Source organism: Eriocheir sinensis, chromosome 32, assembly GCF_024679095.1.
Source record: "Eriocheir sinensis breed Jianghai 21 chromosome 32, ASM2467909v1, whole genome shotgun sequence".
NCBI classification, from domain to species: domain Eukaryota; kingdom Metazoa; phylum Arthropoda; class Malacostraca; order Decapoda; family Varunidae; genus Eriocheir; species Eriocheir sinensis.
In genome coordinates, this window is record NC_066540.1 from 15,181,571 (window position 1) to 15,251,109 (window position 69,539).

General features: G+C 45.9%; 4 protein-coding genes and 2 long non-coding RNA genes across 17 annotated transcripts in view; 2 read left to right on the plus strand and 4 right to left on the minus strand.

Annotated features, from left to right (window-relative positions):
- Positions 1 to 3,979: 3,979 nt before the first annotated feature.
- Positions 3,980 to 30,458, minus strand: LOC127006232 (ATP-dependent RNA helicase DDX3X-like). 6 transcript variants are annotated; one of them, XM_050875848.1, is made up of 15 exons: positions 30,291 to 30,458; positions 23,443 to 23,578; positions 22,249 to 22,359; positions 18,119 to 18,278; positions 17,292 to 17,523; positions 16,524 to 16,685; positions 15,991 to 16,116; positions 13,720 to 13,835; positions 12,606 to 12,755; positions 11,922 to 12,078; positions 11,381 to 11,543; positions 9,707 to 9,885; positions 9,048 to 9,165; positions 8,081 to 8,323; positions 3,980 to 7,065 (listed from the first exon to the last, which is right to left on the minus strand). In XM_050875848.1, exons 1-15 carry the CDS (start codon positions 30,333 to 30,335, stop codon positions 6,944 to 6,946), a joined length of 2,220 nt encoding a protein of 739 aa, XP_050731805.1. In that variant the 5' UTR covers positions 30,336 to 30,458; the 3' UTR covers positions 3,980 to 6,943. The 6 variants fall into 6 exon arrangements, with proteins under 6 accessions (XP_050731805.1, XP_050731804.1, XP_050731803.1 ...); XM_050875847.1 differs by having other exon boundaries at positions 3,980 to 7,077; XM_050875846.1 differs by having other exon boundaries at positions 8,045 to 8,323.
- LOC127006233 (uncharacterized) lies at positions 18,285 to 21,620 on the plus strand. Its single transcript, XR_007759294.1, has 2 exons — positions 18,285 to 18,752; positions 18,821 to 21,620. It is a non-coding gene; the product is annotated as an uncharacterized LOC127006233 (long non-coding RNA).
- Positions 21,075 to 22,242, minus strand: LOC127006234 (uncharacterized). Its single transcript, XR_007759295.1, has 2 exons — positions 21,390 to 22,242; positions 21,075 to 21,254 (listed from the first exon to the last, which is right to left on the minus strand). It is a non-coding gene; the product is annotated as an uncharacterized LOC127006234 (long non-coding RNA).
- Positions 30,459 to 34,310: 3,852 nt separating the features above from the next.
- Positions 34,311 to 40,001, plus strand: LOC127006235 (60S ribosomal protein L8-like). 4 transcript variants are annotated; one of them, XM_050875854.1, is made up of 5 exons: positions 34,311 to 34,371; positions 36,377 to 36,524; positions 37,166 to 37,307; positions 38,497 to 38,715; positions 39,638 to 40,001. In XM_050875854.1, exons 2-5 carry the CDS (start codon positions 36,387 to 36,389, stop codon positions 39,910 to 39,912), a joined length of 774 nt encoding a protein of 257 aa, XP_050731811.1. In that variant the 5' UTR covers positions 34,311 to 34,371; positions 36,377 to 36,386; the 3' UTR covers positions 39,913 to 40,001. The 4 variants fall into 4 exon arrangements, with proteins under 4 accessions (XP_050731811.1, XP_050731812.1, XP_050731809.1 ...); XM_050875855.1 differs by lacking the exon at positions 34,311 to 34,371 and adding an exon at positions 34,483 to 34,506; XM_050875852.1 differs by lacking the exon at positions 34,311 to 34,371 and adding an exon at positions 34,533 to 34,556.
- A 1,924-nt stretch (positions 40,002 to 41,925) lies between these two features.
- Positions 41,926 to 51,476, minus strand: LOC127006236 (GATA zinc finger domain-containing protein 10-like). Of its 3 annotated transcripts, none has more exons than XM_050875856.1 (3): positions 51,319 to 51,476; positions 46,631 to 46,789; positions 41,926 to 45,093 (listed from the first exon to the last, which is right to left on the minus strand). In XM_050875856.1, the coding sequence occupies exon 3, from the start codon at positions 44,622 to 44,624 to the stop codon at positions 42,600 to 42,602; it is 2,025 nt and encodes a 674-aa protein (XP_050731813.1). In that variant the 5' UTR covers positions 44,625 to 45,093; positions 46,631 to 46,789; positions 51,319 to 51,476; the 3' UTR covers positions 41,926 to 42,599. The 3 variants fall into 3 exon arrangements, with proteins under 3 accessions (XP_050731813.1, XP_050731814.1, XP_050731816.1); XM_050875857.1 differs by having other exon boundaries at positions 51,249 to 51,444; XM_050875859.1 differs by lacking the exon at positions 51,319 to 51,476 and adding an exon at positions 51,253 to 51,273.
- A 4,645-nt stretch (positions 51,477 to 56,121) lies between these two features.
- The window catches only part of LOC127006237 (protein mahjong-like), a 28,858-nt gene continuing 15,440 nt past the window's right edge, over positions 56,122 to 69,539 (minus strand). Inside the window, exons 12-27 of one of the 2 annotated variants that reach the window (XM_050875861.1) lie at positions 68,667 to 68,816; positions 67,986 to 68,139; positions 67,296 to 67,444; positions 65,830 to 66,117; positions 65,529 to 65,716; positions 64,608 to 64,829; positions 63,999 to 64,203; positions 62,989 to 63,057; positions 61,909 to 62,045; positions 61,184 to 61,265; positions 60,480 to 60,626; positions 59,713 to 60,001; positions 58,821 to 58,993; positions 58,336 to 58,423; positions 57,029 to 57,322; positions 56,122 to 56,858 (exon numbers count right to left, since the gene is read on the minus strand). In XM_050875861.1, the coding sequence (XP_050731818.1) occupies positions 56,857 to 56,858; positions 57,029 to 57,322; positions 58,336 to 58,423; positions 58,821 to 58,993; positions 59,713 to 60,001; positions 60,480 to 60,626; positions 61,184 to 61,265; positions 61,909 to 62,045; positions 62,989 to 63,057; positions 63,999 to 64,203; positions 64,608 to 64,829; positions 65,529 to 65,716; positions 65,830 to 66,117; positions 67,296 to 67,444; positions 67,986 to 68,139; positions 68,667 to 68,816 (2,637 nt within the window). In that variant the 3' untranslated portion in view covers positions 56,122 to 56,856. Of the gene's footprint in view, positions 56,859 to 57,028; positions 57,323 to 58,335; positions 58,424 to 58,820; positions 58,994 to 59,712; positions 60,002 to 60,479; positions 60,627 to 61,183; positions 61,266 to 61,908; positions 62,046 to 62,988; positions 63,058 to 63,998; positions 64,204 to 64,607; positions 64,980 to 65,528; positions 65,717 to 65,829; positions 66,118 to 67,295; positions 67,445 to 67,985; positions 68,140 to 68,666; positions 68,817 to 69,539 lie in introns of both variants that reach the window. The other variant, XM_050875860.1, reaches the window with a different exon arrangement.

Below are 69,539 nucleotides of genomic sequence, written 5' to 3' on the forward strand. Positions count from 1 at the left end.
GTTGTTGTGCTGCAGAGTGGAGGTGGTGGAGGAGAATCGACTGGTGGAGGTGGTGATGGTGGAGAACTCGCCTGTCTGGTCTACATCAAGCTGCCACTCCTGCCTCGTCACAGCCCTCATGTACTTGCGAAGAAGCCAAGGCACTAAGCAGAGAAGGATGAAGAGGATGATGATGGTGGTGTAGATGCCGATGAGGACCTCGTACCCCATTGCAGCAGTAGTAGTAGAGTTCGTAGTGGTAGCAGTAGTAGTAAAAGTTGTAGCAGTAGTGGTTTCCTCTTTAGAAGTCATGGAAGTGGTAGTTGTGGTAGTTGTTTTTCTTATTCCTCTTGTAGTAGTGTTGATGGTGGTAATTGTAGTGGCTGCTTTCTCGTACTTGTAGCAGTAACAGAAGTGGTGGTAGACGTAGAAGTAACTATTATTTTCTTGTTATCCTTGTAGTAGTAGTGGTAGTAGTAGTAGTAATGACAATAATGGTAGTTGATGTTGATGTAGTAGTAGTAGTAGTAGCAGATGTTGTTTTCTGTAGTAGTAGTAGTAGTAGTTTTCCTTCGCCAAAACCAGTTCAGGCTGTTAGGAGAGTTGCAGAAGTGAGCACAAGTACCGTTTAAGAGAGTAGTATGCAAGTTAGAGTTTCAACATTAGTAACACAGCACCAGTCAGGAGGGCCCCCAATTTGGCTCACTTAACCTAGATCACCTTACCACAGTTTCAACGCTAGTAACACAGCACCAGTCAGGAGGGCCCCCAATTTGGCTCACTTAACCTAGATCACCTTACCACAGTTTCAACATTATTAACACAGCACCAGTCAGGAGGGCCCCCAATTTGGCTTACTTCACCTAGATCACCTTACCTTACCTAACATTAAAGTACCTTACCATCCCTTACCTACATGCTTAACCTTTCAATACCTTACCTAACATTACCTTAACTTACAGTACTTTATCTTACCTTACCTAACCTTACCTTACCTTGCCTCTTCCGGTGTGCAGATGTTGTAGTGGTGTGAGGAACAAGGTGGGTTAGGGGCGAGCGTCGACAAATTGTTGTACTCGGAACACTGTATTTATCATTTTTTACCACCAAAGTGTCGTACCTACACAAATAACGATAGTATTAAAGTTATCGTTAAAACCGTTATTTACAGATGCTTGTTTGTTTTGTTTTGTTATGGTTATCGATCAGAAAAAACGAAAATATAATGCGCTGAGTACGATAATTTGTTCCTTACAACACTATAACTTCTGTACACTGGAATAGGTAAGGTAAGGTAAGGTGATCTAGATAAGGTAAGATAAAGTACTGTACGTTAAGGTAATGTTAGGTAAGGTATTGAAAGGTTAAGCATGTAGGTAAGGTAAGGGATGGTAAGGTACTTAAATGTTAGGTAAGGTGATCTAGATAAGGTAAGATAAAGTACTGTACGTTAAGGTAATGTTAGGTAAGGTATTGAAAGGTTAAGTACGTAGGTAAGGTAAGGTGAAGTAAGCCAAGGTACCGTATGATAAGGTCTTGTAAGGTAAAGTAGGAAAGGGACAGTAAGGTACAGTAAGGTGAATTAGAAAAAGGAAGGTGAGATAGGCAAGTTTAGGTAAGGTAAGGCTAGGCAAGATAAGGTAAAGTATAATGTTGAGTTAGGCTAACACACACACACACACACATGAATGACTGTGTTACAAATATGATTAGTCTCTACTCCAGAGTAATAGATATAAAACAAAAAAAGATGGATGGGCAGATGCATATACCTGTATCTAAAAAAGGGCTTTGATGAAGTCCCACACAAAATTCTTATAGAAATTGGAAGACAAGGAAGGTTTGAAAGGAAATGTAAAAAGGTGGATGAAGGACTGTTTGGAAGGATGAGAAATGAGAACTTTGATGAGAGATCAAACTTAACCCAGCAGCAGCGCCGGGCCAAAGTTTTGCCTTGACATAAACCCCCCAAAATAGAGGATGCATAAACTGATCACAAATGCATTGATATATAGGATACAATGATTTGCGTGAGTGATGATTTTTTCTCATTAATTCGGTTAGAGGGGCCTTTAACCCCTAAAGGGCGGGTGTTGACAATAGTCGACAGCTGGTGCCTGGGCTCAAACCGTGGGTGTCGACAGTAGTCGAATAGGCATACATATTTTGAATTAGTGGGCCGTCAAAATTAATTTCTTTATGCTGAAGTAGGGTAAGCATGTTTTCTTGCAAACAATACCCATCCATGGAGAATTGTAGATAGTGGAGTGCCTCAAGGATCGGTATTGGCACCAATATTTTCCCTAGTATATATAAATGATATGCTGGAGAAAGTAAGCAGTTACATGAGCCTGTTTGCAGACGATGCGAAATTGCTGAGACATATAAGAAACAGTAAAGTGTGAAATTCTGCAAGAGGACCTAAATAAGAATTGGGACTGGAGTATGAAATGGGAGATGGAGTTCAATGTGAAGAAATGTCATGTAATGGAAATGGGAGAGTGAAGGGAGACCAAAATGGACATATATAATTGGAAATGGAGAAATATTAAAAGTTCAAGGAGAGAGATCTGGGAGTGACAATACAAGATAATCAACAGTCTGAGTCATGTAAATAGGATATTCGGTGATACGTATAGAATGATAAGAAATATAGGAATAGCATTCCACTACATGGATAAGGATATGATGAAAAAGATGATAACCACTATGACTAGACCAAAATTGGAATATGCAGAAACTGTGTGGTCTCCCCATAAGAAGAAATACATAAAAAAAACTAAAAAGAATTCAAAGGACAACGAAAATGGTTCCAAAACTGGAGGGATTGTCATATGAAGAAAGGTTAAAGGAAATGGACCTGCCAACATTGGAACAAAGAGGAGAAAGGGGAAACCTAATACAAATTTATAAATCATGGAATAAAATGGAAGAAATAGATAATGAGGAGTTGCTCTATGAGAAGGAGGAAACACCAGCAACACACGAGAACACAGTAAAAAATTGAGAAAAGGAAGATGCTCAAGACGTAAAAAAGTATAGCTTCCCACAAAGAAACACAGAGCTTTGGAACAGACTAAGTGAGGATGTAGTATCGGTGAAGAGTGTGCACAGTTTTAAGGAAAAGCTGAACAAATACAGATATGGAGACGGGACCACACGAGCGTTAACCCAGGCCCAGTAAAACTACAACTAGGTAAATACAACTAGGTAAATACACTCTCTCACCTGGTGTTTCTTGGGATGGCGGGTGAGAGCTAAGGCTGGGCACGTTTATCATCCACCCCACGGCCAAGGTGAAGAGGCTGTTGCAACGCTCCCTCAGTGCGTCTATCGTTTCCTGTCTTGAGAACTTATCAGAGCCTGCCAATCTGCCTTCCTGCCTTGTTTAAGACATCTGCACCACCACCACCACCACCACCACCATTACCCCATTACCACCATTACCTCATTACTACCACAACAACCACTACTTCCCTATCACCACTACCACAACCACCTCTACTTCAACTACAACTATCACCATAACAACCACTACTATTGCTCCTACTACCACTACTACTACTACCCTGTTACTACCACAACCACCACCACCATTACTACTAATCCTACCACTATCATTACTACTACTACCTAGATCACTACAACCACAATTTACTACTGCAAACACAACCACCACCATCACCACAAGAGCCACTTACACTGCCTCTAAAATGGGCAATAATAAGTTGATTCCATGAAGACATTTTAAAGGAATCAGGATTGTATGGATGCAGAATTATGTTGTGTGTGTGTGTGTGTGTGTGTGTGTGTGTGTGTGTGTGTGTGTGTGTGTGTGTGTGTGTGTGTGTGTGTGTGTGTGTGTTTTGTGTGAGTGTTTTGTGTGTGTGTGTGTTTTGTGTGAGTGTTGTGTGTGTGTTTTGTGTGTGTTTTGTGTGTGTGTGTGTGTGTGTGTGTGTGTGTGTGTGTGTGTGTGTTTAGGCAAAGGAGACCTGCTGTATTTTGTGGTTTTACTATTTTTATTGTTTTAAGAAAGCTTGGTTACATCATAACTGTTCTAAATGCCAGAGTGAATATAATAGTTATAGTAGTAGACTTTTCAATTTGCCATCCCTATATTAAACGTGAGATCTCTCCTTAAATCTCTAGAAATGAGAGAAATAAAAAATAGTTTGCAATCTTGTATAAAAAGAGTACATTTTATCTACACAATATATGGCGCAGAGACCCCCCCCGAATATTTCCACAATATTAGGTACACTTTCTTTCCATGGGAAATGTGAGGACCCCTTCCTGGGCCGCGGCGGGGCAGGGCCGCCCCGCCGCCGCCGCGCCCGGAAGATGACGTTGCTCTTCCTTGCTGGAAAGTTGATCCCGGGGGCCCCACTGCCCGCCCCACCCCGCCCCATCACCATAGGGCAGGGTAGTGGGGTGGGGCGGACGCCACGGCCCCACAACCCCTGGCGGGTTGCCTGTGTATCTCCACGTGTGGCGCTGGGCCACGCACTGTTACGTTACGTTATGAAAAACTCTAAACTCCCGGTGAGAACACCCACACATGCCAGTACACGAAACGCGTGGTCTGTCATTGCTGCCAACTGTTCTACTGCACGGACTGGCAATTTTGCACAATTTAATCGTTTCAAGAGCGCGGAGGAGGCCCAGCGCAGACCCCAAGAACAAGGGTCCGGCAGGCCCTGTGCAACGCAGGCTGACTGTTGGGGACACAGAGACGCCGTGCCTCTGTGTGTGTGTGTATGTGTGTGTTTGTGTGTATGTGTGTATGTGTGTGTGTGTGTATGTGTGTGGGTAAGTGTACGTGTGTGGCAGATCCTTGTGCTCTGAACTTTGTACCTGCTGACGGCTCCCGGGCAGCACAACGCTAGTGTTTAGCACCACAAGTGGCGGGCGGCCAGCCAGACTAGCGGCCGCCCGCCTGACGGTGAATGCCCGGCACGTCAGATCTGGGCAGACGCTTGTGTTCGCGGCCACCAGGAGCCTCAGTGTGGAGCCGTGCGGCACCACTGCCGCCGCCGCTGCTCCCGCCTTCGTGAGTGGAGGGCCGCGCTCCGTCACCGACTAGAGTCAGTCTGAGGTGAGCATAAGCCTGCTAGCTTATGTCTGCATCACTACAATAACAAATATGAATCACTAAATAAAGACAACATTTGTACATGAACATACAAACTAACAATCTTTGGCGATACTCAGGCTATGACTGAGATTACGAGTATAACTATATAAACACTTTGTGGAGGATTACCATAGTGGAATGTGGGCTGTACCTCTGTCTCACTATCATCATATAATCAAGCTGCAACCCTGCCGGTTCACGCCAGGGAAGAGCCGGCAGCCCTCTGCCGGGGGCGTTCTCTGCCACAACCCAAACCTGGCCCCGCGCCCCGCCCCGTGTCCCGCCCCATCGCGGGCGCACCACAATATCACAGTAACAATGGCAGTGTTCGCCACGGTGGGTCCGGCCACTCCCGCAGCCCTGGCCCGCCCCCTCCCAGGAAGGCAGGCCCCCCTGCCCCCCCACGCTGGACGAACACTGGATAGGCCGATGCCCTGAGCTGAGTGGGGTTATTTGTATCCTCAGGGATGGATCATTACTGCAACATGCCAGCCGCCACCCTCACAGGAGACCAGGCTTGAGTGATGCTGTGGCCACGTGTCGCGGCGCCGGCCGCTACTGTGTAGAGGATGCTGTCGCCAGCACCCAAGTCCAACTAAACCAAAGGTAGACTCATCGTGGAAAAACAATAAAAAAGAAACACATAATATTAATACCTGGTGTTGTTCAGAGTCCAGAAGGAGAGACAAAGACACATCTCCGTACAGAGCCTCTTGGGATTCTTCAGTCCATCATCAACATCATCATCGCTTAGGAGTACGCACACACACACGCACATGCTCGGCAGTGTGGGGGTGTGAGGGAAGAACTCGCGATGAAAAAACTTACAAACAAACTTACAAATGGGACCGTGAATCGCTGGCAGCCGCTGCCGCCGCTGCCCCAGAGGCTTCGTTTTCAACGCTACAATCAAGGGACGGCAAAATATCAAACGATCAATAAACTTCCCAAAAGCCATGCTACACAAGTCTAGAATTATAATACCTCGGCGAGGGGCGGCCGGGCAGCCAGCCGCCGCCCTCGCACGGAAAAATGACAGCAGCCCAACCTTAGGGGGGGAGGAGGGAGGGAGGGGAGGGGACAGCCTGTTGCCGCTGCATCACACACCTTGAGGGGCTACACCAAGTGCTGCTGCTGCTGCTGCTACACGCTGGCGGCGGCGGCGGCGACGGGGATGACGGTGACCACCACCACCACCACCACCACCACGCCAGGCCAGGAGGGAACACACACACCCGCCGGGCCTGTAGTGTGCTGGGGACACACACCGAAAAGCGTATTGATAAACATCCAAGTCTGCTACGTGGAGGGTGTGTGTGGGGAGGGATGCAGGGCTGCCAGGCACAACACCTACACACTGCTGCTGCTGCTGCTGCTGCGGGGGGTGGGGGGCCCAGCCGGGCCCATCATTGTAGGGGGAGGGGGGAGGGAGGGAGGGAACACACATCCTAGGTTGGCTGCTGTGGTGATAACCTTGTGCCACTTTGTGGTCACTTGTTGCTGGGTAAGTATGAAGCAATACACGACTCAGAGTATTCCTTCCTCAGACGGCCTGGCTCTCTCTAGCTCTCCCGCTAAATATTTCTCTTTCTCTCTAACTCTCACACTGTCAGTCCAGGCCAAGAGAGCCCCGGGTGGAGGCGGTGCCCCGTGGGGGGGCGGCCGTCCTGCCTTACATCTAGGGCGGGCACACGCTGCCCTGCTAAACTAAGGGAAAGCAAACACTGCACTTCACTAAAGGTAGGGCCCAGGCGTAACAAGTGTGGCACAAGGTGGCACGCCGCGGGGCGCCAACGCTGCCGCCGCCGCCCCTGCCGCCGGCGCTGACGCTCAGTTGCCCCACCAGTCCGTGCCTGACGCCCCGGAACTGTTGTAGCTGTTGTAGCTGCCACCGCTGCTGCCGCCGCCGCTGAAGCCGCTGTAGCCTCCATAGTGGTTGAAGTGCGGCGGGGCTGCAAACACAACTGTTGTTACCATACAGGCCACTGCCCCGCCCCGCCCCGACACACACACACACACACACGGGGGTGGTGGTGGCCGGGGGAGGCAAGGCAAAGGACTCGACAAGCTTGATGCAGGAAGGGAATGCAAATAAATCAAAACTCTCACACGCCTCAACACACGAAAGACAACAAAATGAGGCACAGAAAGACACTGTAGACCGAACCTGCGGCTGAAGAAACTAACAGTGGCACACACACACACACACACACACACACACACACAGACAAACACACTCATTTAATCTATTATACAGGCCACCACCCAACCCTGACTTACACACACACATGCACACGCACGCACTCACACACCACCCAGGTCCCCCATTCATCTCCTCCATACACCAACAGAGCACTCACGAAGCAGATGAGTGGGTGAGGTGCTGCAAGAAGAGCAAGGACCAACGGCTGGGGCCCCCTCAGAGTGAAAATAACAGAAGACAAAGAGATGGGCGGAGGAAACAACGAATCATGCAGCACTAGACAAGGAAAGGACTTGGGGAGGTCGTGTCATGCATGGAACGAACTTGTAACAGATGAACAACCAAAGTGGCAGCCAAGGAATTGATGAGGTCAGGGCAAACAGAGGGCCAGGTGGAGGGGTGGAATTAGAGCTTTAGTCATGGCAGGATGAGGTACACTAACACCAGACAGAGAACCAGGTGGAGGGGTGGAATTAGAACCTTTGTCATGGCAGGATGAAGTACACTAACACCAGACAGAGGACCAGGCGGAAAGGCGGAAGAAACAAAACCCATTAACCTGGGCAGAACAGAGGTGGAGTAGGTGGAGTCACAGGCGAAATGGGAGGAGAATACGGAAGTGGAGGATACGGGAGAGGTGAAGGGTCAATTCGGAGGAGGTAGTGGTGGAAGAGGAGTGGGGAGGGGAAGAGGAAAATGAGGGGGGCCGCCAACAGACACCCACTCACCTCCGCCAAAGTTGCTGAACCCTGGCCTCGACGAACCTCCACTGTGAGATGTCTTGTTGCGGTCCACCTGACGGTAATCCCTGGAGCCGAAGCCGCCGCCGAACCTCTTGCCGCCACCCCCGCTGCGGCCCCGTCCACCGCCGCCGCCGCCACCCCAGCGTGTCTCGGAAGCGATGACCTCCAGCCACTTGGGGAGCTCCTGTTTGGCCTCCTGCAGCAGTTCCACGAGGTCACGCACCATGTTGCGATTCTTGTCGTTGAAGAAGCTAGTGGCCAGACCTGAGGGGGAAAGGGGTTGGGGGTGGGGTTGGGTAGGGAGAAGGGGTTGAGAAGGGTGAAGGGTGGTTAGTTTATTTCTTTGTGTGTGTGTGCGAGTGTAAAAATCAGAGAGACTTTAAACACATTCCCCCCTCTCTCTCTCTCTTACACTCTTCACTTTTCTCTCCCTTCTCCTCCTCTCCTAACCTAACTTCACTCCCTTTCCCCTACACTCCATCGCGCACTCTTCTTCCCTCTCCCCCCACCACACACAATCTCTCCCCTTCGCTAGACTCTCCCACACACACTCCCCCTTCTCCCCACCCATACACACACACTCACAGCCTCCCCCCTTCCCTCCACACACCCTTCCACAGCCTCTCCTCTTTCCCACATTTCCCACACCCTGTCCCCTTCTCCTCACTGCCCCGATACACTCACATACCCTCTTCCCTTCCTGCCCCATCCAACACAAACACCTGTTCCCACAATACCCCCACATGCCCCCTACACATACTCCCCTTCCTTTAATCCCCTACTTTCTCCTACCCTTACCACAACCTCTACCCCCTACCCCTTACAGCCTTTCCCCTTCCTCCACACACTCCCATAGCCTCTCCCCTTTCCCCTACAATCTTTCCTCTTTCCTGCTTAAAACCTCTCCCCTCCCCACACTTTAAAACAGCTTTTCGTCTTTCCAATACTCTCCATACAGTCTCCCACGCCTCTCCCCCACCACACTCACCCAGGTTGCCCATACGCCCGGTACGACCAATGCGATGGACGTATTCCTCAATGTCCGAGGGAAGGTCGAAGTTGATGACATGCTTCACGTGGGGAATGTCCAGACCTCGGGCAGCCACCTGGGGGGAAGGGGTGAATTAGGGGAGGAAACATGGGAAGGAAATGAATGAGGAGAGTAATGGGAAACGGAAGGAAGGGAAGGAAAATGGTGAAGGAAAGAGGGGAGAAAGGAAGGGAAGGAAACATAGTAAGGCAAAGAATGAGAGAAAAAAACAATCACCCTGAACCCCACCATGACCTAACCTAACCACCCTGACACGACCTAACCTAATCACCCTGAACCCCACCACAACCTAACCTAATCACCCTGAACCCCACCACAACCTAATCACCCTGAACCCCACCACAACCTAACCTAATCACCCTGAACCCCACCACAACCTAACCTAATCACCCTAAACCCCACCACAACCTAACCTAATCACCCTGAACCCCACCACAACCTAACCTAACTTAACCATACTGTATCTCACAACAACCTTTTTTTTTTACAGCAAAGGAAACAGTTCAAAGGCAAAAAAAAGGAAAACAATAATGAAAAATAAACCACACACATAACATAACCACCCCCCCTCCCACTCAACTGCCCTCATCACTCACAGCGGTGGCCACGAGGATGGGACACTGGCCGCTGCGGAAGACCCTGAGAGCGTCCTCCCTCTCGCGCTGGCTGCGGTCGCCGTGAATGCTGGTGACCGGGTAGCCGTGGCGGTACAGGAACTCCTCCAGGGCGTCGGCGCCTTTCTTGGTCTCCACGAACACGAGGGTCAGCGACTCAGCTATGGGGGTGGAGAGAAAGTGGGTAAGCGATTGACTGATTGATTGGACATAAACACGGCGCCGCAACTACACTGGTTATGTGGCACCGAATAAAATGACCTCGCATAAAATTGTAAAATTACGAAAAGTTAAAAAACGTAAAATTATGAAAAGTTTAAGTGCATAGGAGGGTTAATGAAGGTGGTGGTGGTGACTTTTTACAACAAAGGAGACAGCTCAAGGGCACGCAAAAAAAGAAACAATAAAAAAAAACCTGCTACTTGCTGCTCCCCCCCCAAAAAAAGAATCAAAAGAGGTGGCCAAAAGAGAGGTCAATTTCGGGAGGAGAAGTGCCCTGATACCCATGGTGTTAAGAGTATCTAGTTCATCCATTCAGTTAAGCTGGTACTGCGGACTGGCTGTTGATGGGTGGGGCGTTTTATGAAGCTATGCGATTGTGTTGTGACGGGGAGGTCAGACGCCCCGCCCAATATCAGCCAATCAGCAGCGTCCTTACATAATAGGTTAGGGATTCTTTTCCTTCATCCTTTCTTTTCTCATTCTCCTAATCACCCAGAACCCTGCCACAACCTAACCTAATCACCCTAAACCCCACCACAACCTAACCTAATCACCCTGAACCCCACCACAACCTAACCTAATCACCCTGAACCCCACCACAACCTAACTTAACCCAATCACCCTGAACCCCACCACAACCTAACTTAACCCAATCACCCTGAACCCCTGAACCACACCACAACCGAACCTAATCACCCTAAACCCCACCACAACCTAACCTAATCACCCTGAACCCCACCACAACCTAACCTAATCACCCTGAACCCCACCATAACCTAACCTAATCACCCTGAACCCCACCACAACCTAACCTAATCACCCTGAACCCCACCACAACCTAACCTAATCACCCTAAACCCCACCACAACCTAACCTAACCTAATCACCCTAAACCCCACCACAACCTAACCTAACCTAATCACCCTGAACCCTGTCTTCCATCTTCCTTCCCATCAACCCCTTCACTTCCTTTCTCCCACCTGCATTTTCTTCCTTTATCCTTTACTCTCTCTCTCTCTCTCTCTCTCTCTCTCTCTCTCTCTCTCTCTCTCTCTCTCTCTCTCTCTCTCTCTCCTCCCTACACCTCTTCACCCTTTCTTTCTTTTTTCCACCTCTCTTCTTCTTCCACCACACCATCTTCCACTCCCTCAATTTTCCTCCACTTCCCTTCTTCTCTACCCTCTCCTTCTTCCACTATACCTTCCACCACATCCCTTCACTCCCTTTACCCTTTCCCTTCAACCTCATCCACCCCCTTCTTCTTCCACTTCTCTATTCTCCCTTTTCTCCACTCCTGTTATAACCCTTTTTATCTTCTTCCCTCCCTTCCCTCACCCTCTCCTCCTCTTCCACCCATCCTCTGCACCCCCTTCTACTCCCACTCTTTACTGTCCCTCTCTCTCCCCCCCTTCCTTCACACCCTCTTCCACGCACCTTTCGTGGCATCGTTGGGGCGGTCAAGTCCTGCGGCGTTGAGGATGTCCAGCAGGAAGGAGCGTTTGTCCTCCTCGCCCACCCATACGATCTTCTGTGTGATGTTCTCGGAGGTGGAGCCCACGCGACCCACGGCCAAGAAGATGTAGTTGTCCAGGAAGTCCTAAGGTGCGGAAAGAGAGAGAGAGGTTGGTGATGTGTAGTGTGGTGTGGAGATTGCTGTCGTTGTAGTTGTTGTTGTTGTTATTGATAGTGTTTACCGTAGCACCGCGAGAAGTTGTCCAGGAAGTCCTAAGGTGCAGAGAGAGAGAGAGAGATTATTGATGTTGTTGTTATTGTTGTGCATAGTGTGGTGTGAAGACTGTGGTCGCTATTGTTGTTATTGTTATTGTGTTCACTGCAGCACGGCCAAGAAAATATAGTTGTCCTGGAGGTTCTAAGGTGCGGAGATATATTGAAAGATTGTGCTTGTCATTTTCTCTCTCTCCTCCATTCTTTCTCTCCTATTTTCCTCCACCTTCCTTCCACCCCCGCTACTCACCTGGGCCAGCCGCTGGATCTCTTTGGGGAAGGTGGCGGAGAACATGAGGGTCTGGCGCTGGCCGGTTGGGGGCATGTTGTCCTCCTCCACAATGCGGCGGATCTGTGGCTCGAAACCCATGTCCAGCATCCTGTCAGCCTCATCCAGCACCAGGTACCTGTGGGGGGAGGGAGGGGTTAGGGTGGTGGTGGTGGTGGTGATGGTAGTTGTGATGATTGGTGTGACTGGTTTTCTCTCTCTCTCTCTCTCTCTCTCTCTCTCTCTCTCTCTACCCCTGCCCCCCATTCTACTCATATATACCCATTGCTGATTTTACCCATTTTTTCTCATTTTAGTGCTTTTTACCCATTTCTTGCATGTTTTAACTCATATTTACCCATTTCTTGCATGTTTTTATCCATCTTTACCCATTTCTTGCTGATTTTACCCATTTTTGTGCATGTTATCCATTCCTTGCATATATTTACCCATTTCTTGCCCAATTTCATCCATTTCTTCCCCATTTCTTGCCCAATTTTACCCATTTCTTCCCCAATTTCACCCATTTCATGCTTACTTTAACTGATTTACCCATTTCTTGCACTTTTACCCATACTTGTTCATTTTTTGCCCAATTTCACCCATTTATTGTGCTTTTTACCCATATTCACCGCCACCCCCAAAGTCAAACACCCACGCACTTACTTGCAGCAGTCGAGGCCGATCTTGCCACGGTCAATCATGTCAGCCAGTCTCCCGGGGGTGGCGACCAGCAGGTGGCAGCCACGGGAGAGGTCACGCATCTGGGCCACCACGTCAGCACCTCCGTACACCACACAGGGGCGAACGCGGGCCCTGGGGGGGAGGAAGGGGTTGGGAGGGGGTTATGTGGGGGTCATATATTGTGGGAGGGGAGAGAGATAGAGGGAAAGGCGTGTTATGAGGTGAGGTTAAGTCGTGTATGGGGGGTGAAGAGGGGATTGGGAGGGGGTTATGTGGGGGTCATATTGGGGGAGGGGGGAGGAGAGAGAGATCGGGGGGAAAGGTGTGTTATGAGGTGAGGTACAGCCACGTGTAGGGGGTTGGGAGGGGGTTACGTAGGGGGGGGGTTATGTATAAGGGGGGTGGAGGGAGGTGAGGGAGAGGGAGACTGAGGGATAGGTTTGTGTGTTTGTGGAGGGGACTAAACGAAGGGGAGGGTGAGGAATAGAGTGATGGGTTTTGTGTTGTGGGGTGGATCAGCCATGTGGGGGGGGGAGGGGGTTGGGAGAGGGGTTATGTATAGAGGGGTTGGAGGGGGTTAGGGAGAGGAATAGAGGGATGGGTTTTGTGTTGTGAGGTGGATCGGCCATGTTGGGGAGTTGGAAGGGTTGTGAGAGGGGTTATGTGAGGTTGTATGGGGAGGGAAGGAGGGGGTTGGTTTGTTGTGGGGGGAGAGGGGGAAAGGGAGAGAGGGAGAGGAAGGGACGGGAGGTGATGTAAATTAAACTGTAAGAGGAGGATAAGGAATGGTAATGTATGGGTATGTGTGTGTGTGTATGTGTGTGTGTGTATGTGTGTATGGGTATGTGTGTGTGTGTGTGTGTGTGTGTGTCTGTGTAAGGCTATATAACAGTAGGTTGGGCGGGATAAATGGGAGAAAATGGGGGTGGGGTTCAGGGTTGTGTGATGATGTAAAAGCTTGAGAATATAGGCCTGTTATTCTTCCATACCCCAGCCTTACCCACCACCCATTCCCTTCCCACAAAACACCTCACCCCCCTTACGACACACCCCACCTCTTCACCTTTCCCCACCCCACTCCCTCTACGGCAATTACCTGTATGAGAATTTACGTGACTCATCGTAGATTTGGGTGGCGAGCTCACGGGTTGGAGCCAAGACCAGGGCCAAGGGGTACTGTTTGCTGCGGCCGCGAGGGTTGTTGTTCTTGATCTGTGGAATGGGTGAGCAATTGTTAGGTGAGGTTAGGTTAGGATGGGTGAGGGGGAGGTTAGGTTAAGTTAGGGTAGTTTGGTTAGGTTAGGAAAGTTGGAAAGTTTCATTTAGTCGGCGCAACATCTGTGGTCATATGCCGGAGAGAGACAGAAGGGGAAGGAATTATAAGAGAAGGAAACAGATCCCAGGAGACAGGACACAACCCCCAATTAATACCTGGTACCCATCCACTGCTGGGTGGACAGGGGCGTAGGGTATCGGAAAAGCCGCCCAAATTTTTCCACTCCACCCGGGAATCGAACCTGGGCTCTCTCAATTGTGAGCCAAGTGTGCTAACCACTGCACCACGAAGCCCCCGGTTAGGTTAGGATGGGTGAGGGGGAGGTTTGGTTAGGTTAGACTATGACTGAGAAGGATAGGTTAGGGTAGGACCGATACCTTAGCTTAGGTTGGATTAGATTCTGAGAAGTTAGTTTGGGTTTCAGAGGCCATGTTATATAATTTATCAGGAATAACTTTCAACCAAAGAATCAGATTAGTACAATAATTTGGCTCTATTTTCGTCAATGATTTATCAACAAGATGTGGAAAATCAAGACATTTACAAGAAGCACATAATGGAAAAACCCCACAGATAAAGAGTTTCCTGTTGTGAGGCAGCAAATATTGGTGTGGAGACAGTCATGCGGATGTGGCTGTGGCCAGTGAGGTGCCAGGCGCATGATTCAAACACTTTTAGCAGCACCTGTAGTGAAACCAAACTGTCAAGTCCGTTGTGGGTGCCAGGCTCCGGGTCCTCTTTCTCCTCTCTCTCTGCCCTGCAGTCCCACTCATATCCAAGGTATATCAAACATATATGTAAGAAATATAGGAGAAAAGTGAAACCATTGGGACTGTGAGGTAGAAATGAAGAGAGAAATGACAACCTGGATAAGCTTCACCACTAGACTAGTTCTTTCAGTGTTCAGTCTTTTCCAGAACAGAGAACCTTAATATAGATCTCCAGCCTGCCATACCATTCACCTAGAGACCCAACACCTCCACTGCTGTGTTCCCAGTTGGAGAGCTTGGGCACTAATGTCAGACACAGTATAGTATGTTGGCCTCCCAGAAAGGCACACAATGCTGGCTCCTTGGTACAGCTTGCAAGCCTGGCAATAGGAGGCACTACACTTGGTGGGTTTTAACATTACATGGCTCTTATGGGTGCCTTAATTATCCACAGCTTGAGCCTTAATTATCCACAGCTTGAGAGCCTTAATTATCCACAGCTTGAGTGCCTTAATTATCCACAGCTTGAGCCTTAATTATCCACAGCTAGAGAGCCTTAATTATCCACAGCTAGAGCCTTAATTATCCACAGCTTGAGAGCCTTAATTATCCACAGCTTGAGAGCCTTAATTATCCACAGCTAGAGAGCCTTAATTATCCACAGCTTGAGAGCCTTAATTATCCACAGCTTGAGAGCCTTAATTATCCACAGCTAGAGAGCCTTAATTATCCACAGCTTGAGAGCCTTAATTATCCACAGCTTGAGAGCCTTAATTTTCCACAGCTGTGTATCCACAGCTAGAGAGCCTTAATTATCCACAGTATAGTATATTATCCACAGCCAGAAAGCCATCCACAGCTGCTGGCCTTAATTATACACAGCTTGAGAGCCTTAATTATCCACAGCTTGAGAGCCTTAATTATCCACAGCTAGAGAGCCTTAATTATCCACAGCTTGAGAGCCTTAATTATCCACAGCTAGAGCCTTAATTATCCACAGCTTGAGAGCCTTAATTATCCACAGCTTGAGAGCCTTAATTATCCACAGCTAGAGAGCCTTAATTATCCACAGCTAGAGACCCTTAATTATCCACAGCTTGAGAGCCTTAATTATCCACAGCTTGCTAATAAATAACTTAGAGCAAAACTTGGGCAAGGTCTGACGCATGCTTTGCCAAATTTTCATCCTTATCCGAAGTTTTATTAAAAAGTTGTTCCTGAAAAATTATATACCATGGCCTCTGAAACACACACACACACACACACACACACACCAACCCATCCCTTACATCACCACCACCACCACCTTCCCTTCCCTCACCCTAAGAGCTTCATCACCCGCCCCCTCTCTGCCCCCATACACCACCACCCCCACATGTACCTGCACGGGTCCCTGCTCATAGATCTGGTTGAGGATGGGCACCAGGAAGGCCGCAGTCTTGCCGGAGCCTGTCTGAGCGCACGCCATAAGGTCGCGCTTGCCCAGGATGAAGGGAATGGCATATTTCTGTGGGGAGGAAACAGAGAGTGAGGAAACAAATTAGTGAACAGAACAGTGACGGGAATAAGATGAGTGACGATGGATTGATAGAATGAAGGAATGGCGTTCTGTTTGGGGGAAAGCAGCGAGTGAGAGGGGAAATAAAAATAAATAAATAAATAAAATAATGATAATGAAATGGGGCGGGGGTAGAAATAATGAATGGTGAGAAAATGAATAATAGGAATGTATAAAAAATTAAAAAAAAAAGCAAAGGAAAGTCCTGGATAAGACAAATAACCATCATGAATAATAATAAAGAAAAAAACGAACAGCACACACACATACACACACACACACACACACCAAAAAAAAAAAAAATAAATAAATAAAATCGCATCACTCCCCCCCTTCCCAACCCCACACCGACTCACCTGCACTGGGGTAGGCCTATCGTAGCGGGCAAGGGCAATGTTCATGCGGATGAGCTCGGTAAGCTTGATGTCGGCGAAGGTGTTGATGGAGGCCGGAACCTCGTCGCCGGTCGCCTCCACTGGGATGTCGTCATATTTGTCAAAGTTGATGCCGCTGTTGGACTGTGTGTGGGGGAGAGAGAGAGAGAGGGTGTGAGCGAGTGGGGGGGAGAGAGAGAGGGGGTGTGAGCCAGTGAGAGGGAGGGAGAGTGTGGGAGAGACAAGAGAGAGAAAGGAAATGTTATGGTAGGTTAGGTTAGGATTAGAAAGAGGAGGGAAATGAGAGAGTGAGAGAAAGTGAGAGAGTGAGAAAGTAGCATTAATTAGAGCAAGACAAGTAGTAGTAGTAGTAGTAGTAGTAGGAGGAGGAGGAGGAGGAAAAGAAGAAAAAGAAGGAAAATGGAAGAGAAATGTATATATATCTATTAATACCATAACTTCTAATACTACAAATCCCCTTCCTCCTCCTCCTCCTCTTCCTCCGAGCCACCTCTTTTGACTCCTCCTCCTCCTCCTCCTCCTAACTTCTTTTTTTAGTCTTTCTTCTCCTCTTCCTACTCCTCTTCTTTCTTTAAGCCACCTCTACCTCCCATCATCCACCTGTTCTCCTCCTCCTCAACCTCCACTTCATTTTTTAGTCTTTCTTCTCCTCTTCCTACTCCTCTTGTTTCTTTAAGCCACCTCAACCTCCCATCATCCGCCTGTTCTCCTCCTCCTCCTTGCACCCACCTGGACAGCTGGACCGCCCGTACTGCTGGTAGTGAAGAGCTCTGCCTCCAAGACCTCGTTCCTGGGCAGGGGTTGCGTCCAATCATCCCGGTCGCCTACCCTGTCCTGCCATCGTCCACCACCGCCGCCACTGCCCCCAGCTGAGCGGTCCCTCTCGTCCTCCACCCAGCGGTTGTTACGGGGCGGTCCGTTCACGCCGCCGCCATCACGGAAGCGATCATCATAGCCGCCGCTGGAATGGGTGAGGGTGGGAATGAGGTGGGTGTGAGTGTGTGTGTGTGGGTGGGTGTGTGGGTGTTTTTCGTGTATGGGGTTGGGGTTTGTGTGGGGGTGGGTAGGGGAAGGGGATGTTTTGTGTGTGGGGGGTGGGGGTGTAATGTGTGTGTGTGTGTGTGTTTAAGTCAGTCTCTCTCTCTCTCTCTCTCTCTCTCTCTCTCTCTCTCTCTCTCTCTCGCCATGCACTCCTGTTATGATTTCAATAGATTTTTATCAGAGGAAAACATCATGATATATATCAGGGCAATTTTTTCCTTTCTTTTACTAATAACCTCATGAATTTCTTCCTCCCTTAAAGTGGATATACGTAAGGAAAAAGACCGAGAGAATAAAAGTGGTGGAATTGACTGTTTAAAGGGAAAAATCAAAACAAAAAACAATAGACCAAAAGAGGAAAAAAGGGTGGAATTCTGACATATAAAAAAAAGGGAAATTGTGACAAAAAAAAAAATCAATCAAAATAAAACAATACAATTAAAAAAATATAAAAAATCAATAAAAAAAAAAAAAATCAATCTTGTCTAACACTCCTCCCCTCCCCCTCTCCTTACCTGCGGCCGTCCCGAGCGCCGCCCCCCCAGCGGTCGTCTCTCTCTCCCCTGAAGCGGTTGTCACCCCCCCGGAAGCCCCCCCCTCCTCCGGGTCCGCCTCTATTGTCGCGTCGCTGGAAACTGCTACTGCCCAGCGGCGGCGCCCCATTCTTCTGGGCACCTGTGTAGGGGGGGGAGGGGAGACGGGTTAGAAATGGGGTGATGGTGGGGTGAGGGGAGATGGGTGAGAAACAGGGAGGGGTAAGGTGGGGGAGGAAGGGGTGAGTGGGAATGGATAAAAATGAGGAAATGGGTTAAAATGAGGAATAAATTAAAATGAGGAAATGGGCAAAAATGAGGAATGAATTAAAATCAGGGAATGGGTAAAAAAATGGATAAAAATGAAATGGGTAAAAATGAAGAATGGATATAAATGAAATGGGTAAAAATGAATGGATAAAAATCAAAAAATGGGTGAGAAATGGGTGAGAAATAGGGATAAGGTGGGGTGGGAAGGGGTGGGGGAGATGGGTGAAAAGTGGGGTGATGGTGATGGGGGGGTGGAAGACCAGTGAGAAATGGGGATATGGGGGAAGAGGGAGCAGATATGAGGGTGGATAAAAGAATGCAAATAGTATTAAGAGGTATTTATGAGGTCAGGAATAGTGGAAATAGGAAGAATGGGAATAGATTAAACTAACAGAAATAGGAAGGAGAAATGAGGTCAGGAATAGTGGAAATGGGTGACGTGTAATGGAGTGAACATGAGGGTGGAAATGGGTTATAGAAAATGGATGTGAGATGAAAACTAGCAGAAATAGGAAGGAGAAATGGGGATCAGGGGTGACTACGATGTGAGAAATGGGTGATGTGTAATGGAGTGAACATGAGGGTGGAAATGGGTAATAGGAAATGGATGTGACATGAAAACTAGCAGAAATAGGAAGGAGAAATGGGGATCAGGGGTGAATATGGTGTGAGAAATGGGTGACCAGTGTAATGGGGTGAATGAGTGGAAATGGGTATTAGGAAATGGATGTGAGATGAAGACTAGCAGAAATAGGAAGAAATGGGGATTGGGGGTGACTATGTTGTGAGAAATGGGTGATCAGTGTAATGGGGTGTATATAAGGGTGGAAATGGGTAATAGGAAATGGATGTGAGATGGACTAGTAGAAATGGGAAGGAGAGAAATGGGGTTGATATGAATGATGGGTGACTTGGGGTAAGGAATGGGTGATGGGGTGAGAAATGGGTGTAATAGAGAGGAAGGTAAGAAATGGGTAAATGGGTGAGTTGTAAGAAATAGGGAAATGGGAGACAGTTCAAGGGTGAGAAATGGGTTAAGTTAATGGGTTTGAAATAGGGAAAATCAGGGAAAGGGGCAAAAATAAGCAAATACGCAAAAAATGGGGAGAAATTGGTCAAACTGGGCAAGATATCAATCAAGAAATGGGTGAAATCTTGCAAAATAGGTAAAATTGGGCAAGATATGGGTAGTTTAAAAAAAATAAGTAAAAAGAGCAATTGATAACTGAGAAGGAAATGGTAAAATTGGGCAAGAAATGGGTATAGGGGCAAAAATGGGTGAAATAGGCAAATTGATGAAATTGGGGAGAAATGAGCAATAGGTAAAATGGGGAATAAATGAGTAGTAATGGGTAAAATAGGGACTGTAAAAATGGCTTAGTGTTAAAATGGGTGAAATGGGGAAATGGATAAAAATGGGGAAATAGGTAAAAATTAGGAAATAGGGGAAAATGAGGAATGGATATAAATGAAATGGGTAAAAATGGGCAAGAAATTAGTAAAAATGAAATGGGTAAAATTGGGAAATGGGGAATAGGGAAGAAATGGGTGAAATGGATAAAAATGGGCAAGATATTGGGAAAAATAAAATGGGTATAAATAGGGAAATGGGGAATAGGGAAGAAATGGGTGAAATGGGGAAATGGATAAAAATGAAGAAATGGGTAAAAATGAAGATAAAAATGGGGAAATGGGTCAAAATAGGGAAGAAATGGGTGTGAATTAAATAGTCAATATATACACACACACAAACAGGCACAGCAAATGATATAAAAAAAAAAAAAAAAAAAAAAATCAAGCAGGCTGTGTGTGCGCATGTCTGTAAGCATGGCCAAGCTCGTGTGCGTCTCTATGTATGTGCGTGTGTCTCACCACCACACGCACACGGTTAACAAACGCACACAGGTATACACATGAGGCATTAGTACGTACACACGCTAGCCGTTAGCACACATGGTTATGCGTACATGTTGCCCTTAGCTGTACGCACATGGCGATGTATACACCTTGCCCGTTAGTACACACAGAGCTATGTACACTCTGGCCATACACGCACACACAAGAGATGTATGCGTTAAAAGTACACATGACCTAGTTGGTACACACGCTCTCCTCCATGTGTACACTAGGTATGTGTGCGTAAATTAGTTCACACACACACACACACACACACACACACACACATTCAAGCAGTTTCATCCCTCTAGAAAGTGTGTGTGTGTGTGTGTGTGTGTGGTTTCTATGGGTGGAGTCGGCTAATAAGCAGAACTTATGAATATCCTGCTAGGCGGAGGAGGAAGAGGAGGAGGAGGAGGAGGAGGAGAAGAGCAATGTCACTTCCCTCGCTCTACATCCTCTCTCTCTCTCTCTCTCTCTCTCTCTCTCTCTCTCTCTCTCCACCAACACACTTTCTATGCTCTATATATTTCCACCTGTATGTCTGTCTGTCTGTCTGTCTGTATAAGTATGTCTGTAAATGCCTAACTGTATATAATTATGTGTCTACCTTTGTCTGTTGGCTGGTCTATCTGTAAATATATATAACTATTTGTGTATATATCTATCTATCTGTCTGTCTGTCTATAGGAATAATGATTAAGTTTGTCTATACGAATTCTAATTTTTTCCTTCCTTTTTAGTTTCATTTGTTTATCTTTCTGTTTAACTATCTATCTATCTATCTATCTATAAATACAATGATTAGGTTTCTACATCTATACAAACACCTTCCTTTTCTATTTCACTTGATTCTCTTTTCCTCTGTGTTTGTCTGTCTATCTATAAGCATAACAATAAGGTTCATTCATCTATCAAAATCCTTCTTTCATTCATTCTTCAGTTCCTTCACCTGTAACAACCTTTCAATTCTTTCCTAATTCACTTGATTCTCTCTTTCTCTCTGTGTGTCTCTATATATCAACAAGCATAATATAAGGTTCCTTCGTCTATACAAATTCTTTCATTCATTCTTCAGTTCCTTCACCTGTAACAACCTTTCAATTCTTTCCTAATTCACTTGATTCTCTCTTTCTCTCTGTGTGTCTCTATATATCAACAAGCATAATATAAGGTTCCTTCATCTATACAAATTCTCTTTCATTCTTAGGTTTCTTCATCTATACAAAACCCTTCTTCCTTCCTTTCTTTTCTATTTCACTTCATTCTGTTCTTCTGTGTGTCTCTATATATCAACAAGCATAATATAAGGTTCCTTCATCTATACAAATTCTCCTTCCTTTCAGTCATAGGTTTCTTCATCTATACAAAACCCTTCTTCCTTCCTTTCTTTTCTATTTCACTTCATTCTGTTCTTCTGTGTCTCTATCTATCTACAAGCATCATAATAAGCTTCCTTCATCTATACAAATTCATCTTTCTTTCAGTTGTAGGTTTCTTCATCTATACAAACTCTACAAATCCTTCCTTCCTTTCCTATTTCACTTCATTTTCTTGATTCCCACTCTACAAACATTATAATTATTCTTCCTTTCATTCTTTTCCCCTTCTTTGATTCTCTGTTTCTAAGCATCTGTGTCTGTTTGGCCAGATTGTGGTTATGGCTGACTGGCTGGCTGTTGGCTGGCCTGTGCTGGCTGTAGAACTAACTGTGTGGCCTTGTATATATGTGAGGTGCGTGCTGTGGTGTGTGTCTGTGTGTGTGTGGCGTAGTGATATATTCGGACACACACCACCTTACCCCATACTCAGAACCAAAACACACCCACACCCACCCACACACACAACCACCACCTTACCCCATACTCAGAACCAAACTACACCCACACCCACACACACATCACTTCAAACACCCACACCACCCCCACAAACACCCCCAGACTTACTGCTTCCATACGGGTCTCTATCCCGGTCCCAGCCGCCGCCGCCGCTGCCCTGGGACCCGCGGGAAGCATACCAATTGTTGTATCCGTCCCTATTATTCCTATCGGAGGAATCTGCCAAGAGAGGCCGGGCTTTGGCGCGATGCTGGTCACAAGGCTAAGACTAGGCTGAGCTGACCCACCTACTCTATGCCATCCACCCTCCGACTGTGTGTGTGTGTGTGTGTGTGTGTGTGTGTGTGTGTGTGTGTGTGTGTGTGTGTGTGTGATTCACCTCATGGTCTGCTGCGGGTCTCTCTCAAGACAGCCAGCCATTCCCCTACGTAAGAGCACAGAGCTCGTAGTACCGATCTTTGGGAAGGCCTGAGACCACTCACACACAACACACCGCGACAACGAGGTCACAAATCCTCGCCTGACGTCGCGTACCTACTCACTGCTAGGTAAACAGGGGCTACACGTGAAGGAAGATAAACCCAACTTATCTTCACCCGGCCGGGGAATCGAACCCCAGTCCTTCTGGTTGTGAGCCAGACACTCTACCCCTGAGTTACCGGGCCATGTGTGTGTGTGTGTGTGTGTGTGTGTGTGTGTGTCTACTACCTGACAGACTGACTCAGGAAGGGTGGATGGCTGACTGACTGACTGACTGACTGGCTGCAAGTAACATTTCGTGGCCGAGAAGAACAGTGAAAGCAATGCAAAGGAAATGCGAACTATATAATAATAATAATAATAATAATAATAGAGCAACACAAGTGGCCACAGCTTGCATTCACTTAAAACATTCACTTAATTAATTAAATACATATGAATTTATGCAGGCACATATACTTGAGATACTACTACTATTACTGCTACTACTACTACTACTACTTCTACTTCTACTACTGCTATTTTTCATCATTCCTAAACCAACATGCATATGGAAAAAAAAAAAAAAAAAATGGTGCAGGTTACTAGAATATCAAACACTAATAATAATAATAATAATAATAATAATAATAATAATAATAATAATAACAATAAACAAACAGATAAGATAAATAAATACACAAAAAAAATACACAAAAAAATAAAGATAAATAAAATGAGAAAAAAAAAAATCACATTATAGACGAAAGAACGAAAGAAAATCAATGAATATGAATGAATAAACAAAGAGAATAAGACGCAGGTGAGTCGACCGGGGCGTACCTGGTGGTGGGGGTGGTGGGGTATCTTCCAGTCTGTTGCGCAGGTGGGGAGGGATGTAGCGGCCCCCTCCTCGTCCCCCTCGACCTCCGGGACGCGGCCCAACGTGATCACGGCCCTCCAAGCCTAGACCAGCAAACTGTGGGGGGGAGGGAAGGGGGGGGTGAATATAGAGAAAGAATGGATAAGTTGATACATATATAAGGCGCGGATTTGCCATTCCTACGCTGCCTGATTAATTGCGACCCTCCAAGCCTAGACCTGTCAACCAAGAACTGTGGGGGCGAGGAAAGGGGTGTGAATATAAAGTAAAAGTAAATAAATATAAATAAGGTGTGGATATGCCAATCCTAAGCGGTCCTTCAAGCCTTGACTAGCAAACTGTACAGGGGGAGGGATGGGAGCGGAGGACAAATAAAAATAAATAAAAAAATAAGGTGTCCGATAAAGATATTGTAGGTCAGAGCAGTTAGTCATCGAACCTACACTCCACAACGCTAAACACCTCTTCCCCCAATGGTTAAAAATGAAGGGAGAAAACATGAAGGTTGGTGGGGCGTTACTCATTTCAAACACCTCTTCCTCCTTCGATCAAAATAAAGAGTAAAATGAAGGTTGGTGGGGCGTTACTCATTTCAAACACCTCTTCCTCCTTCGATCAAAATAAAGAGTAAAATGAAGGCTGGTGGGGTCATTAGTCTTATCAAACACATGGCCAGAGGTAGAGCCTGACTACTACAAATCATCTACACTAACCCAAACACAAATCACTCTACACCCCTATGGTCTTTCCTCCTCCTCCTCCTTCCCCTGTGTCTTGCAATACCCTTGAAAAAATATACAAATAAACAAATAAACAAATAAAGGAGCTGCCTCGTACAGGCCTACCGGCCTCTTGCAGACTCCTGCGTTCTTAAATACATGAGAAAAAAAAAAATGGTTCAGTCTACGCTACAGCCAACACACGACTAACTGAGCAGGCTATCCATCTATAGAATCCTTCCCATACCTTCACACCTTGTCAATTTTACCCAGATTGATCCATTTCTTGGCTTAACCCAGTAGCAGGGTAGACAAATTTGTGGCTTTACCGTGTAGCAGCGACAGGCCAAATTTGTGGCTTTACCGTGTAGCAGCAACAGGCCAAATTTGTGGCTTTACCGTGTAGCAGCGACGGGCCAAATTTGTGGCTTTACCATGTAGCAGTGATGGGCCATATTTGTGCCATGATATAAACCCCAAAAAAATAGATGATACATGTAAACTGATCACAAATGCTTAGATATATATTATGAAATGTTTTGTGAGTGATGAATTTTTTCTCATTTTTCTCGCTTAGAGGGACCAATAAGAAACGTGACCCCCGCTGCTACCGGGTTAAATGGTCCCAAAAATGCACTGTTAATAGGAAATGGGTATGGAAATGGATGTCCTCTTGCAGTCAGTCTCCCTGTGTTCTTATGTTCTTATGTTCTTTTGTGATGCCAGTGATAGTTTTACACGGATAATCTTCAGAAAACTCGCCCATGAAAACCCGGATAATCTTTAGAAAACCCGGATAATTTTTGGAAAACCTGGATAACCTTTGGAAATCCCGGATAATTTTTGGAAAACCCGGATAATCTTTAGAAAACCCGGATAATTTATGGAAAACCTGGATAATCATTGGAAAACCCAGATAATTTTTGGAAAACCCGGATAATTTTTGGAAAACCCGGATAATTTTTGGAAAACCTGGATAATCATTGGAAAACCCGGATAATTTATGGAAAACCTGGATAATTTTTGGAAAACCTGGATAATCATTGGAAAACCCGGATAATTTTTGGAAAACCCAGATAATCTTTGGAAAACTCAACCCATGAAAACCCGGATAATCTTTGGAAAACTCACCCATGAAAACTCGGATAATCTTTGGAAAACTCACCCATGAAAACCCGGATAATCTTTGAAAAACTCACCCATGAAAACTCGGATAATCTTTGAAAAACTCACCCATGAAAACCTGGATAATCTTTGAAAAACTCACCCATGAAAACTCGGATAATCTTTGGAAAACTCACCCATGAAAACCCGGATAATCTTTGAAAAACTCCACCCATGAAAATGGGATAATCTTTGAAAAACTCACCCATGAAAACTCGGATAATCTTTGAAAAACTCACCCATGAAAACCCGGATACTTTGAAAAACTCACCCATAAAACCCCGGATAATCTTTGAAAAAACAGAATAATCTTTGGAAAACTCGGATAATCTTTGAAAAACTCGATTATCTTTGAAAAACTCGGATAATCTTTGAAAAACTCAGCCATGAAAACTCGGATATATAATCTTTGAAAAACTCACCCATGAAAACTCGGATAATCTTTGGATAACTCACCCATGAAAACCCGGATAATCTTGTGTGCCCATGGGAAATAGTCAAAATGGAAGCTTGATGTTTTTAAGAATATGGACCATAGAAATAATAGTTACGGTAAAGCAATTTTTCACCCAGCGGCAAATATATATAAACCAGAGAATAGAAAGAAAAAAAAAAGGATACAAAATAGAATACAGTACACTTAACTAGTACGGATAGGCTGCGGGGAATGAAGTAGAAAAATAGATGATTAGAAAATGTTATCTACAGCAATCGGAAAGGAAAAAAAAAATTAAATGTACATGAATTGAAGTTAAAATCACCATCAAATTATTACGAGAAAGAGCATTGAAAAAGAAGGACAAAGAATATGAAGAAGTAGACAAAGAGGAAGAGAAAGAAGAAAAAGAAGAAGACAAAGAGGAAGAAGAAAATAAAGCAAAGAGCATAATTAAAGGAAAAGAAGAAAAAAAAAATAACAGGAGAAAACGATAGCTGGAATGAATGAAAAAATAAAAATAAAAAAAGGATGTGAGGAAACACCTGCCCTCGTAATACCTTAATTAAATCTTATCTACAGGTGACGCAAGGCTAGTCAATCAAGGTATGTACACACACACACACACACACACACACACACACACACACACACACACACCTCCTCCTATGACTCAATTTTATTATGCAACAGAGAGAGAGAGAGAGAGAGAGAGAGAGAGAGAGAGAGAGAGAGAGAGAGAGAGATAAGAGTACACACAGCTTATCCTTCAAGCCCTCTTTTTTTATCTTCCTCTTCCTCCTCCTCCTCCTTTCTCTTCCTCCATTCTTTCTATAGTATTATTTCTCTCTCTCTCTCTCTCTCTCTCTCTCTCTCTCTCTCTCTCTCTCTCCTCACCCACAGTAAGAATGTGAAAAAGAAAAATAGAAGGAAAGGAAAGGAGAAAGAGAGAAAAGAAAAGGATGGAAAAAGTAAAGTTCATCCACAGCAAGAAATTAAGAAAAAGAAAGAAAAGGACAGAGAAAAAAGAAAAGGCATAAAAAGAAATGGAAGAAAAAAGAGTCAATCTCATCCACAGCAAGAAAAAGAAGGAAGAAAAGGAGAAAGTAAAAGGAAAGAAAAAGAAAATCAAAGGAAAAAGAAAATACACATCTCACCCAAAGCAAGACAAAAGAAAGAAAAGGACAAGAAAAAGAAGTCAGTGGAAATAGATTTAAACTTCTTTTCAACTTTTAACTTTTCTTCTCTAACTTCTCGCAAAATCCAACACACACACACACACACACACACACACACACACACTCATCCACACTAATAATAATAATAATGATGATTGATGGGTCTGGTGCTAATAATACCCTTGTTAATAATACCCAGTTAATTCTTATACACACAAATACATATCAGACCCCCCCAAAAAATAATGAAAACTGAATAAGGAAAATAGGGCAGAAATAGGTGTTTAAGCAATTAACCAACTTATGTAACTCTTCCCATACTCACGCCTTGTTTATATTGCCTATTTCACACATTTCTTAGTTCATATAGGCCAGAAAATGAATTAATACAAGGAAATAGTAATAGAAATGGGTATCTGGGCAGGCTATCCATTTATAGACTCCTTCCCATTCCTTAACACCTTGTCAATTTTCACCCAGATTGACCCATTTCTTTGCTTAAATGGTCCAGAAAATGCATTGTAATACTTCTATCAGATCTCCCCGCACTCTTCGTCTCTCTAGTGAATGTAAGTTTAGATGTTTCAGCCTATTTTGATATGGGAGGTTCCTCAGCCCCTGAATCATCTTGGTCATCCTCCTCTGAACTGATTCTAGCAAGTTGATGTCCATTCTGAAGTGTGGGCACCAAAACTGGACAGCATAATCTAATTGTGGCCTAACTAACGCTAAATAGAGTCTGGTCATCCTCCTCTGAACTGATTCTAGCAAGTTGATGTCCATTCTGTAGTGTGGGCACCAAAACTGGACAGCATAATCTAAGTGTGGCCTAACTAACATTTCTTAATTTAAATGGGACAGAATACATATTAAAATCAGGAAATGGGGGATATAAGTATTTAGTCAACTTACATAACACCTCCCACACCCCTAAACCTCATCAATCCTGCCCATTTCACCCATTTCTTTGCTTACAATGGTCCAGAAAAGGAATTAAATTATGGAAATGGGGGAAGAAATTGTTGTTTGGGCTTTAATTTACTTATGTAACACTTCCAATACCCTTACACCTTGTCAATCGTTCTCATTTCACCCATTTCTGAACTTAAATGGGGCAAAAAATTGAAATACCAGAAATGGGGATAGAAATGGGGTATCTGGGCATTTAATCCACTTATGTAATCCTTCCCATACCCTCACCTTATCAATCTCACCCATTTCTGAGCTTAAATGGGGCAAAAAATAATTGAAATACCAGAAATGGGGATAGAAATGGGGTATCTGGGCATTTAATCCACTTATGTAATCCTTCCCATACCCTCACACCTTATCAATATCACCCATTTCTTAACTTAAATGGGGCAAAAAATAATTGAAATACCAGAAATGGGGATAGAAATGGGGTATCTGGGCATTTAATCCACTTATGTAATCCTTCCCATACCCTCACCTTATCAATCTCACCCATTTCTTAACTTAAATGGGGCAAAAAAATTGAAATACCAGAAATGGGTATAGAAATGGGGTAACTGGGCATTTAATCCACTTATGTAATCCTTCCCATACCCTCACCTTATCAATCTCACCCATTTCTTAACTTAAATGGGGCAAAAAATAATTGAAATACCAGAAATGGGGATAGAAATGGGGTATCTGGGCATTTAATCCACTTATGTAATCCCTCCCATACCCTCACACATCAATATCACCCATTTCTTAACTTAAATGGGGCAAAAAAATTGAAATACCAGAAATGGGGATAGAAATGGGGTATCTGGGCATTTAATCCACTTATGTAATCCTTCCCATACCCTCACACCTTATCAATATCACCCATTTCTTAACTTAAATGGGGCAAATAAATAATTGAAATACCAGAAATGGGGTATCTGGGCATTTAATCCACTTATGTAATCCCTCCCATACCCTCACACCTTATCAATATCACCCATTTCTTACCTTGAATGGGTAAAAAAAATATTAAAATAAAGAAAATGGAGGCTAGAAATGGGTGCTGGGGAAGGTAATCCATCTCTCACCCACACCATTCCACCATCCAAGTCCCATCGCCTGCCATCCACGTCACCATAAAACCCTCTAAACCCACCTCAACCACCCATTCCTCACCCATTTCCGGGACACCCATCATCACAGGGGGCCCTAATAGCCCGATTACGCAAGGCCTCCGAACCTCAGACCCTAAAAATAGGCAGGAAATTGAGAAATTGTAGCCATATTTAGCTGACGGGGATGGCTGTCGGGCAGTGGGGACAACTCAACTTACCCCCTTTTTCCCCATTTCTTCCCGCCGCCTGCGCCTTCTTCCGGGTGGACTTAATGAGGAAATTCACCCATGCCCTTCCTCCCCCTCGGCCGGCAAGGGAGAGGCGGCGGAACGCGTGAAAAAGCGAAATAAAGTGAAAATTTTAAACAGCCATTCCGTGCTATCCTCCCTCCCGGTTGTTGCACCATCCCTCCTATTTCCTTCATTTCCACCCTCTCCGGCCCCTCCATCACCCCCACGTGCCTCCTGCCGATAGATAAAGCCCCAGGGGATAAACTAGGCCACAGGGAAGGGACACAGGGGGCCTAAAACTCTAGAAATTAACTTAAAACCACGAGCTGAACGTTACCGCGGTTTGATACATTCCCAGCAGACTGTTTCCACGTTCTCGCACTCTTCCCCCATTTCCTCATTCTCTACGGGCCCTTCACCCATTCCCGCAGGTCACTCGGGGAGATAAGACCCCTGGGGAGTAACCACGCCACCGGGAGGAGTCTCAGGGGGCCAAAAAACCCTTAAATAACCCTAAAATCAAGACCGAAACAATGATTTTTTGGGGTCATCTCTCCACTACAATTCACATTTACCCCATTTCCTCAGTTTCCACGGGCGCTTAACCCATTTCCGCAGGTCACACGGAAAGATGAAACCCTATAGAATAAGCCACAGGGGGAAGGGAGCGCACAGGGGGCCTAAAAAATCCTCCAAGAAGCCGAAAAGCCGTGACCGCAACACTGCCATGGTTTGCACCGACCCCCACCATTCCTCACATTTAACCCATTTCCACAGTTTCTATGGACCCAGCACCCATTCCCGCGGGTCACACATGAAGATAAAACACTAGAGAATAAATCACAGCACATGGAGATATCACAGGAGGCCTAAAAATCCTTAAAAAAGCCTAAAAACTAGACATGTACAGACGAACATTGATTATGGGGGGGCAGAGGAAGGAAGGGAGAGAGAGAGCCCAGATCTTTTCTTGGGCCTTTTTCTCGTTTCCTTCCCCGCCCCGGCCGCTGCTTACCTGCCGCTCCAGACCTACGCCATTGTGGGTGGGTGCATTACTCATATTACAAGCAGGGGACGCGTAGTGGAGGAGATACAGCGAGGTGAGTGCAGCGAGAGGTTGGTGCCGTGTGGGAGGACAAAGCCAGGCTGCGGCGTGACGTCATCGGCCTCCCTCCCTTGCCAGAGACCCCGGACGGACGATTTTTACACATTGTCGTACACACAACATTGCACTTACATCAATTTCAGGTCCAAGATTGACGTAAACTCATGAGAATGGCGGTATTCAATCAAAGTTAGCGTTAAAACCGTTAATAACTGGTGTTTTTTTGCAATAGTTTTCACAGATTGTCGTACTTATAATATTACCTACAAGAAATTAGCTAGATTTTGCGGCGGCGAGCTGCTGACCCCTACAACAAAAACATTATTGCACTTATTAGTTTCAGGTCCAACATTTCATGACAACTGGTGGTAGCTTGAATTAATCTTCCTCTGTGTTGTGAACCTAAAAAAATCCCTCATTACAACCCGACTGGTCTCTCATTGATTGATAGTTTATTGTTGCAGGTAAACAACAAGGGAGAAGGGAGGAATAGCCTTTGGAAATAGTTGATGTGAGGGGTGGTAGCGCCTGATATGTGCTAAGGACGGATACAAGAATCTTACACGTCTAGTTCATGTTTATACCCAGATATTCCGGGCCTGAGGGAAGGTACACTGCCATTTATAACTCTCTATAATTTGATTGTGTTTTTTCTGCCTTCGTGGGTCGTGGTGTGCGTGGCCACGAGTGTCCATACAAGCATATATAGCAGCCAAGGATTTGAGAGCCATATATACGACAACCAGAATTAAGGCAGGAGGAAGCGTATAACTCGATAAAACACCTTTCTGTCTGCTCTCCTCATATAGGCTTATGGACTGGTACTTTAATAACTAATATTGGAGTTAAAATAATACATCTAAGCAAGCGTGGAAGATCATTTTGGTTATGTAAATCGTCGTACTGTTGGCTGTTATCGTATTCCCGCATGCTCACAATCGCCTATCGCAATGACCGGAAAAAATGTCGCGTTTTCCGGTAATTGTCGCTCAGCTGGCAATGCTACCTCTCTCCTTCCATTACATCCATCGTTAGACTGATATTAACCCCCATCCTCTATATGTTTTGTGTAAATAAACTCAAATTTTACATTTTCATATAACATTTTCAATTATAATGTCGTTATTCTTGTATTTTTTGGGTTGCTTTATATTCACTCCCCCCTTAAAAAGAAAATCTTCTCCTAGTTTCCTTTCCAACTAGGTTTTTCTATTACTGGATATTTTTGTGCATTTCATTTTTTGTTTTAATGAGGTAAATGTTATTTTCTTTATTTGTTCTCCTCTCTACTCCGTCATACCAACTCACAAACATTTTTTAACCTCCTGCTTTTCCCTTATTACGCATCTCTATAGCTTTTAGTTACGCTTTTATATCTAATTTCTACTTTATTATGGATTAATATATTACAAGGTATTTGTCTTTTATAGTCACCGCCCCTTCTTCTTCATTCTGTTATTTCATTTTATCAAATTCCTTTTTAAACCTTTATTTGGCTCTCTCTCAGGTATTTATAATTTATCTTTACGTTTTCTTCTATATTATTACTTCTCTCGATCGTTCTGCAGTAATTAATAGTAGTAGTAGTAGTAGTAGTAGTAGTAGTAGTAGTAGTAGTAGTAGTAGTAGTAGTAGTAGTAGTAGTAGTAGTAGTAGTAGTAGTAGTAGTAGTAGTAGTAGTAGTAGTAGCTCGAGGCGTTCTGAAGGGCAATTATTTCATTCTTGCTCAGTGAAACTTTTCTTTAGTTAAGATTCAAAACTTGTTTCCCTATAATTACGGACTCGACCAGTTATAAGATCGTAGTTAGTTAGTTATTTGGAAAACAAATTAGTTTAGAATTTGTGCTAACTTATGAAAATGTCTGGGGTGGTAATCAATATGCAGGAGCTAGCATGGTCCATATATTGGCCCACCAACATTCCATATCTCCACGGTTTACCCCCCCAGCACATCATATCTCCATGGTTCCTGAGGCAAATAAGGTATCAAATAGAGGTCGCAAAGCTTTGAAACCATCTCTCTTGACCTCCTTTTCACAGAATGAGGTTTTAAAGACTACGGGTTCAGTGTGTGGCGTGCCGGGAACAGGCTCACCTTCTCCTTTGTTGTTTTACTTGCAACAATAAACTATCAATCAATCAATATGCAGGAGCTAGCATGGTCCATATATTAGCCCATCAACATTCCATATCTCCACGGTTTTACCTCCCCGCACATCATATCTCCAGTTCCTGAGGCATATAAGGTATCAAATAGAGGTCGCGAAGCTTTGAAACCATCTCCTTTGACCTCCTTTTCACAGAATGAGGTTTTAAAGACTACGGGTTCAGTGTGTGACGTGTCGGGGACAGGCTCACCTTCTCCTCTGTTGTTTTACTTGCAACAATAAACTATCAATCAATCAATATGCAGGAGCTAGCATGGTCCATATATTAGCCCACCAACATTCCATATCTCCAGGGTTTACTCCCCCTCACATCATATCTCCATGGTTCCTGAGGCAAATAAGGTATCAAATAGAGGTCGCAAAGCTTTGAAACCATCTCTCTTGACCTCCTTTTCACAGAATGAGGTTTTAAAGACTACGGGTTCAGTGTGTGACGTGTCGGGGACGGGTTCATGTCTTTTTCCATTAGTGACTTCCGGCCTTAAACTTTCCTTTTCACTGTAAAAGTTTTATTTATATATTCACAGACAGGAATATATTACTTTGTTATTTTCTAAACTGTTTCATATTACCCCCCCACTTGTTCCATACTACCAACCCACTTTCCACGATCCACTTTTCTGGATCTTCTTGAATAAAAAGCTGAAACATTTGAACGATTTAGTTTTTTTCACTATAACTGGATGTGTTAAAAGGATACAATTTGCCAATACTTGTGACGACGGTTGTTGATGCAATTTTTCCCTTTAAAACCGATCGGTGTTTTCCCCTGAAATAAAAAAGAGATCCATGTTACCAACTCCTCCCCTAGTAGTAGTAGTAGTAGTAATAGTAGTAGCAGTAGTAGTAGTAGTAGTAATAGTAGTAGTAGTAGTAGTAGTAGTAGTAGTAGTAATAGTAGTAGCTGTTTTTCGGCCCTTTTCCCGCGATTTGGACACATCCTAATTTTTTGCGTATAACATTTCTATTTATTAAGTGCTTTCCAATTTTCTGATTATATACTCTGTACTGCCTGGGGGTTGGGATGGCATGCTCCTCCATTCTCCTTTGTTGTTTTACTTGCAACAATAAACTATCAATCAATCAATCAATCTGTATTAATAGAGCTTTCATTTGCTACCAATCACGCCTTCCTAGCTTCAATAGTTTTTGCTCGAGTTCGCGACGAAAATTCGCTGAATCCGACTTATTTCACGCGCAGCGACGAAATTCCTTCCTGACGCCACAAAAATTAATATATCTGCATAGAAATTCTTATATGAACACTTCAATATGTTGGGTATCTTGTATTAAAGTTATTTTGAGATCTCTATATAAAAAGTTGGTATTTTTTATATAATCATGTTGCTATATAAATCAATCTATATGAAGCGCCTTATTATACATGTTATTTCTTATTTTATTTAGTATTTAACCTTTTATAAACCCAGCCAGACCAGAGAGTAAGACAAACCTCAAAAATAACCCAAAACAAACCCAGAAAATAGGAAAAACAAACGATAAAACTACAAATGGACTAAAAACAACAACCAGAAAAGATTGGACAAAAAATAAAACAAACAACCACAAAACAAGACAAAAATACGTCAAAAAAATACCGGGAAAAAAGAGCAGAAAATATCACAAAAATAACGAAATAATAACAGAATAACCAAACCAAAAATGGAAACAAAAATCAATCCATCAAACCCAGACTAAAAACAAACCCCAAAACCCAGAACAAACCCAGAAAATAGGAAAAAAATAAACCCCAAAAACATAACCCCAATGCGCATCCTGACCGTCACTCTTTTCTTCGGCCTTTCCACATCCACCCAACACAGGTCTGTCTCCCTCGCCGCCTTCCTCCCTTTTTATCCGCCATTATCTCCCCATCCCCTTCACCCACGACGCCCACGCCCCGCCATTATATAGAACTGCCCTTTAGCGACCCATTGCACCCCCGGACGCGCCTGTGGGTGAGCGGGTGAAGGAAATAATGGCGGGTGAAAGGGGACGTGTCGGGGAGGTAAACATTGGAAGGCATGGATGTGTGTGTGTTTTGATTTGTGTTTTCCTTTATTTGCGTGTGTGTGTGTTTTCTTCGCCTTGTGTTGTGTGTGTGTGTTTGTTTACCTTTGTGTGTGTACGTGTGTGTGCGTGTGTGTGTGGGGTAAGTTTAAGTAACCTCCCCGGATGGTTCGTGTTATTATTTTTCTGGTCATGAAATAATAATAATAATAATAATGATAATGGTTTCCCTAGTGACTCGTATGGGGTGGCCGTCCTCAGGTTATGAATATGGTGTTCTATGTGTTGTCGAGAGTTCCCATCAGTTGTTCACCTTTTAATGTGTTCACTCGCTCACACTTAGGGGACGAGCGTGCTCCAAAGGGTGCCCCGTGCCCTTGGTCGAGGGTTCTGGCTGGGGCTCCGGGTGTAGGGCCATGTATTAGTGATGCCAGGGAGGGAAACCCATCTCCCGTTTGGACGTTGTGTTAGGTTTCATAACTTCTGGAAAATTTATGTTCTGGTATTGTAGTACATCCGACTCGCTGCAGGGGCCGCCTTTGTGCCACATGAAGTACTCTGGGCACGATGGCACACTGGTGTATAGGTTTGCTGTCTCAAATCACTAATTTTTGAGATATTTATGTCTTAAAATGTGTTTAATGCACGTGATATGTGCCCTGTGCATTATCATCCAGATCCAGATTAAAATAAAGTCTTGTGGAGATATTCTGGAATTTATTTCCAATTATTGCATTTTGTTAGCAGATTGCATGTCATTTTCGGTTAGGTTAGATTTAGCCCCCCTGTTAGCGGGTCGTAAAGTTCGGTTGGAGTAGTTTAAATATGCTCCCCCATCCTAAACCCTCTGAGCTATTTTGTGGCGGCGGCGGCGGCACCGTCGCCAAAGGAGGCTACGCTTTAGTGAATATCATATCCTATTTTAAACAATGAATAGCCCTTGAATTGGATTTTGAAAGCGTTTCCATGATTGTTGAACGTTTGTAGAAAAGATACATGAAGAGCTAGTGATGTTTCATAAGGTAGGTAATGAAATACTGGCACGGTACTAAAACGAATCTTTAACATATATTTAATTTGCATTGCCATGTGCCACTGTATGGTAGCCAAGGCGGTGGCTCACTTCAGTGGTCTGGTGAGGGCTCAGGCGCTTCTCTTTTCCCTGTTTCTGTGCATTTAGGTGGCGTTTCTCAGTGTATCAATACACTGACTATTTAGTTTGTAAAATATGATGCCTTTTGTTATGGATATATGTGATGTTACCTTGAAATGACTTGTGATTCAGTGATAAATTTGCTGTGATCCTGCTAATAAAACTATTTCCACGTGAAAGAGCATCATATTTTACCAATAAATGAAGTCAGTGACAAGTAGACTGCTTGGTAAACCTAAATAATCAACAGAGTGGTTCATATAAAACTTGTAGGGAGCAGGGTCTGGCTGACTGATTGCTGAAACATGTTCAGGGAATGGCTGAAGAAGGGGAGCTTGTAATATGGGCACAAGGGAATGGCAAAGAAAGGGAGAACTTGTAAATGGACATTAGGAATGGCAAAGAAAGGGAGAACTTTCAATATGGACTTGAGGGAATGGCCTAGGAAGAGGGCTTGTAATATGGGAGTGAGGGAATGGCTAAGGAAGGGAGAGCTTGTGATATGGGTGCAAGGGAATGACCGAGGAAGTGAGAGCTTGTAATGTGGGTGCAAGGCAATAAACAAAGAAAGATAGCTTGAAATATGGGCGTTTGATGACCGGGGAAAATAAGATGTACTTTAACACAATAATTACCCACTCTCCTCCCTTCTCCCCCCCCCACAGTTGAGGCGCGATGGGGCGAGTGATTCGCGCACAGAGGAAGGGCGCGGGGTCGGTGTTCAAGTCTCACACCCACCACCGCAAGGGCAAGCCTGCGCTCCGGCCGGTGGACTACGCTGAACGCCATGGCTACATCCGGGGCATCATCAAGGTGAGTAACGGGGAGAGGGGAATGATGGTATTGGATTTGTTTTAACGTTTTTTTATTTATTTATTTATTTTTTTTATTATTATTTTATTGTTATTTGTGTGTGTGTGTGTGTATGTGTGTGTTTTTATGTGCGAGTGAGTTATTGGCTGTGATTGTTATTTCTTTTCTTTATTTTCTATTTCATCTTCCTCTTCTCTTTCAACTCCTTTTTCACTGGGGCTTCGTGGTGCAGTGGTTAGCACACTTGGCTCACAACTGAGAGAGCCCGGGTTCAATTCCCGGGCGGAGTGGAAAAATTTGGGCGGCTTTTCCGATACCCTGCACCCCTGTCCACCCAGCAATGAATGGGTACCAGGTATTAATCGGGAGTTGTGTCCTGTCTCCTGGGATCTGTTCCCTTCTATAATTCCTTCCCCTTCTGTCTCTCTCCGGCATATGACCACAGATGTTGCGCCGACTAAACGAAACTTTCCAACTTTTTGCATAAAGTCGTGAGTTACATAGAGATAGTCCACCTACTGCTGGTAGTACTACTGTTACTACAGAACATCCTTATACAAACACACATTCCCCTCCACCATGATAACCCATAACCCCAATCAATCCACCACCACCACTACCTCTCCTTCTCCCCCCTGCAGACCATCATCCACGACCCCGGCCGCGGCGCCCCCATTGCCGAGGTGCACTTCAGGGACCCCTACCGCTACAAGACCCGCAAGGAGCTCTTCCTGGCCGCCGAGGGGATGTACACGGGACAGTTCGTGTACTGCGGCAAGAAGGGTGAGTGTGCGTGTGGGAGGTGTTAGTGTGTGTGCGTATTTTATTTTATTTATTTATTTTTTTGATAGTCAGGGAGGTATATCAAGGGGAAAAACAAAAAAAGACCAACAACAACAATGACAAAAGCCTGCTAGATGCTGTTCTGAACAAAAGCAGAAAGAACTGAAGGCCAAAAGAGAGGTCAATTTCGTGTGTATGTATGTGTTGTAGACATCATCTTTCTGGTTGACAGTTTCAGTCGCATTTTCTCTTACATTTCTTTCTTTTTTTTCTATGGGGTTGCTGTGTTCTGATTCGTCTTTGTCAGTTTCAGTCGTAATCTTTGTTTCCTGGCAAGTCTCTTTGTGTGTGGGTCTCTCCCCCTAACAGTCTAGTCACCTCAGCCTTGGTCTTCCTGTTCTTAGTGTTCAGGGAAGGAGTAGGAAGTAGAGATAGGGAAAGTAATTGTATTCAGGGAAGGAGAGGGAAGGAAGGTTGTGTTAGTATTTACAAGGGTTTGGGGAAGGAGTGGGAAGTAAGGTGAGGTGGATTGAAAGGGTTAAGGAATATTGGTGGGACGGTGTGTGTGTGTGTGTGTGTGTGTGTGTGTGTGTGTGTGTGTGTGTGTGTGTTGCCTAAGGGTGTGTATGAACAGGGAGAACTGGAGACACACTTGTGATGGCCGTCCGCTCAGAGGAATGCCGGGATGGAACAGCCACACCTATAGGCAGATATATAACACCTAACATAACCCTTAGTAAGCAGCACACCCCTCCACAACCTGACCTACCTTACCCTAACATTACCCTCGTCCTCCCACAGCATGACCTAACGTTAACCTCACCACCCCACAGCCTGACCTACCTAACCCTAACCTTACCTTCACTCCTCCACATCCTGACATGACCTTAACCTCACCACCCTACAGCCTGGCCTAACCTTTCCTTCACCCTCCCACAGCATGACCTGACCTTACTCCCCCCCCCCCCAGCCTGATCTAACCATTCCTTCACCCCGCCACAGCCTGACCTGACCTTACCTTCACCACCCTACAGCCTGATCTACCCCTTACCCCCACAGCCTGACCTAACCTAACCTTACCTTCACCCCTCCACAACCTGACCTGACCTTACCTCCCCACCCAGTCTGACATAACCTTACCCCCACCCCCCCCACAGCCTGACCTAACCGTACCCTCATTACCCCACAGCCAACCTTGATGTGGGTAACGTGATGCCCATCGGTACACTCCCTGAGGGCACTGTCATCTGCAACCTGGAGGAGAAGACTGGTGACCGCGGCCGCATCGCTCGTGGCTCCGGGAACTACGCCCAGGTCATCGCCCACAACCCCGAGACGAAGAAGACGCGCGTCAAGCTGCCGTCCGGGGCCAAGAAAGTGCTGCCCTCGGCCAACCGTGCCATGATCGGTGGGTTCTGAGGGGTGCAGGGAGGGGAGGGGGAGGGGCCTGTGTGTGTTTGTGTGTACAGAGGGGAGAGAAGAGAGAAGAAAAGTGAGAGAGGAGAAGAGAGAGCTGCCTCCATATACTCTTCACAATGTCATTCTCATCATTTGTCATTTGTCTGAATCGTCTCCGTGCATATTACAGAGCAGGGAGGAAAATACTACTACTGAAACTCTTCCTCACTCCCCATGCTTATACTTCTTCCTTTCACAACTCTCCAAATTACCTATTCTGCTCTTCGCTCCTCTCTCAAACCTCTCCATTTATGCTCTGTGGCTTTCTGCCAACAACGCTATCATCTGCGAAAAAGCCCACCACCAAAAGACTGCCTACATAGTATTGACACCAACGACTGTTTACTATGCGTAGGCTAGCATTCAGTGTCCACGAAATCGGACACACCGTGTGAAAGCAGGTTGCCAGCGCACGATAATGCTCACTTCAGACTTGGGTGAACCAACTATACCCCCAAACAGCACATGGATTCAGGTGTGTTTGAGTATCACCTAAAACCTCTTCCTTTCCTTTCACGAATGTTTCTATTTCCTCTTCCTTGCTTTTCACACACGCCACCTGAAGGAGTAAAGTTACAATTTTTAAACTTGTGTCTGCAGTCTGAATCTTAATCAAATCTACAGTGAGTTCCTTCTGTGTAATTTCACATGGAGTCCATAGCTCAGCTTCATAGTTATTTTCCTGTCATGCATATCTGTCGTGCTATATAACGGCACCAACATTGTAACCGCCAGCTGACTGTTACCGTGTCATGTGTTTGCAGGGAGCTGTCCAATTGGCTGCACGACACAGCCTTCTTGAATACACTGAGCTACCTTACTCTGTGTCCCTCAACCACCACCACTAATACCACTATTACTTACTCCTACAGGCATTGTGGCTGGCGGCGGGCGTATCGACAAGCCCATCCTGAAGGCCGGCCGAGCCTACCACAAGTACAGGGTGAAGCGCAACAGCTGGCCCAAGGTGCGTGGTGTGGCCATGAACCCCGTCGAGCATCCCCACGGAGGAGGTAACCATCAGCACATCGGTAAGGCCTCCACCGTCTCCCGAGGCAAGTGTGCTGGTCGCAAGGTCGGTCTCATCGCTGCCCGCAGGACTGGTCTTATCCGCGGTACCAAGAAGGACCCCAGACACGCCGCCTAAGTCTGGGGTGCGGCTTTGGCTGTGTCTATGTGGTATTTTTCATGGAGGCACACCAGAAATGACGTTGAAAATAAAGGTTCTTGTGAGGATGACTTTGTTTTTCTTGACACCCATGATTGTCTCTCACACACACACACACACACACACACACACACACACGAACCTCTCTAAAGGGGGTGACCATAGCATGTCTTATATTCTCTGCTCTGGCACCTCCTTTCCCTATCTTGCTAACTCTCCAATGCTCATCCATTCTACCAGTGGTCTGTCTCCCACTGATGTCATTTCCCTCAATCTGGTTCTCATACTCCTCATAAACTCATCTTCATTCATTCTCATCACATGCTCAGACCATCTCAAGAACACCACACTTCACCCACACCAGAATTCTCACCCCTGTTCATTCATATTTAGTCTAAACTCATGTTTCACCCTTTCACCGGGCGGAGTGGAAAAATTTGGGCAGCTTTTCCGATACCCTACACCCCTGTCCACCCAGCAGTGAATGGGTACCAGGTATTAATCGGGGGTTGTGTCCCATCTCCTGGGATCTGTTTCCTTCTATAATTCCTTCCCTTCCTGTCTCTCCGGCATATGACTACAGATGTTGCGCTGACTAAACGGAACTTTCCAACTTTCACCCATTCACCCACTCCACAAATCACCCCTCTTGTCACACCCACACCATAGTTCTCACTCAATTCGTATCTCGTGTCCAAACTGTCAAACGGTTCACTCATTCACCCACTCCACCCCTTTGCTATTGCACCCACACAAGAATAGAGAAGGTCGAGGGATGTGCTAGGTATAAAGTGTCTTGTGTGTGTGGTCATGAGGGTGGGTGAGGAGTGAGGTGGAGCAGGGAATGTGAATGAAGTGTTGCAGCAGATGTGTCACCAACATTGTTATTTATGGACATGGATGACAGATGAATGGCTTTGTTCTGCTACGGAAGGGGAACTGGAGTGACCTGGGATGTGGCTGCTTCGGGAAACTTGGAGTGAGTAAGCTTTGAGTGCTACTAAAGGCGTTTTCGTAGTGTCACCGGCAAGTCAAATGGACGCAAATGGGATCAAACGTGCTCCGGGATATGTTTGCCCAAAAGACGCTCACCAACAAACGCTAGCAAACACCCAATCAGCGAGTAGTATAACCACAACACAGAGCAGGCAAATTTCCCGTAGGAATATTACAGTTGACATCAAGCTAAAACAAGGAGAAAATTAGAGTTGGCTCAGAACTCATACATGCGAACTGTAAACACGACTCCTGCCACCGAGAATTCGTCTGCCGCTGGATGAGGGGCATATACAAAGGATTAAGTACGGGTGATCTGTTGTCATCCTCTAGGAACAAATCGTCGAGTTCCTCCATCTTCCTACTTCTGACAGTGTGCACCCTGAGTACTTGGGTCTGAAGAGTGATGTACAAGAGTCATTCCTGGGTGGTGGCGTGTGTCATCTGGCAGTCGGGTTGTAATTCGTGTCCAGTAAAAATGCTGTGTTGTATGCGACCGTTTGACTTGACGATGACACTACTGAAAACGCCTTAAATTATCAATGCTCTAATTACCACCGATACATTACACACGAACAGTTATTCTCATTTATTAGCACCAGTCAACCATCAAGACTAAAACAATTATTATTACTACTACTTCAGCTCAAGGGCTAAAATATATAACAACAAAAGAGCCTGCTATGCCCTGGTCCTGTAAAAGAATGTAGAGATGAGTTGGAAGGAGAGGGGTGTTGATACTCCTGGTCCTACTGCTACTATCATCACCAAACAGTTATTACTACTAGTACTACTTCAGCTCAAGGGCAAAAATACATAACAGCAAAAGAGCCTGCTATGCCCTGCTCCTGTATAAAAGAATGTAAATATGAGTTGGAATGAGAGAGGTGTTGATACTTCCCTTGATACTACTGGTCCTACTACTACTTACCAAACAACTATTACTACTACCACTACACCATCATCAAGGTACAAAAGAAAAAGAAAATCCCAACGTTACTTTCTGGTCTTTACTCGTCTTAACGTAACTTACATGTTAAGGAACAATAAAAAAAATAGACTAATGTGGCTGTGGAGTGCCCGACGCTGTGGCACTGCTGTGATTGCTGCATATATCCTGGCACTGATAAAGGGGCGGGGAGTTAGAGGGGGATTTTTAAGGGCAGGGTAGGGGGGGAGGGGAGGGCAAGGGCAGCCACCATCGGAGGTAAACAAATTATTTAACAGTTTGTTTTCTTCTGAGTCGCATCAAACATTTTCTTCAGTTGTTATCATTACTGTTACCATTATCCGCTACCATCATAATTTTTAACACTATTATGTGTGTCTTCTCAAGTCCAGTACCGAGTTTTCTTTCGATAAATGTGTAGACGGAAACAGTTTTGTTATCTGTGTGTGGTCGATCCCAGCTGCTACACACACGCACACATGAACATGTTTAAAACGGTACACACTCCTGTACATGTCCTGTGCGGGTGTGGGCGAAGCAGGGGGAAGGCAATGGAGGCTCATCACCACCATCACATTTGCACTATTCACCACTATATAACATCACTTTGAGGGGTCTGTCTAGTGTTCTGAGGGTGTTGTCCACCACCACCACCACTGCTGTGTTTCTCATCACTGCCACACTACTGGTCTGGGTGTCTCCACACATCCCGTGGCCAACACTACTGTGGGTGTCCCTTCACCTTGATGAGGTTCATTATCTGGTTGACGTCGGCCACGTCCACTGTGGCAGGCACAAGGTCGTACTTGATCTCCTGCCGCCCGCCGCCCAGGGAGCCGCTGGGCACCTGCGTCACGTGGATCACCTGCTCTATGAGTGTTGGGTGCTGCAGGTGTTGCACCGTCTGCCCCCCCTGGCCCCCCTGGCCACTCTGCTGCTGGAGGGAGCGCATGTCTATCACGGCAGCATGCTGGGGGTGGCCCGCCATGGTCTGGATCTGTATGGGGCCGGACAGCTGCACAGTGGTTGGTGTGCCAGACAAGGTGGCTCGCCCACCATGGATCTGTACCTGCTGGCCTGAAGCAGTCTGCACCACCTGGGCTTGGCCAGCACCTCCTGCTGATACTGACACTTGCTGCTGCTGCTGCAAGGCCTGGCTTTGTATCTGCACCAGCTGTGGCTGCTGCTGAGATTGTTGTTGCTGCGGCTGTTGTTGTTGCACCTGCTGGGGGTCCTTGCGTTTCTTCTCACAGCGGCGGCGGTGAGCCTCGTACAGCTTGCGGTAGAGGAAGACAAAGCGACACTCCTCACACTTGAAGGGCCCCTCGCCGGTGTGCTTGGCCTTGTGGGTCTGCAGGTCCTGAGCCGTCTGGAAGGATGCGTCACAGTCGCTGCACTCGAATGGCCGGTCCTGACGCTGCTCCTTGCGCTGACGCTTGAACGACGGGTTGTTGGGGTTGAAGGAGGTGGCAGTGGCTGCGTTGCCACCACTGCTGCCGCCCCCAGAGCCCCCAGACTGCCTGGTGTTGTGGTGGCTGCCCACCCGGCTGCTGCTGCGAGTGTTGTTGGAGGTGTGGTGGTGGTGCTGGGTGGTGGGGGTGGTGATGGCCTGCTGTTGCTGCTGTTGCTGCTGCTGCTGCTGCTGTTGCTGCTGCTGTTGCTGTTGTTGTTGCTGCTGTTGGTGCTGGTTGTGGTGGTGTTGGTTGTGTGTCTTGTTGTGGTGTGTGGGGAACTGCCGCTTGATGGGGCCGGGGTTGAGGATGGGCTTGGGGGCGTGGGGCATGAGGGCGCGCTTCTTGAGGCAGCGAGTCTTGTGGCTGCGGAAGTGACTCTTGTACATGAAGGTGAAGTGGCAGTCCTCGCAGGTGAAGGGTCCGTCCCCGCTGTGCTTCTTCTTGTGCTCCGCCAGCTCCCCGGGGTCGATGAACGAGGCCGTGCACTGGTCACACTTGTACGGCCGCTCCTTGGGCTCCAGCGCGATCACCAGCCGCTGCTGCTGCTGCTGCTGCTGAGGCTGTTGTTGCTGCTGCTGGGTGTGGTGCTGGACTGTGGTCTGCTGCTGCTGTTGTTGTTGTACAGTGACCTGCTGTATGGTGGCCTGCTGTTGCTGTTGTTGCTGTACAGTAACTTGCTGCTGCTGGTGGTCCTGGTGGTGGTGGTGGTGGTCCTGGTGCAAGGAGGTCAAGGTGGCGGTTCGCTGGCCCGGGGCGGCGGCGGTGACGGCGGTGATTCCCTGCGGCAGCGCCTGTTCGGCCAGCACATAGGTGGGCGTGCTGGTGTAGTTCGGCAGCGTGGTGACCTGGCTGGGCAGGGAGGCCAAGGTCACAGCCGTCAGCACGTGGGGGGTGCCGGAGGTCACCACTTGGTACCGCGTTGACGGGGCGATCTCGTATATCTGGTGCAGCTCTCCCCCATAGGCACGCTTGTAGGCCGTGAGCTGCTGCTGCTGGTCCTGCTGCAACACCTGGTCCTGCTGGTGTGCCGGTGCGGGCATCACTATCTGCACCGTGGTGGGCAGCTCCTCCGCCCCGCCGCCACCCTCGCCATTGCTGCCGCCCTCATCCGTGCTCCCTCCACCCCCGCCGTCGCCACCCGCTCCACCACTGTTCCCTCCTGTCTTCTGGTGGGTCTGCTTGTGTAGGTCGAAGTAGGACTTGTCACTGTAGGAGGCATTGCACTGGTCACACTTGTACACCTTCTGTGTGGCATTGTTCATGAACAGCTTCAGGTCAAGAGGAATGTCCATTTTGGTGCATGACCACACACCAGGCAAGCCACAACACTCCTCTTCCTTCTCTTCTAAGAGCTCCCTTCTTCCTCAGCCTCTTCTTCCTTCCTCTTGTTTTTGTACTCTTCTCACAGCTCTTCTTCCTCTTCCTCTCCTCCTCAAAACACTGCTCTTCTTAGTCCTTTTTTATTTTTTCTCCAGTCAACTTTCTTCTTCCTCCTCTTTTTCTTCTTCACTGTGTTTGATGCTTGTCTTCTCCTCTTCTTCTTTACCTATTTTAATGCTGTTTCTCTCTTCTTTTTCTGCTTCTTTCTTGCAATTCTTTTTTCACTCACTCATTCTCTCTCTGTCTCTTAAACTCACTCAAAGGTCCACACACTCACAAACACACACAACTACAAGGGATTCAGCTTTCTCGCGCACATTTCACAACCGACGGCTTTGAGGGTACACACACATACATACGCACACACCAGCCACTGAGGACCTGGAAGGGAAGGATTTATTACATTAGATAAGAAAGTGATTATTTTCTAGGTCTAATAATGCTTAAAATATCTAGTACTTGAATGAGCTGATGCCCAAATCACATGCTCGGCCATTTCCTTACGCCCATATTACAAGCTCTCCCTTCTATGACCATTCCCTTACGTCCATATTACAAGCTCTCCCTTCTATGACCATTCCATTACGCCTATAACACAAGCTCTCCCTTACTCAACCATTCCCTTACGCCCATATTACAAGCTCTCCCTTCCTCCTCCAGCATAGTAGAGTTAATTTCCTCTGTTAGTAATATTATGGTGTAAGTGTGCCAAGGAAGGAAGGAGAGAGGGATTGAGAAAGGGGAGGGAAAGAGAGAGAGAGGGATTGAGAAAGGGGAGGGAAAGAGAGAGAGAGGGATTGAGAAAGGAGAGGGAAAGAGAGAGAGAGAGGGATTGAGAAAGGGGAGGGAATGAGAGAGAGAGAGAGATTGAGAAAGGAGAGGGAAAGAGAGAGAGAGGGATTGAGAAAGGGGAGGGAATGAGAGAGAGAGAGAGAGGGATTGAGAAAGGGGAGAGAAAGAGAGAGATTGAGAAAGGGGAGGGAAAGAGAGAGAGGGATTGAGAAAGGGGAAGGAAGGAGGAAGGAGAGAGGGAGGGAGAGAAAGAAAAAGGAAAGGAGTTGGGGAAGGAAATAAGAAAGGAAGGAAGAGAGAAAAAAAAAGAAAGAGCAAGGGAAAAAGAAAAAGGAGAGAGAGAGAGAGAGAGAGAGAGAGGAAGGAACAGTAATAAGTGAAGCGGGTTATGCAGAATCAAACAAGGGTGATCAACAGTTTCCGAGGAGCCGCAGACCCCCCTCAAGTGTAAACAAGTAAGGTGGGAGAGTTACTGATAGACAAAACTGAATAAGGTCACGACTTGATGAAGGAAACGTCACTTGCCGGCAAACCTTTTTCTTGCATTTCTTACCTGTCCCTTCCTTTCTCTCTCTCTCTCTATCTCCTCCTCCTCCTCCTCCTTCTACCCCCTTTAATCCCCTGAAACGTCCCTCCCTTTTACGTGAAAATTTGTGGAGTAATCTCTCTCTCTCTCTCTGTCCCCTATTTCCAAAGATAGATAGATAGATAGATAGAGAGACCTATATAAGCCTTTTCCTTATTAATCTGAGCTTCATATACTTATTTCTTATGGTCAAAATATCCTCTCTCTCTCTCTCTCTTTCTCTTTCTCCTTTCCTCTTTCTTTTTTTTCTCTCCCTTCCTTCCCTCCTTTCTTATTTCCTTCCCACACTCCTTTCCTTTTTCTTTCTCTCCCTCCCTCTTTTCTCTCCCCTCCTCCTCTCTTTCCTCTTCCCTCCCTTCTTATCATCCTTTCCCCCCTTCTGCTTTCCCTCCGTTTTCTCAATCCCTCTCTCTCTCTTTCCCTCCCCTTTTTCAATCCCTTTCTCAATCCCCCTCTCTCTCTTTCCCTCCCCTTTCTCAATCCCTGTCTCTCTCTTTCCCTCCCTTTTCTCAATCCCTCTCTCCCTCTCCTCCTCCTTACCTTGAGTGGTGTAACAGGAGCAAAGATGAAGCTGGTGCACTCTCCTCCCTCTGCTGACTATGAGAGGTGGTGTGGCCGCTGGACAACCTCAGCCACTCAGCAGGCAGTCAGCAGGTACACTCCACTGCTAACTACAGGTGTCCTTGCTCCAGCTTCTCACTGTTAAAGTAAAAGGAGTTTGTTTATTTCTTTTCCTGTTGATTGCTCATTTTTTTTTCATTTTTAATAATAATAGCAATAAGTGCTATATTTTGCTCTGGGACATATATTAACAATCACACACATACACACATACACAAAGACAGAGTAGAGATACACAGAGCTGCACTTAATGGTCTGTGATACTAAGACTAAGGGAATAAAAATGACAACCCATTGATAAGCCAGCTATGGGCAAGACGGAGTCACGGGCTGAGTCTGCCACAAGGTTGTGCCGGCCTCACAGGTCAGGGGACGGGAGAGGGGATGAGATGGTGTGGTGATGTGGTCTTTGGTGTGGGAGGGGGAGGTCACCCACACAGGTGTTGGGTGATGGGAGTTTGACAGACAGCAGGAGTTTCTGGCTCCACTTGTAGTTCAAACACTGTGCAGAGGAAAAAATCCTACACTTCCCACCATGATTATGCAGGGGAGGCAGTGGCTGAGTGGATAGCTTGATGACGACGCATTCAGGAGGACGCGAGTTCAATCCCCGCCCGGTGCCACTAAGCTGGGATTTTTTAGCCGCTGCCGAGTGGCTTAAAACTACCCACATGCTGTCCAGAAGACCACCTATCAACCCGGACTCTAGATTCTAGGATTAAAGATGAGCTCTGGGAGGGCAGCATGAGCCAATGCAAGATGGCGCCACTATGAACACTCGCCTGCGCTAGAACGGGAAGGGCCGACCATCAGGCCCCACCGGGAAGAAGCCTTGGGCCGACCATCAGGATCCACTGGGAAGAAGCCTACCGGCGCAATAGGCCACGACTTAAAAGGAAGCCACTGACAGGCATACGTCAAGCCAGACACTGAGTTTTTCCTGAACACTCATTGGTGTAGGGCAAGTAGCAGGCCTTTTTTTCATCATTGTTTTATTTTTTTGTACCCTTGAGCTGTCGCCTTCGCTGTAAAAAAAAGAGAAAAAAAAGAAAAAGTGACCGCCCATCGGTTGATTCTATTTTTGGGCTGTATAGACGCTCACAGGGAATAGCGAAACTAATATTCAATTTTAACAATAGTTCAGATTTGTGTGCACCAGATGCAACTCACAACCTATTCACACGCACCGCAAGTCTCTCAGTTTCCTAAGTATTGCGGTGCTTTATCTATATCACCGCCGCCAGGCTGCCACCTCGCCCTCGCGACCTTACTGCACTAAAGGCAGCCGGCCTTTGCCCACAACAGATGAGTTGTCCCAAGTTTTCAATATTTTGCCTATTTTTGTAGTCATTTTTGCATCTTGTGCCAATCCTACATCTTCAGTATTATGTCATGAGATACTAAAGGCAGCAAACTGAGTAATAAGCTGCCAATAAGACATTTATGTATGTTTCTCTGGGAAGGTCAGTGATGTTCTTGTTCTGTACATGGACAGTGATTTTACATTTCTTTTTTAAATGTATACAATGGTCATTTACAGGTTGGGAAATTTCCAGCAAGCTTCAGAAAAGAGAGGGTGCTAACTACTGTTGTGCCTATACCGGACCAGCTATGAGGTCCCACCCAAAAACTGACATCATACTGATTTTTTTTTATAGAAGTATCATTAATGAACAAGCATGTCGCTTCCTATCATGGCTGGCTGGGCACAAAACTGAGAGGGACAGACTCAAGACAAAATGAAAATAACCCAGACTGCCACTCTGCTCCCTCCACCACATATGAAAGGTTGAAATTTACTAATATAATGTTGGATAAAGAACCACTTGCCTGTCACTACTTTGAGAAAACAGGGTTAATCTTTATGTTTAACCCCCTGGGTGCCAATCATTTTTTGCAAAAACCTTCCCCTGGTGCCAAGCAAATTTGGATTTTTTTTTGCGGAAAAGTGTTCAGAATGATTAGACAACACATAATTGATACATTTTACTACTCAACTCTTTAAATTTCCATGATTTCTAGGCGCCGGAAGTTTCCGATATTTGGAGTGTTACATCCTGTAGACTTATTCGCCCCAGGGAGCTCGTCTATCAAACTTCGGCCTTTTGGCCTGAGAGGCAGCAGAGGGTTCGAAAACCCTCCTTGCTTGGGCATAATGCCAGGCGTCGGCACCCACTTTCCCCACCACTCGAGCTACGACTATCACTATATTTATATAATCTTCATCAAGGTCACTATCAGAATCAAAGTCACTCGCATCACTATCCGTGAAGTCACTAGGGGACTCATCAAGGGTACTCTGTTGCCACGGACAACAATGGCGCAGTGCAAAGCATATCACACATTTATCTTAATTAAACTTAACATACCTAACTAAACTAAACCTAACCTGACCTGTGTCCCACTACCAAAATGTAATGTGCTAGAAAGCACTCATAAACTTTCTACATTGTTATATTTTACTTTCTTTTATTTCCCAGAAGTGTTAATTGTATACTGCACTGCTAGAGACCAAAATACAACACATAATGTAGTTATCAGCCTTGCATGAGATGGCTGCAAAAAATTCAATATTCTCCCCGGCAGGTAGTGGCGGCAAACACCGCCCGGGTAATCCGTACACTAACCCAGACTTTGCCCCGCCCCTCCCACCCCTGAGGTTCACCTGTTATTGCAGGCTGTCTCACTGCAGGGGACACTTTGGTGCTATATGCAGTAGTTTGTGCACCTGGATCACACTGCCACACAGTAAATCCTCACTTTAACGAACCAGTGTGGAGGAAGGGGGTGATGTCATATCCAAAAATCTGTTATGTCCGAGGGATCCAAGCTTTTCACATATAATGAACTTTGTTATGTGAGCCAAAAGCTCACCATTTTCCTATTTCTGTATATAACAATGTTTTTTCAATAAAAATACTACACACACACAGGGAAATTAAAACAACTCTTGGCTAATGTTGAAGGGGTAGCCACCTCTTGGGAGGTTAATACTTACATTATGGATTAATTTTTGGTCCCTGAACACAGTGCAGTAACGAATGACTTCCAGAAAATAGAACTTTTGATGTAACGATGTGAAAAGCAAAAACACAGGGGGGGCTGAGGGAAACAAAGCCCCGTCAGGAAGATTGGGGAGGGTAAAGCCCCCCCCCCCCCCATTAGGTAGGTTACATTAGGTTAGGTTAGTTTAAATTTATTCGGCATGCAGTGTGGGCCGACAGAAATATGCAGCGCAGGATGGGACGGGGTGGCAGAAGGGGTTGTCTACTACGCGGGCCATGGATAACAGGTGGAGCGGGGCTGCGGCGGGTGCACCTTAGGCATCGTAAAGTCATTCATTTAGTGGTTTCCAGAAAATTGAACTATCTCCATCATAAAAAGCGTCATATTTTGACCCGAAATAAAGTCAGTGTCTCGAAATTAGTAGGCTGCCCCTTCCTCAACAATCCCCCAATATTTACAGAATGGACACTGCACTATACCTAACGACATGCATGAACAAGTTCAGCCGACCCACCACCGAATTTAACTTGCCAAACTTAGACAGTAAATCACCACACATACCGGACTGGCCCAAAGAGTTTGTTAAAGCCCAAGATTGTTATATCAAGGTCTGTAAAAGTGAGGGTTCACGACATTGCTTTCCGTCACAAATGTCTTGTTCATGATATTAATTTCTTAAAATATATAAATGAAGCACCAGCCACCACAATGGTCTGGGGGTAAGATATTGAAGAATTTATTTCCGTTTATTGTATTCTAGTAATGTGGTACAGGTCAGGTTAGGTTAAATTTACTTAAGTTAGGGCAGGTTAGATTAGGTTACTTTTAATAGTTTGACAAATATGGGACAATTTACGGTTGCATCCAACCAACGATTTTCTTGCGTGGTTCATGTTTTTTTGGTGACAAATGTAGTGAATTGCACGATTTTGTACCTCATTACCGTCGCAAATGTCTACTTTTAGAGTTAAGAAACGGAAGAAAATCGTTGGTTGGGTGAAACCGTAAATTGACCCAAATATGTGATACGCTTAACACTGTGTTGTACGTTGTTGTCACTGGCGGTCGGCGGCTGGCGGGTGTACTTCTGAAATTTTACCTTTTAATACAGGAAAACACCACCACCACCAACAACAACAAGGCGAGGTCACAGAGGACAGCTACACCACACACCCTGGCTGACCCACATGCTAGGGGTCACAGGAGGGGGGAGGGGGTAGGTCACGTGACATGGGAGGGGGGCGGGGCGGGACACATGGAGGCCAAGGTCAAGGGGTGAGGAGGATGCATGACCTTAACGTACACACACACACACACACATACATACATAAACACACACACACACACATGCACAAACACACAAACACACACACACACACATGCACAAAAACACAAACACACACACACACACGAACGTACATGCACACACAAACACACACACACACACGTACATGTATACCCACACGTACCCACATACATACATACATATACATACACATACACACATGCATACACACATACACACACGTACATACACACACGCGCCTGCCTCCCCTCGCCATTTCAAACAGTCAGTGGTTGCCATCCAGACACACAATTACCCGGCCAATGTTAGAGAGTCGGGGCGGGGCGGCGCGGCGGGGGGGCGGCGCGGCGGGGCGGGCGTGGCGGGGCGCGGGTGCGGGCGTGGGGGCGCGGGCGGGGCGGGCACACACACGCGGGGAGCGGCGGCCAAACAAATAACGATTCTCGCCCCGACGCGCTGCTCGCCATTACTTGTAAACACGGCAAGGCGAATCCGGCCCGCGCCCTCCCGACCTCACTTAACGTTCTCATATCGCCTTTATTTGACACCACATGTAGTTTTTACTTAACGCCACTGCACAAGAGTAGTTATATAATGTATAAAATGTACCCAGAAGAGCCATATGTGGAGGTTTTTTTGCTTCGCCACTGCTGTATGTATGCCGCCTTTACTTAACTTCTTGTATGGTCTTATTCAACACTACACACACTTTTTATTCATTATACTGCACAGGAGTATTTAAATAATGTATAAAATGTGCCCAGAATAGTTATATGTACAGTGCTTAATTCCTGCTTCCCTGATCTATGCAGTTGTGTCTACCGTCCTTATTTGACGCCTAGTATGGCCTTATTAAACACTACACTCACTTTTTTTCTGAACACCGCTGCACAAGAGTAGTTAAATAATGTATAAAATGCACCCAAAAAATCCATTATGTAAAAAATTCCTGCTCCACTGGTCAACTTTTCACTCATTGCCTCATACACACTTACTAAATCCTACAAACCACTTTCGTTAGTAGCACCACCGCACAAAAATAATTAACTGATGTATAAAATTTCCACAAATATCCACATATATACAGTGTTAATTCCTGCTCCACTGATCCGCATATACCGGCCTACGTGTCACTGCTCTCACTCCACATCGCGTCGCCCTCATTACACACTTTTTGCTCAACAACACTACAGAAAAACAATCAAATAATTCATAAAATGTTGTAAACTATCCATATAAGGTGTTTTCTCCACTGATCCACTTACGTCTGCCGCCTATACGTACGGCCGTCGTTTACTATACCTTAATTCGTTCCGATGCCCATCCCGCGCGCCAGGTGGAGCAGAAGATGGGGGGGGACCGAGGATGAAAGACATATTTTGTCTCTCATCCTTTGGGGTACGTGCGGGGTATCAGCAGGAGTCGGCCGCCCGCGCACAGGGCCGCTGCCTCCCGGAGGAGGAGTTTCTGAAAATTTGTGTTCGTGTAGCTGCGTGTGTGTGTTTGTGACAGTCGGGTCGACTTTTGGTTACGGATGTGTATATACGCGTTTGTGTGAAAGCGGTGGTGTCGGTGTTGTCCAACATGCAGTAATAGCGAAAATAAAAGGGAAGAAAGGAGAGAGCAGCAGAGACGGGAGACGGCCTAGAGAACTGAGAGGAGACAGACTTGTGTATAACTTACAGGTTTGTTCAATGAAAAGATTCAGCAAGTGTTTATAACCAAAATATATTCTTAGCGAAGCACAGCAATACGAAATGGGTATCAGACGAAGCGCCGCGCGTGAGGCCGCGGAGGCGCGGAGAGCGAGTTCAGCGTCTGGGTGACGCGGCCGCCAGCATTACGTGCCCTGCTACGGGTTGCCTGTGGCAGAGGCCCGTGCTCCCCCCCACAGGGAGGGAGCAATCCTAGAAGAAAGGAGGGAAGGCCGCCAATTCGTATCTAACTGTTGCTGGGAAGAAAATGCAAGCTTTACAAACTTGTTACTTGTACAGTTATAAGTGATTCTCGAACGATGTGTAAGTTTCCGTGCATAACAAGGTGACGGGGGAAGAGGAGGAGGAGTAGAAAAATACTGTGGGTTGTGTTGTGGTAGGTGGGAGAAGGGAAAGGGGTGCCCCCCTCACAGAGTTATGGGAGGCTCGCCCATCAGGCTTTCAGAACTTTCCTGTTAAGGATTGTTTCAAAAGGTTTAGAAACAAGTGAGTAAAACTATAGGACAGTAGTTTGAAGGATTACAGCAGTCACCCTTCCTAGGCCCTGGACACAGACACAGGCACAGCCCTCACCCAGTAGGAAAAGTAGATAATGTTGAAAGGCAGAGATGAAAGAGTCTGACCGGGCAGGGTGTCAGCATGGGAGTAGTGTATTACTTCCATCCCTCCTTACGCAACTGACTTTTCCTCTTCACTTGACACAAAACACCTCTTCTTTTTCTCCTCTTCAAAGGAAAACCTGGGGATGGTAAACCGTGGTAACCTGAATGTCACATGAGGAAAGGATCTGAGAATGCCGGCCTGTATCCCCCACTATAGCTACTACTACTACTACTACTACTACTACCACTACTACTACTACTGTTGCTGCTGGTACAATAACTAGGAGAGAAAGATTGATAGATAGGTACAAAAAGATAGATAGACAGATACATATAGAATAAGATATAGAGACTGTAACCCAAGGAATACATAAACAACACATTATTTTCTTTGTTTTGGCATCACAGAATTTAATTACAAAAACATTCTTCTATGTACATATGAAAAAGTGTCACCACAACCACTTCCTAGCTAATTTGTCTGCATTGGTATACCTCTTCCACCCACCCACACACATATATACACAGCTTACACCTACACACAGATGTACGTATGCTTGTATACAAACCCCCCCACACACACACACACGCGTACACAAACACACCCACTGGTTTGAGCCAATTCAGTGCGACGGGAAACTGAACTGAATGTGTTGCAAGGGGATATATGGCCTCTCTCTCTCTCTCTCTCTCTCTCTCTCTCACACACACACACTGTAAATGAATAATACCCAGGATAACGTCATAAAACAATGCAAATAAATAATAATAATAATAATAATAATAATAATAATAATAATAATAATAATAATAATAATAATAATAATAGTAATATGTCGTTTGCTTCTCATCTGGTACTATACAGAATAATAATAACTGGTGTAATTCAGTATAATAATAATAATGACAAACTTAGCAGAACATGAATATACACACGCACACACACACACACACACACACACACACACACAAAGTATTTACAGGATATAATACATTCTAAAATCTCCCTCTCTCTCTCTCTCCACTGAATAAAAAAAAAGAAAGGAGGAGAGGAAGAAAACATGATAAAGAAAAGAAGGAAGGAGGAAAATGAGAAAGAAAGAAAGGTGAAAGAAAGGAAGGAATGAGAGAAAGGAAGAAAGTGATGAAGAAAGGTGAACAAGAGAAGGAAAGGACACAAAAAAAAAGCTAAAGGAATGGAAACGGACAAATGATGAAAAAGCTAAAAGTATAAGTTGAAGAAACAATCAAACCCTTCTCTCTCTCTCTCTCTCTCTCTCTCTCTCTCTCTCTCTCTCTCTGTATGCTCAAAGGAAAGCAGAAAAAAAAACCCAAGTGAATTTTTCTTTCATTACCAGAAAAGAAAAAAAAGAAAAAAAAAAAAAAAGAAAAAAAAAAGAGGGTCGGACTTGGGGAAACGGATGCTTTGACCTCTTGTACAACTTCCTTCCTTCTGTTTCCATTATTTATTCTCTCTCTCTCTCTCTCTCTCTCTCTCTCTCTCTCTTTTCCTCTCTTAATCTTTCGTCTGTTTCTCTCTTTCCTTCCTTCATTTGCATTCATCCTCTTTCCTCTTCATCTTCCTTCCTTCCGTTAATTATTTTCTGCTTCTCTCTCTCTCTCTCTCTCTCTCTTTTCCTCTCTTAATCTTTCGTCTGTTTCTCTCTTTCCTTCCTTCATTTGCATTCATCCTCTTTCTTCTTCATCTTCCTTTCTTCCATCAATTATTTTCTGCTTTTCTTTCTCTCTTCCTCTCTTTCCTTTTCACCTTCCTTCCTTCCATTCTTGTTTATTATTTATTTTCTGCTTTTCTTCCTCTTTCCTTCCTTCATTTGCATTCATCCTCTTTCCTTTCCACCTTCCTTCCTTCCATTCTTGTTTCCATTATCTCTTTTCTGCTTCCTTCTTTTTTTCTCTCCCTCTTTCCTTCCTTCCATTCTTCTTTCTCCATTATTTCTTTCCTTCTCTCTCTTCCTCTCTTTCCTTCCTTCATTTGCATTCCTCTTTCCTTTCCACCTTCCTTCCTTCCATTCTTGTCTCCATTATTTAATTTCTGCTTCCTTTTATCTCTCTATCTTCTTTTCTTTTCCTGTTCCTTTACCCCGAAGTTGATAGCCAAGTGGAATGTACTTTCGGATGACTGTTTTTCCTGCTGACGGTAATGAGTTTAAAACCAAAATCGACACCCAGCTGGCAACTCCTGAGGCACTGTGATTGTTCCCTTTCTTCTCATTCTTCTTAACCCATCCGCTGCGACTGGCACGGATTTGGCCTTCACTGGTAGCCTGGTAACACATACTCCCAGGTCTTTCTCTGCCTCTGTGGTGGATAGTGGAGTGTTTCCCATGTGGTACTGGTATGCTGGTTTTCCCCTCCCAAGGTGCAGGACTTTACATTTTTCCTCATTGAATTGTAGCAGCCACTTTTTGCTCCATTCCTGTAGCTTGGTGATGTTGTCTTATAGGAAATCCGCAGTTAAGGGGTTAATAATTTAATGTCACTTCCTTTTATGTGTCATTTCAAGGTCCGTTTGTTTGGTGAGATAGACAACAATGGGATCTCTTTTCTTCCCGATTTTAACCCTGTCTCCCTTCTCTCACCCTCTCACCTTTTTCTGTATCTCTTTCTCTTTCCTTCCCTTCTTAACCCCCTCCTCCCTTCCTCTCTCTCCCAGCTATTCCTCCTTCCTCCCTCTCTCTCCATTCTCTGCATCCTTCTTCCCTTCCCTTCTTAACCACCTCCTCCCTCCCTCTCTCTCCCAGCTATTCCTCCTTCCTCCCTCTTTCTCTTTCCTTCCCTTCTTTGATAATAATAATAGTAATAATAATAATGAATAATAATGAGAAAACAATGGGAAACAAACACGTAGGGTAGATAGGCGGTGGTCTATTGATGTTTTCTTTTGCTTGTCTGTTTGTTTAGGTCAGTTTGGGGTAGACTGAGGTGAGTGTGGTTATGATTCCCTTCCTTCCTTCCTTCCTTCTCTGTTTGCGTAATTTATTTCCTGCTTCCTTCTTTCTCTCTTTCTTCTCTTTTTCCTTCCTTTGTTTTCTTCTTTATTTCCTTCCTTTCTTCCTTCCCTCCATTCTTTTCTGCTTCCTTCTTTCTTTCTTCTTCTCTTTTTCCTTCCTTTGTTTTTTTCTTTATTTCCTTCCTTTCTTCCTTCCCTCCATTCTTTTCTGCTTCCTTCTTTCTCTTTCTCTTTCTTCTTTTAATCTTCGTCTTTCTCGCGTTTTCCTTCCTTCGTTTTCTTCATTTCCTTCCTTCCTTTCTTTTCTGTCTCCATTATTTATTTTCTGCTTCCTTCTTTCTCTCTTTCTTCTTTTTCCTTCCTTTGTTTTCTTCGTTTTTCCTTTCTTCTTTGGCATTCATCCTTCCTTTACTTCCTCTCCCTCTTCTCTCCTTTCCTTGTCCTCTCTTCCTTCCTTCTCTTATAGTTGTTCTTCTTCTCTTCTCCTTCCTTCCTTCCTTCCTTCACTGGTATCACTGTCATCATCACCATCATTATTACTTTCATCCTGTAAGTAAAAAATAATGATAAAAAAAATAATAATGATAATAATAACATAGAAACTAACATTGCGATTTTGAGATTTATAGTGAACTCGATGTCTCTCTCTCTCTCTCTCTCTCGCTCTCACACACACACACGCACACACACACACACACACACACACCATCTACTCACAAGCATCCCTGTCAGCAGCGTCACCAGCAGCCGCAGATGGCGATACACCACCATCACCATCTCCGTCCTCCTCCTCCTCCTCCATAGCCTCCTCAGCTCCTTCATTATCCTCCTCCTCCTCTTCCTCCTCCTCCTCCTCCTCCTCGTCCTCCTGCTGTGGACTCGCGGGCTCGGCCTGCTCTGCGTTTGCACTGAGTTGGAAGTACACAGCCTCGGAGTCATCGCTGTCGTTGTCCAGGGAGCTTGCGATGAATGAGTGATTGGAGGAGATGGAGGAGAACTCGCTGTCGTCAACTGTACGGGAGAGAGCGAGAGAGAGAGTGAGTGAGTGAGTGAGTGAGAGAGAAGAAAGGAAGATGGAGAGAAAGTAGGAAGCAAACAAAGGAAGAAATAGAGAAGAAAATGAAGGAAGGAAGGAAGGAGAGACTGTGCGAGTGAAGAATGAAAGAAAGGAAGATGGATGGAGAGAAATTAAAGGAAGGATGAATGCAGCAAACAGAGGAAGAAATAGAGAAGAAAACGAAGGAAGGAAAGAGAGAGAGCGAGAGAGAGAAGAGTGGAAGAAAGGAAGATAGATGGAGAGAAAGTAAAGGAAGGAAGGAAGGAAGGAAGGAGAGGGAGGTGTGAAGTTGGCAAATGAGGAAAGAAAAGAAAGAAAGAAATCAAGAGAGAGAGAGAGAGAGAAAATCACCTTCCCTTCCTTTCCTTTCCTTCCTTCCTTTCTTTCTATCCTCCCATCTATTCCTTCTTCTCCAGCTCCTCCCTCCCTCCCCTTCCCTCTTTCCTTCCCCCTCCCTCTCTCTCTCTCTCTCCCAGCTATTCCTCCCTTTCCTAAATCTCTTCCTTCTTCCCTCCTTTTTTCCTTCTTTTCCTTCCTCTTTCAGCTATTCCTCCTTCCTTCCCTTCTTCTCTTTCATAAACTCCTTCCTTCCCTTCCCTTCCCTTCCCTAAACCCCTCCTTCCTTCTTCACTTTTTTTTTTTCCTCCTCCTCCTCCTCCCCTCTCCTTCTTTCCTTCCCTTCTCTCCCAGTTTTCCCTCTTTCCTTCCTTTCTTCACTTTTCCACCTCCTCCCTCCACCCTCTCCCTTCTTCTCTGCATCTTCTTCCTTCCTTCCCTTCTTCTCTTCCTTAACCTTCTCTCCCCATCCCCTCCTTTCCTTTGCCTTCCTTCCCTTCCTCTCCCTTCTTCTCTCCATCATCTTCCTTCCTTCCTTCCTTCCCTTCTTCTCTTCCTTAACCTTCTCTCCCCATCCCCTCCTTTCCTTTGCCTTCCTTCCCTTCCTCTCCTTTCCCTCTCCTATCCTCACCATCTATATCGTCCTGAGAGTTTTGATCGTCGCTGTCCGAATCATCTTCTTCATCTCCCAAGTCGTCGTCGCCGTCCTCGTCCATGAGCTGCGGAAGACGACGAAGGGAGTTATTATTATTATTATTATTGTTTTGTGGTCATATTCTTTTTTTTCTTCTTCTATTTCAACTCTTCCTCCTATTTTTTCATAAACACTTTTTCTACACTCTCTCTTACACTGCTATCTTCTTCACCTCCTCCTCCTCCTCCTTCTTCTTCTTCTTCTTCTTTCCTTCCTTTCTTCCTGTTGCACATATTTCAACCAATCCCAACACACACACACACACACACTATCACTTTTACTTTTCCTTCCTTTTCCTCTTTTTCTTTCCTTTCCTTTCCTTCTCTCTCTCTCTCTCTCTCTCTCTCTCTCTCTCTTACACACACACACACACACACACACATACACACACACACACACACACACAACACCCCAATACTCACATCATCGTCATCATCGTGCTGCCGGGCCATCCCCACCTCATACACCCTGACCTGCGAGTCCACAATGTCACCGCCCTGAATCTCCGTGTCGCTGTCGCACTCCACCACCGCCAACTGGGTGTCGCTATGGTTGACCGACAGGGACGCCAGGATCAGCTTGACGTTGACCGTGGCTGTGTGTGTGGAGGGGTGGAAGAGAGGGGCGGTGAGGTGGCGTAATATATATATTTTTTCCCTCGCTATAAAAGTAAAAAAAAAGGTGGTTGAGGAGTGGATGAATGGGTGTGAGGTGGAATGGTAGTGATGGTAGTGGTGGATGTAAGGAGAAGTAGGGTGGTTGAGATGTGGATGAGGTGTGGATGATAAGTGTGAGGTGGGGTAGTTGTGGTGGATGTGGTTGTGGTGGATGAAAGGAGTGGTTAGATGGATGGTTTACTGGGCTGGGTGGATGAGGAGTGGATGACAAGGGATGTGAGGTGGCATAGTGGTGGATGTTTATGTGTGTGAGTGGATGAGAGTGAATTAAGATGGTTTGCAGGCCTTAGTGGATGAGGTGGATGAGAGGAAGAAAGGAAGGAAGGAAGAAGGGGAGGAAAGAAAGAAGGGAAGAGATGGAGATATGTGGAGAGAGGTGGCTGTGGTGTGTGTGTGTGTGTGTGTGTGTGTGTGTGTGTGTGTGTGTGTGTGTGTGTGTAGATGAGAGGGGAAGTGTGTGCGATGGTTTAGCAGGCAAGGAAAATTAACAGGGAGAAAGAGATAGGAGGGAAGGCCGATAAAACAGGGGTAGAAACGAAACTTAAAACACCCACTGAAACACAACACCCACACACACACACACACACAGAGACAGACCCCCGACACCCACCCAACACCCACAGAGACGTCTACCCACCGATGCTTGAGTAGTCCGTCGCGTCCAGTGTCCGGAATGACGTGGTTTCCCAGGGACGCGCTGATGACACATTATCCTCATACATGTAGGCGAGGAGGTCCAGGAGGGGCACGCCGAAGAGCACATCCCCCGCCCTATTGAACAGCACATCGCACTCATTCAGGGCCGGCACCGTGCGCAGGAGATGGAAGGTGCGCAGGTCCCATATCTCGGAAGAACTGATGATTTCAAGGCCGTTTCGGTGGAAGACTCCGCTGAGAAGGGGACTGATCTTGTCGAACTTGTGGAGCTGTGTGGAGGGATGGAATTATGGGTGAGTGGATGAGGGAGTGGTGGGAGAGTGGGAGGAGTAGATAGGTGGAGTTCTGTATATGGGTGGAGAGGTGGATGAGACAATGGACGGAAGGAAGGAAGAAGGGGAAGGATAGAAGGGAAGGAGAGGTGAATGAGAGGAAGAAAGGAAGGAAGGATGGAAGAAGAAGAGAAAGGAAAGAAGGGAAGAGATGGAGATATGGAGACAGAAAATTGAGGAAGAAAGAAAGGAAGGATGAAAGAAGAGGAAGGAGAGAGAAGAGGAGAGGTGACGGAGAGGTGGATGAGGGGAAAGACTGAGAGAAGAAAGAAAGGAAAGAAGGAAGGAAGGAAGGAAGGGAGAGAAACACAAGGAGAGACTTAAGAGGTAGACAAATGGGGTAGGTGACAGAGAGAGGGAGAAAGAAACCACACACCACACACACACACACACACACACGCACACACAGCCTCACCTGCTCCCCACTCCGGACGTCAAACAGGGCGCCATCCGTGAGCAGGAGGTTGTCGGTGGGATCAAGAACGGCCTTGTTGATACGATAGTGGTTGGACAGCTTGGGCGTAAACTCGCTAACGATCTGCTTGGTGTTGAGGTCGTAAAGCTGTGCGGAGGAGAGAGAGAGGAGGGGCGTCGTGAGTTTGCGGAGATGCGGAGAAAGGATGACTTGAAATTGAAAGGAGTAGGAATTGATGTGGGGATAAGAGGAAGGGAATCAAACTCGCTAACGATCTGCTTGGTGTTGAGGTCGTAAAGCTGGGCGGAGGAGAGAGAGAGGAGGGGAGTGTCGTGAATTTGCGGAGATACGGAAAAAGGACGACTTGAAATTGGAAGAAGTAGGAATTGATTTGGGGATGAAAGAAAGGGATTGTAATGAAGTCGGAGAAGTAAAACGGAGAGAAAACAAGAAAGGGGTGATGGAGGAACTGCGAGGGAGGAAAGGAACAGAGAAAGGACTTGAAACTGGAAGAGGCAGAATTGACAGGGGATAAGAGAAGTGAAACAGAGAAAGGAGAAACTGGAATAGAGAGAGAATAAGAGAAGGAGAATGTGATGAAATTGTGAGGGAGGAGTGGAGGGGAGAAAGGACTTGAAAATGAAATAGAATAACAGGGAACCACACACACACACACACATATATACACGCACGCACACACTCACCCTGGCTGTCTGAGTGCTGTTTCCGATGATCTTGTCGTGTGCGTTGCTGAAGTCGGCGTGCGTACAGTCTTGCAGGATCAGTCTGTGCACACATGAAGAAAAAAATAAAATAAATAAAAATAAATAAATAAATAAAATGAAAAGATTAATGAAGAAAAAAAAAGAGGACCTGGACGGAAATCTTTCACACATTCTCTTTCTCTCTCTCTCTCTCTCTCTCTCTCTCATTAATCCACACACCTATATCACACCCTCCCACACCCCAGTCCCAACCTAACCTAATCTTGCTCCTGTCATAACCTAACCTAACCTAACCTTACCTGTCAATCTAAACTTATCCTTGCCCTAACCTAACCTAACCTTACCCCTAACCTAATCTTAACCCAGTACTCACTTAACCTAACTTTACCCCTGTCCAAACCTAACCTAATCTTAACCCAGTACTCACTTAACTTAACCTAACTTTACCTCTGTCCTAACCTAACCTAATCTTAACCCAGTACTCACTTAACCTAACCTAACCTTACCCCTGTCTTAATCTAACTTAACCTAACCTAATCTTAACCCAGTACTCACTTAACCTAACCTAACCTTACCCTTGTCCTAACCTAACCTAACCTTACCCCTGTCCTAACCTAACCTTACCCAGTACTCACTTAACCTAACCTAACCTTACCCCTGTCTTAATCTAACCTCACCTAACCTAACCTCAGGGCTGTACTCACTTCTCATCAAAGAGTGTGTTTAGCCCCCACAGCGCCGCCTCGTGACTTATCGTGGATGATGTGAGCACCAGCGACCCGGAGGAATGGGGCGCCAAGTGCGTGACAGCCCCCTCGTGCACCCTATACGCACCCTCTTCCTGTGGGGTGGGAACGGAAGAATGAGTTACCAATCCACATGAAAAGGAAGAAAAATAGCATAAAAAGAGGAGGAGGAGGAGGAGGAGGAGGAGAGCAACAAGAGGGAAAGGAATATAATAAAAGAAAGAAGAGGAAGAAGAAGATAAGGAGGAAGAGGAAGAGGAGGAAGACAGACATGATGAAAAGGAGGTAAAAGAAAAAGGAATATAGCAGAAGAAAGAAGAGGAAGTAGATGAGAAGAAGAAGAAGGAATAGAAGGAAGAGGAAAATGGGAAGAGGATACAAGCCAAGGAATGTAAGAATTAAGAAGAGAATGAAAAAGAAAGTAAATTAGAAGGAGGAGGAATAGAAAGAAGAGAGGGAGGAAAGGAAAAGGAGATAAGGGACCAAGAATATAAGAAAAGGAAGAAGAGGAAGAAAATAAAAGAAAAATAACTAGAACAGGAAGAAGAGGAGGAGGAGGAGGAGGAGGGGGAGATAATGAGAGGGAAGAAGACATGAGGAAGAGGAGGAAGATCAGAAAAATAGAGCAAAGATGAGGAGGAGGAGGAAAATGGAGATGGCAATGGGACAGAAGAAGAAGAAGAAGAAGAAGAAGAAGAAGAAGGAGGAGGAGGAGGAGGAGGAGGCGAAGGAAGAGAAGAAGATGAGGAAGGTAACACAATGAGAGAAATGAGATAGGAGAAGAAAAAGAAGAGTGAAGCAAAGATGAGGAGGAGGAGGAGGAGGAGGAGGAAGATGGGACAGAAGAGGAAAAAAAAAAAATAAATAAATAAATAAAATAAATAAATAAATAATAATAATAATAACAGGGAAGAGAAAAAGAGGAAGATAACATAACCAGAGAAATGAGATGACGGGGCAACAGAAAGACGAAGAAGAAGAAGAAGAAGAAAGGAGGAGGATGAAGAAGAGGGTGGCAACTCATCCGGCAATACTCACACTTCCTCCCTTCCTGTACAGCCGCACCATCCCCTTGTTGGTCCCCACGAGAACGACCTGGTCATCCGTCTGTGGGTGAGAGAGAGAGAGGGAGAGAATGGGTGAGTGTGTTTTAATTTCAAGATCATAAGGAGTCTGCAAAAGGCCCATTAGCTCCTTTGAACCTAATAAAAACAATAATAACAATAATAATAATGATAATAATAATAATAATCACATCACTTATTCCTCCAAATCATCAATTACTCCTCCGACGAATGCATTAACGTTCTTAGGGAAAAAAAAAAGAGTAAGTAAATAAAAATAAACAAACAAAAAACTCCTAATTATATGCACAAGTTTTCTCTATATATACATCACAGGTTAATAAGGTCAGTAAAAAACGTAAGCAAATAAAATAAATAAACAAAAAACTCCTAATTATATGCACTACAGTTTTCCCTCTATATACGTCACAAGTTAATAAGGTTAATAAGAGTGATGTTAACCAAGCTCTGTAATAACCTAATCTAACCTAACCTAACCTAGCTTAACCTAACCTAACCTAACCTAACCTAACCTAACCTGAGCTAACTTAACCTGGCCTAACGTAACCTGTCCTGTCCAGTCCTCCGGCCCCTGACTCTACCTGATGTTCGTTATCTTCTAGGTTTCCGAGATGTCAAGGGAATGTGTTTGGTCTGACTTTACCAATATGGGTAATAGTTTTAGAGGTGATTTTATTATTACTACTACTACTACTACTACTGTTACTATTGCTACTACTGCTGTTACTATTACAACTCCTACTTCTACTACTGCTACTACTACTACTTTTACTACTACTGCTCCTACCACCCTAACCTCACCCAATATCCATCAACCCCATCCAACCCACACCAAACTCATCATATACTACTAAAACTCCTGCCATCGTGCTTACTACTACTACTACTACTACTACTTCTACTGTTACTAACCCCACACAACCTAACCCTACGCCAATCCCGCCCAGCCCGCCCCAAACTTACCGTATACGAGCAGCAGAGGAAGACGTCATCCAAATCTGGGTTGCGGTACGTCTGCGTGTGTCTGTAGCGGCTGTAAACAAACTTCCGGGTGACTGATGCCCCCTCCGCCCCCGACAGCACCCTCCCGTAGGGCCGCAGACAGTGGTGCATGGTGAAGTTGGTGAAGGGTGCACGGAGGGACTTGGGCTCGGGGCATCTGTGCGGCCTGGAGGTGGGGGTGGAGGAGGTATGGGGCGTTATGTATATGGGGTTTAATGGGGGTGATGTGGAGTGATGGGTGTGGATTTTAGGGGATGAAATAGGTTATAGAAATCGACGTACAAGTGATTATGTTGATTGCACACAGATAGACAGACAGGTACACACAGATTAACAGGCACTGACCAAAAATAAGAGACAGGAACAGACAGACAGAAAGACATGTAGACAGAAAAACAGACAAGGCTCATGAAATTATACACACACACACACACACACAAAAACAAAGGAAACAAAATAAATGACACACAAAAATATATATATACAAAAGAATCAAGCATACACACACACACACACACACACACACACACAAAAAAAAATCCACCCATGCTTGCCGGCCCCAACACTCACTGGAAGAGGTCAAAGGTCGGGCAGGTCACCACAGGGTTGATGCAGTGGGCGTGCTGGTTGGTCAGGTACTCCCTCACAATGGTGTCCAAACTGATGCTGGGCTCGGGAATCAGACCCCCCCCCACGCCGCTCCACCCCGCCCCCCCCTCGCTCTTTCCAAACTGACTGCTGCAGCTCGACGGCGTGGTGGGGGTGGAGGTGCTGGTGCTGTCCCTTCTTGATCTGTGGGGGGGAGTGATGAGTGGTGGTGGTGGTGGTGGTGGTGGTTGTTTTGTTGTTGGTAGTGATGGTGGTGATGGTGGTGGTGTTGGGTGGCAGAGAATGGTGATCAAGGAGTCGAGAGGTTCAGGAGGGATGATGCTGCCTGAAACACTAAGGGCAGGAGTAGTGAGAGTCAATGCCAACAGAGGGCAGCGCAGTGAGTGAGTGTCTCCCTCTCTCCCTGTTCCGGCACTCTCTCTCGGCACACTCAATCCTGCTACTTCCAACTCTCTTGCTCCAATACCCACTCACCCTGTTGATCCACTTCACAGGTGGTGCCAATCTTAAGACGATTAACCCAGTAGCAGCGGGGACCATGTTTCTTAGTGTTCCCCCCAAGCGAGAAAAATGAGCAAAAATCACCCCTCACACGAACCATTTCATAATATACATCAAAGCATTTGTGATCAGATTATGTATCATCTATTTTTTGGGGTTTATATTATGGCAAAAATTTGGCCCGTCGCTGCTACCGGGTTAACAAGAATCACTATTACAACTACTACTACTACTACTACTATGGCTAGCTCAGTCGGTAGAGCACAAAACTCCTATGGTAGAAAAATAACAAAAACATCTACTGCTACAACTACTACTACTACTACAACTACTACTACTACTACTGTTACTACTACTACTGTTACTACTACTACTACTTACCTATTGATCTTGATGTGTATGGAGGTGGGGGTGGTGGTGGAGGCAGTGGTGGTGGTGGGGGTGGTGGCAGGGAGGGCGGTGGTACAGGGGGCTGGCTGGGGTATCGTGGGGGTCCCTGCTGCTCCCCCTTTCCCCCCGGAGGAGTTAAAGAGGTGTCTTGAGGCATTCCCCCCACCTGTCCTCTGGTACTGGAAGGTCAAAGGTCAGGTCAAGGTTAATTATCAGTCATTATTATTATCATTATTATTCTCTGATTGAAGTAAACAATAAAACACACAACAAACAAACAAAGCAAACTCACATTCCGCATACCTCCGCCCCCGCCCCCACTCCCTCCCAATGGCGCTCCCCCACCCGCAACCCCACCACTGGCCACAGATGAGGAGGAGGTGGGGGTGGAGGGGCCGATGGAGAGGCAGCGTAGCGGAGGCCCCATGGTGACGTGCTGGGGGGGCAGGGGTGGGAGGTGTGCGGCCTGCTGGAGCGCTGTGGCCACCCCCTCGAACCCTTCCACTGCTAGATGACTCTGTATCAACTGGAGCAACTGTTTCTTGTTGTAGTGGATCTTGGTCTGGGCCACAACATCAGCCTGTAGTGAGAAGGGCATGTGGGGGCTTGTTGACAGGTTAAGGGGATTTGCTGGCAGGGTAAGGGTATTTGTTGGCAGGGTAAGGGGATTTGTTGACAGGGTAAGGGTATTTGTTGGCAGGGTAAGGGTATTTGTTGGCAGCGTAAGGGTATTTGTTGGCAGCGTAAGGGTATTTGTTGACAGGGTAAGGGTATTTGTTGACAGGGTAAGGGTATTTGTTGGCAGGGTAAGGGGATTTGTTGGCAGGGTAAGGAGATTTGTTGGCAGGGTAAGGGGATTTGTTGGCAGGGTAAGGGGATTTGTTGGCAGGGTAAGGGGATTTGTTGACAGGGTAAGGGGATTTGTTGGCAGGGTAAGGGGATTTGTTGGCAGGGTAAGGGGATTTGTTGGCAGGGTAAGGGGATTTGTTGGCAGGGTATGGGGATTTGTTGGCAGGGTAAGGGGATTTGTTGACAGGGTAAAGGGCTTTGTTGACAGGGTAAGGGGATTTGTTGACAGGGTAAGGGGATTAACATTTTTACTCCTTTATAATTATTTTTACTTTTCCATCAATCTGTTCATCTACCGCCCTGCCCACTCACGGGAATCATCATAAAAGAACTGGTAGAAGTAGAAGTAGAAGGAAAAGACAACAATAAATAGGAAGAAAGGGAAGAGGAAGAAGAAGAAAGGATGAAGTAACAAATAGTGCAAGATGTGGAAGAACTGTAGTATTATGCTTTCATTTCTCTCTCTCTCTCTCTCTCTCCACAATACAACCATGCCAAAACCCACACATATCCTCTTTTATGTCTCCAAACCACTTCAGAGTACCACGTTCCACCTCCTCAACCACTCCACAATCCAATCCTCTTCCTATTACACCCACACCAAAACCCAATCCACTTCAGAGTACCACGTTCCACTCCTCAACCACTCCACAATCCAATCCTCTTCCTATTACACCCACACCAAAACCCAATCCACTTCAGAGTACCATGTTCCACCTCCCCAACCACTCCACAATCCAATTCTCTTCCTCTTTCACCCATACCAAAACCCAATCCACCTCAACTACTCCACAATCCAATCCTCTTCCTATAACACCCATACCGAAACTCACACATATCTTCGTTCATTCATATTTCCAAGCCACCTCCGAACACCTCGCCCCGCACCCCACACCCTGGAACACTCACCCTATGTATACTCTGCATGGAGACGTCCGCTACGGCGCCAACGGTGTGCTCCCATCCCCCCGACACGGCCTTGATGAGGTCGAGGGCGTGCCGCTGGAACTGAACATGCTCTGCCCTCTTGTCCTGCAGAATCGGCTCCTTCATCAACACTGTCATGGGGAGGTGTGGGAAGGTGTGTTAGTGTGGGATGGGGTGATGGGGTGTCCTTGGTTACTACTTTCTCATTCCTGTCTGTCTGTCTGTCTCTCTCTCTTGGTCTTTCTTTGTTCCTGTTTTTCTCCCCTATTTTTTTTTTTTTTTGCAATCTTTCTTTTTCTGTCAACAGGAACTTGATCTCTCTCACTGCTTGTCTGTCAGTCTCTCTCTCTCTCTCTCTCTCTCTCTCTCTCTCTCTCTCCCTCTTGGTCTTTCTTTGTTCCTATTTCTTCCTGTATTTTTTTTGTTTATTTCTTTGCAATCTTTCTCTTTCTTTATCAACAGGAATCTTCTCTTTCTCTGCTTGTCTGTCTGTCTGTCTCTCTCTCTCTGTCTATCTGTCTGTATGTTTCTTTCTTTCTTTCTTTCTTACCTCCCCCCCCCCCCCACTCCCAATTTCTCACCTACCCCCTCGACACACACACACATCACCCTTACACCCCTTTCCTCCCACCCACCACAACACACACACACACACCACCTCATAATACTCACACTGCAGCTTTCCGGAGGTGAAGATCGGCAGCTTGCTCATGATCTGTCGCGCGGCAAAGCTTCGCGAGAGCCCCACCAGCACGCGGCACGCAAGGCCCCTAATGCAGTCGGCGTCGGTGATTGGCGTGCGTTTGTGTAGCATGTTGAGTAGGTACTGTGGGGGGGAAGGGGTGGAGAGGGTGAGGCGTGGGGAAAAGGGAGAGATATGAGGGTGAGGATCGGAGAGTAGGAGAAAAAGTTGAGAAATGAGGTCAGGAGAGAAATAGTGAAGATAGATAAGGAGAGAGAGAGAGAGAGAGAGAGAGAGAGAGAGAGAGAGAGAGAGAGAGAGAGAGAGAGAGAGAGAGAGAGAGAGAGAGAGAGAGAGAGAGAGAGAGAGAGAACAGAGGACAAAGAAATAGTTAGGTCTGAGTTGTTTAAATCTACTTGATGAATCAGCTGAACTTTGTGTGTGTGTGTGTGTGTGTGTGTGTGTGTGTGTGTGTGTGTGTGTGTGTGTATAATTGGGGTTCTGTGTATGCGACTGTAAACCTGTGTGTGTGTGTGTGTGTGTGTGTGTGTGTGTGTGTGTGTGTGTGTGAATATATATGTTTCTCTTTATACATCTGTCAACCTGCATATGTGTGTGTGTGTGTGTGTGTGTGTGTGTGTGTGTGTGTGTGTGTGTGTGTGTGTGCTTACCATGATGCCGTTGCTGGTGCGCACACAGTCCCATGCGCGCTTTATCTCCTCTTCGCCCGTGTTACGTGGACGCTTGACGGGGCTGCCTCCCCCTGGGGTGTCGTGCAGCACCCCGCCTGCCCCCGACGAGAGCCCCGCCCCGCCGCCACCCTGTGGAGACCAGAGAGGCTGATGATGACGATGACAGGATGATGGAAAAGGAATGGTGGAGATGACTGGAGGTGACTTTGACAGGGTAAGGGGATTTGTTGACAGGGTAAGGGGATTTGTTGGCAGGGTAAGGGGACTTGTTGACAGGGTAAGGGGATTTGTTGGCAGGGTAAGGGGATTTGTTGGCAGGGTAAGGGGATTTGTTGACAGGGTAAGGGGATTTGTTGACAGGGTAAGGGGATTTGTTGGCAGGGTAAGGGGATTTGTTGGCAGGGTAAGGGGATTTGTTGGCAGGGTAAATGGATTTGTTGACAGGGTAAGGGGACTTGTTGGCAGGGTAAGGGGATTTGTTGACAGGGTAAGGGGACTTGTTGACAGGGTAAGGGGATTTGTTGACAGGGTAAGGGGATTTGTTGGCAGGGTAAGGGGACTTGTTGACAGGGTAAGGGGATTTGTTGGCAGGGTAAGGGGATTTGTTGGCAGGGTAAGGGGACTTGTTGACAGGGTAAGGGGACTTGTTGACAGGGTAAGGGGATTTGTTGGCAGGGTAAGGGGATTTGTTGACAGGGTAAGGGGACTTGTTGACAGGGTTAGGGGACTTGTTGACAGGGTAAGGGGATTTGTTGGCAGGGTAAGGGGATTTGTTGGCAAGGTAAGGGGACTTGTTGACAGGGTAAGGGGATTTGTTGGCAAGGTAAGGGGACTTGTTGACAGGGTAAGGGG

Coding starts and splice junctions, on each gene's coding strand:
- LOC127006232 (XM_050875845.1), bottom strand. CDS start 30,335: ATGAGTAATGCACCCACCCACAATGGCGTAGGTCTGGAGCGGCAG. Junction 17,524..18,118: donor GGCGCTCGGGACGGCCGCAG/GTAAGGAGAGGG, acceptor CACCCATTCCAG/CGGCGGCTATGATGATCGCT. Junction 16,117..16,523: donor ATAGGCCTACCCCAGTGCAG/GTGAGTCGGTGT, acceptor TCCTCCCCACAG/AAATATGCCATTCCCTTCAT.
- LOC127006236 (XM_050875856.1), bottom strand. CDS start 44,624: ATGGACATTCCTCTTGACCTGAAGCTGTTCATGAACAATGCCACACAG.
- LOC127006235 (XM_050875854.1), top strand. CDS start 36,387: ATGGGGCGAGTGATTCGCGCACAGAGGAAGGGCGCGGGGTCGGTGTTC. Junction 36,525..37,165: donor ACATCCGGGGCATCATCAAG/GTGAGTAACGGG, acceptor TCCCCCCTGCAG/ACCATCATCCACGACCCCGG. Junction 38,716..39,637: donor GGCCAACCGTGCCATGATCG/GTGGGTTCTGAG, acceptor TTACTCCTACAG/GCATTGTGGCTGGCGGCGGG.